The following is a 71,724-nucleotide window of genomic DNA, read 5'->3' as shown; positions in this document are numbered from 1 at the left end:
AGGTAGGAAGCTAGAGATCGAGTGAGGGACATGTCAGTGTTGAGGGCTGTATTTGTCCATTTGACATGCAAGGCAGCAGCTAGAATGTTCAGGTCGGTAAGGCCAAGGCCACCTCTCTTCTTGGGGAGCTTTACGATATCTCGTTTCACCTCGTCCGGTTTACCATCCCATACAAAGCGGAACACAACGCGTTCCATCTCCTTCTTGGTTGGTGCTCGGATAGGCATAATGCTGGTGACGTAGCTGAGTACTGATAGTAAGACAGTCCGAGCAATCGTGGGTCGGGCAGTGACACGGCAGTTCAGCTGCCGGTAGTCCCGCACCCTCGACTGGAGATTTGTCAGTGCAGCAGTCCAATTTCTGGGAGAGGGGCCGTTGGGACCAAAGCGATAACCTAGTACTTTGACTTTGGAAGCGATGGGAAGGCCATGTTGCTTGCGGACACGATGGAGGCTTGCGCAAGTACATGACTGAGCTGTTTGCCGTATTTAGCTTAGCCCCGCTCGCCTGCCCATACAGCTGGATGATGGCCATTGCCCTCTTGAGCGAGCGCTCATCAGGCAATACCAGAGTCAGATCGTCTGCATAGGCAAAGATAGCGGTCGGGGGAGCATCCGGTGGGAGCGGGAATCTGACTACTTTGGGATCACTCGCGAGCCGCTGCAACAGAGGTTCAATAGCTAGGACGTAGAGAACAGGGCTCAGAGGACAGCCCTGCCGAACTCCACGCCCAACATAAAAACTCTCGGACACGCGACCCCGAATGGTGACGGCAGAAGTGGGCCCACTGTATAGTGCACGCACCATCTTTTGCACGTTCGTCCCTATGCTAGCTTGCTGGAGGGTGTTGAATATGTAGCTATGACTGATGATGTCAAATGCTTTTTCTTGGTCGAATGAGCAAAGGAGGCCCTGTAGGTTCCTCAACTCGGCCCATTCCAGCAGATCCCGAATGCCGAAGCCTTGCAGTTCTGCTGAACGGCCCGGCACGGAACAAGCCTGATATGGTCCAAGGAATGCATCTAGTGCGTCAGTGAGTCTCGTGGCTATGCATTTCGCAATAATCTGGTAGTCACAGTTGAGGAGTGTAATTGGTCGCCATGCTCGCAGGTCGGAGCGTCTCTCCTCGTCCTTGCAAAAGAGGGTGATAAGCCCCTCCCGTTGCGTCACAGTAAGGCAACCACTGCTCAGCATTTTGTTAGCCAACAAGGTGAGTGGCTTGCCCAGCCTCCCCCAGAATTTGAGATAAAAATCGGGGGTGAGCCCATCTTAGCCTGGACTTCTCGACAGCTTGGACTTTTTCAATGCCTCAAAGAGCTCCCCCTCCGTCAGGGGGGAATCAGGTACCTTGACTGGTTCCTGAGGCCCAAATAGAGGGAAGAGCTCGGGGGTGTGGCCTGTTGCTCAAATAGTTCACTGTAGAAGAGGCGAGCTGCAGCTAAGACTGTGTCTGGAGTGCTAGCTACCTGTGCATTTTGGGGGTTGATGACTATCGAAAGAGCAGGGGCACAACGGGCGAGGCGGCGACGAAGAATATTATGTGCGCACCATGCCTCCGACTCCCAGCTCTCCGCTCTTGCCAAGGCCCTAATAGCATCCCAACGGTGCCTTAGCAGGCGCCGATATTCTTTGCGGAGCTCTGCAAGGGCCGCTGTGACACCAGAACCGCGAGATAGGGGTGACGACAGTAGTAGAATGGCATCGGAAACAATGGTTAGTTGTGCTCGCTCGCTTTCTGCCCCACGTTTGAAGACAGTCTCTTATTCTGTACTAAACTCATCCCAAACTGTGGGCTCGAGCTCCGTGTTCAGGAAGTTGTCAATGAGCATGCCAACATCAGTGGCAATTTCTCGATCGTGCAGGAGCCGCGCATTGAGGCGCCAAGTCCCTCGTTCGCGCGGTGTCCATTCCGGGTCCGCAAAGCGCAGGACATGCGAGGTGGTGGTCGCTCAGCGCTGACGACGTGATCCAGGTGGAGTGCATACTGGCTGCCAACGATGGAGATACATAAAATCGGTCTAGCCGGCACTGCCAACACCGGCCAGTCCAAGACATCCCCGCTTGTCCAGGCCGCAGCGCACGCCAGGCGTCGACCAAGTCAAGTTCATCCACTAGAGCTCGGAGTGCCTTTACACCACTGTAATCCTTAAAGGCTGGTCTTCCGCAATTGGAGGAGCGATCAGTTGTATTCAAAACACCATTGAAATCCCCGGCGACGACCACGCGGGAAGGCCCTAACATGATGTCGTTCAAAGTCTGGAAGAATTCAGCCTGTTTGGATTGGGGCTTTATGGGGGCATATATGTTTATAACCCGGATACCACAGTCGAGATCGATCCACAGTATGCGGCCTTCCGAGTCTCGGGAGTGGCGAAGATCATTGCCCTCGAAATGTGGCATCAGCACATTCGCCACACCACAAGAGCCAGTTCTGCCAAAACTCCACAAGGATCTCGTTCTAAAAAGGCTGTCAAAATTGCGAATCTGTGCTACCGAGCGAATATAGGTTTCCTGTAGCAGGAGGATGTCGACATGTTTTGATTTAGCTAGTTTTAGCACATTTGCCTGCTTGGAAGGTTTCGTGAAGCCGCGGCAGTTGAAGGTAGCTATTGTTAGGGAAAAGGCCATGAGAGGTGGAAAAAGAAGCTGATAGAGAACCAGAAATGCCAACAGGGCAACTAGTGGAAGGAAGACCGAAGGGGGCTTAAATTCCATGTTGGTTTGGAGGGGCTCGGTCTAGACTCTCGGTAGAGAAATCTCTGCACTATCCTGAGTACTTGTATCAGGACTCACAGGGCCCTCCAAGGCTTCCTGCATAGATTCCTCGCTGTCTGAAGACGAAGAATCATCAGTAGTCATTTCATCGTCTGAGCTGCTGTTGTCCTCGCTTCCCGTAACCTCAGGCTCCTCTACAGCAGGTCGTTTTTCTGCAGGGGCCTCTTGTGAGGCTCGGGAGAGCTCATCGTCTGATGCACCATTCGCGCTCGTCTCGAACTGGGGTTACGCACCTTCCCCTTCTGGCATGGCCTCTTCCTTCTCCTGGCCGCTTTGGGCGCCTCCTCGGTGAGGCGCTTCCCCTTGGACACAGCTTCTGTCTTTTCGGCTGGCTCCACTGTCGCCGCAGCGGCATCAGGGGCCGATTGCTCAGGGTTAGGGTCTACCAATGACTCCTTGAGTGCCTCTCTCGCAGGTTCGGCGCCGTGGCCATCACCCGCACTGTCTAGGCTACTTTTCCCTGAGCTGTTGCTTGGGTGCGAGCCGTTTTTCACCTCAGAAACTACTAGACCGGCGGCCTGTCCCGCGGGACGTGGTGGCCCCTGAGCGACCATTGCAAACGAGCGAAATGTGCACTCAGAGATGGTATGGTACACCGCACTTGGTGCAGGGATCTTCACACTGTTCGTGACCGAACAGCTCGCAGCGTTTGCACTTGGGCGTCGTGCATGCAGCCGCATAGTGGCCAGGAAAGCCACAGCGGATGCAGAGACGCACGACACCCTCGTACTCGCACTGCACAGTGAATCTCCCCACAGGAACCAAGTTTGGCACTGCTCGATTCATATCCACACGCAACCTCCGAATGCCTGACCACGCGCCTGGGAATCCCGACACGCTCTCCTCTGAGCAGCTGTGCACCTGCCCATAGACACCCAGGGCGCGGCACAAAGCCTCGTCCTGTTGGTCGTTGGGGTAATGCAACACTCGCACAACCTTCGCCTGTGAACCTCGCTATTCAAAGCGGATCTCCTGCTCGCGAACAGTGACGACAGGGCTAGCCAAGAAACGCTCCACTGCAGGTTTCGTCTTGAAAAAGATCTAAAAATGACCCGAGCCAAAATCCTGGACCCCACCCAATTCCTGCTTCGAAAACTGCTGAACGAGTATCTTCGTGAGCTCGACGTTTGTCACCCCTTTCGGGAGACGAGCGTAGAATGTGAAGGGCCCAAGCCGCGCGTCCTGCGCCGCCATGGCGCACGCAAAAGGCAAAGAGAATACACTCCTATCAAACACTCGCGCCTGGCAAACAAGGAACCTCAACGACTCACCCTTTCGATGACTTGTGGCTTTCGTATCCAACCAAGAGAAACAGGGCTTGACACAACACTTGGGAACACAACACACACGCTCACAGCACCGCTCACATGCCGAGACCGTTGCCGCGACCAGACATGACGAGTGCGGTAGTAGCGAGCGCGACGATGAAAGAAAACAACCGGCCTTACGCACGATACACGAGCGGAGGCGAACTGAAGGAGGGGGAACCCCCGCTCCGATGTCGTGAGGCCCCCAGCTATCCCCGCGCATTTGCAAAAGTGTGGAGGAAGTCACGTGTTTTCGGCGGCCATTAGAAGTCGCGTTAGCAACGGCGTCCTAGCAACAGCCCGCCCGCCGTTCGCCAGTCATGGAGGAAAGGCAGCGCCTGCCTTGTCGTCCGATTGCGAAGATTGCTGCTTCGCTTTGCTGCGCTGTGGTCTTGCGGAACTCGAAAAGGATGCTGCGAGTTGCGACAGCTGCGCCGATGTGAATGTCATTTAATTTCTACTTGCAAGTGCACCTTGTACCGCGTCAAGCTTTTGCTCCGGTCGCGATCACGACTCGCCTATTGAAGTGCAGATATCGTGAACGCGCCGTCCCGTCGTACGCGCCGTCCCGTCGTACGCGCAGACACCCGCCAAGTAGATTTTCGGGAAGTGATACACGGTGTGCAGTACGTAGGCGACTTGCAACCGAACGATTCGCAACTCAATTTTTGGTTATCGCCGCTGCCTGTAGTTTGCTAGGCCGGTAATGCGCGGCAGTGCCTTTGCAACTGTTACAAGGTAGATTCCCAGTTGACCTAATTCCATCGTCCTATTACCTTAGTAGGTGATGATGATGATGGTTGGATGTTTATGGCGCAAGGCCCTTAGTAGGTGCTCGTCTGTTGACTGGAAGAGTGCTGGATCTGGAATCTGGATCTTTTTGTGGTCTCGCAATGGATTTCGCTTTTCAACGCTTCATACTGCGATGTTAGTGTATGAACGTTTTCAACTGATATCACCTTGAATTTATTGACACTGAGACAAGTTGAAACTTGGCGAAAAAAAGTTTATTAACGCCACCCACCCTCTCCTTTTTTAACTCAATAAAACTTTTTGCCTCCTCCTCCTCCTTCGCAAAAAATTCTATCGAAGGCACGCGAACAACGGTAAAAACATTCCACAATTTTTTAGCTTAAAATCCGCATAATGTGCTGCTTACCTATATATATAGAACGGCCGTTTAGTTGACTAGTCACCTCTGGCATTGCCAGTGAAACTGCAACGCAAACTTGGGCTTTTTCCAGTCCGGTAGCCGCGCGGCGTTCGCCCACTGTTTGCGGCGTTCTCCATCGCTTGGGAACCTATAAACGGCGGCGATTGCAAGCAAAGGATGAATGCACACCAATGTACAGTAATACTTGTCAGCGGAATGATGCACTAACCGGTGGCAAGTGACGCCCAATTCCTTGGGTACCGATCGCGACTTGCAACCTGGCACCGAGCATTGCGGCATTGTTTGAGCGCGCCGCTTCGGAAAACTGCTGCGGCCACACTGAAGACGTGTAACGGTGTAACCGGGCGTTTAGCCTCACGGTAACGCGCTGCAAAACGGCCTTCTACCTGCCTATCAGCTGATTTCCGCCGGCTCGGCGCTGGCAGATGCAGACGACAAGAGAGGCGATAGAGGACGGAGGAGGCGGAGAAGGTGCACCGAGAGAGAGGGAAAAAGAGTCCGCCATTCGACTTACAGAAATGGCGTTTCCGGCTGCGCTGGGTGTGACGTCAGGGCCTCTCCTAAGCTTTTTTTTTCTCCATGCGTGCGAGAGTGCGGACCATTGGGTTCCGCAAGGCCTGATTGGCTAGGGGGACTAGCCAGTCAGGTGGCTGCAGTGAAAGAGTGCCCGCAGCGTCTAGTGGGGACGCCGAAAGCGGTTGCTGCTGCGAAAAAGGACTCGAGCAGGCCTTACAAGCTTGGACGTTCCCTGGTTTCCCTATTGGCCCCGAGGACATACCGTGGCGCCACCTACGAATGACGTCAATCGTTGGACGCCGGGTCGGGTTGTCGTCTGCTACAACCCATTTCTGTGCGTATGCGGCCGCGTGTTTGTGTGTGTGTGTCTGTGGCCACCGTACCCCCCCCCCGATCCTTGTGGATTTGATGCAAATTACCCAAAAAAGTTGTCTGCAACCCGAATAATCCGGGCGAGCAATCAGCGACTGGTTTTTTCCCGGCGACACCGCCGCGCCCCACAGATCGTAAGCAACCAGCTAACGCCAAGGACGATGCAACTGATGCCGAGAAAAGTACACTGTAAATTCATTATGAAATACTTGCGACGTGACATGTAAGAGACTGTGTGTGCAAGGAAACAACTTGTAACAGCGACTCGCTCACTTGTGATCTCACTGCGCCTACTGCTCGCCTTGCCTGGTAAATCAATGGCTACGTGAGAACGGTGATCGGATTGCTTCGCCGCGCATGCTTAACAGTACTGCTATGATGCGCAGTTTGGCTTAAGCAGTGCCTATTAACCCTACAATGTTTTTCATAGTTATTCCCGGATTTGATTAACGATGACTGCCGTAGTTAGCCTGTACTCTGCACGGCTGATATGTTTACCTTTCGCGACAACTTGTCCGCACTGTATAAATGGTATACGAGCGCGAGTTTTCAACACCTGCGAGGGGGTTTGGACATGGCTATATTTAATTTTCATTAGGACTTTGGCGTGGGAATGTATAAATGTAATGTGGGCTCTTTTATGTTTACAGTGAGCCTGCCTTCCTCTAGCATCAATGAAACTAACGATTGCTCACAGAAGGCGAGCCTGTGTACGAGGCGAAACACGTCGTTAATGAATCACGGTAATTGGCAGCTGAGAACCGAGCGTTGGGGTCCCCCCAAAGTGATGGGGGAACCCTAACCACCCAAACGCAACACGCACGCGCGCGACGAAAGGGTCTTCTCGAACCGCTCGCCGCCGGCTTCGGATGCACGTAATCGAATGTTGGGAACTTTAGGCTTAACGTCGCGGCAGATATGTCTTCGCCGCTATCGTTACAGTTGCGAATGAGAGTCCCTAATACAACTTTTCACTTCACTGTCACCCTCTTTCTTGTATGTGTAACTTTGTATCCACGTCCGTTTAAGCGATCGATGATCAAGAACCTGCCACGTCCTCGGCCGATGCTTGCGCGCAGGCACATATCCTTCGGCCGCTCGCCGCACCGCGCGGGAACGGGCCGGCGGTGCCGGGACCGACCTTAGGGGACGGTCGGCGTAGATCGCGGCGGATATTTGAGCATCGCTTTGAAAACCAAAGCTTATGACACTACCTACCACAATTTTCACCCCTCTAACATCCATATTCACCGCTGTCGAATTACTTTTCCACAACTAGCGTGATTTTAAAAAGCGGCGACAAGTTGCTGCCGCGACCTGCGTCGGTTCGAGCTGATCCGTCGGCCGTGCGGCCAGGCACGGCGGTGTGTGCGCGGAGCGTTTCTGCGAGCATTAAACGCTTCATGATTTCTTGCTTTACGCATTTGTTGCAAACAAGAGAAATCCAGAAACTTAGCTTGGCAATCATCGTAGTCTACATTGTTGATCGAGGAAACGATCCGCAGCTTACGCTTCGGTCGCACACGTACGCCACCACGCTCAAGGTGTTTGCGGAGAATGTACCACCGTAGATACGGTTATAAAATCCCCATGACGTCAAACTGCGCTCCACGCACTGAGAATTAACTTCAAACGACGGAAATTAACGCGAAAATACTTTTAGAACGCGCGTCCTAAGCTAAGTGTCACGCGCTGCAAGCCAACTGTGCAGCAAGGTGGGAACGGTGATCCTACAAGTGACGTCAAAACGATCGCAGCGCCAGCCTCTCCAGTGGTGGGCCTCGCAGCCAATAGGCGGCGTAAAATCGACGCCCCACGTGACCAACCTACAGGGCACTTTTCGACCATCAAGTTCACTAGACGGCGCAAGCGAAAAGTTACTTTTGGTATAGAATACAAAACATTCATTCCGTGACTCAAAAAGCCAACACAGTTCCCTTACAATGTGTTGTTTAAAAATATTATTAACAAATTCCGCATCAAACATCTGCTGAGCAAAAATTTACGCAACTTTTTACGAACAGCCGACTGGTGCACCACCTCGTTTCTGAATTCGCAACCACAAAGCCGTCAATTCAAATTGAAACCGCTGCAACGGCCCACCGTTTCTATGTGCGCGGAACACTGTTTTCGTGACTGTTATTGCTGTTATTTTGCGTCCATTAGTGTTGAGAGGACTGGCGAAACACGGGAATTGAGTGCTTGTGGAGTTACAAACGTGGGAAATTCCGCATCGGAAGACAGCTGTCGAGGCCAGAATGTTTGATTCTTCTAACAGAAGGTGAGTGTTATGCACTCCGCTAGAAAGACGGTGCAAACAAAACCGTTGTCGCCGTAAATACCTCATTTGTGCCCTTCGTTAGAAATCTTAGCGCAAGTAAACGAGTTGTTATGGCAAAAAAAATGTTGTGACGAAAGCGACGTACAATTGCAGCGATCGAAATGAAATGATGTCCTGGCCTCTGTAAACTTGTGGATGTCAATAAACGATTTGTTCTCACTTGCTGCTCACTGTGGTCTGTGACAGTCGAGGCCATCTTGTCACCTGGCGTAGATCACTTCACTAGCGCGGCCAGCGTGCCAGCCAGGAACCAGCAGGAGCAGCCACGGCCGGACTCGACGCTCCTTTCGCGCGCGAGAGGAGGAAAGTCAAGTCCGGCCGTGGAGCAGCGAGCCGGCGGCCGCTGTGCGAGGGCAGCCATGTTATTAAGGAGCTCAAGCGGCCAGTGCAAAAAGCATCCGCCATGTCTACAAAGCCGTGTTTACAGCGCCATTAAGCGGGCATACTCGGTAGTTTACGACGCCGCCACTACGCTTTTTCTGGCACTACAGGCAAAGCTAGACCTTTGCTTCTCTAAAATCCTCCCTGTTCTGTGACTCGAGTCACGCAGGTCACTGGTGCAACTGATGTTTCTGTTATAACCAGTCTGTTTTTTCTTCCTTTTAAAGGGACACTGAAGTGAATTTGTCAAGCTCCCGTTTTTGCTTGCACTGCGTAGACTGGCTCAAATTAGCACACTTTTCATCGTTTATACGGTTGACCAATCGGTAATTATTTTACAAAGCGCGAAAGAAGAAAAACTACCATGCGCGGTTTGCGGCGGCCGCACCAACTAAGGCTGTGACGTTGAGAGGAGGGGCGCCGTGATTGGACGATGCCCAAGGTTAGCAATCACACAAGTTTCGGTTTCGGTTTCGGTTCTGTAAAACATAACCAATGGCTTTGTTGGATGGGCATTCTCAATATCTCAGTAGTCATCGTACCGCGCTTCTGCCATGTTGTCGGCTGTAAAATGCACAAGATAAGCCTCCCAGGACGGCTTGTAGTCGTAGCATTCACTAGCCGAGACCTACGCAGTGCATGAACGCCCTCCGCGTACCCGCAGACGCCCAAATGTCATGCGCTTTTCCCCCATATTTGGAGCTTGCCTCCCTCATGCCTGTATCGTAAAAAGCGTGTTCGCACCAGGCCAAGGGTCTGTTCATTCTGGCCTGTGCCCACTGCCTGCAAACAGTCGGTGCTTATGGCAACAGCACGCCAACGAGAACTCGCTAGCGCGCCAGTGCCAGCCTGCGCGCGTTTTGTGAACTAGTTCGTGTAGCCATGAACGTTGCGGCCCCAAAAAAGGTGAACTCAATATAGAAAACATCGGCGGAAAACAAAAAAGTAAACTTAAAAAAAAAAAGCACGTACCCGCGGGGATTCTAACTCGTCACTCGCAAAACATTCGCCGTGTATTCCTAGCGCCTCAGACCGCTAGGCCACGGAGCGGAACGCGAATGCCTTGCTAATATAGGGTATATATTGTACAACCGGTTTACACTTTTATTTAGTTTTGGCATTTCAATCCGCTTAGGTGACTATTTGTTGTACTGCGATCGTGCAGTAAGCGTCGCCCGAGTTTCCACAGTAGCTCACGTCTAGCAATTGCATTTCGTAGACGGAAAAGCGTTCGCAGATGCGTAGTCGTGCTGCTGACCGCTGTGCTTGTTCGCCCAGCGCAAAAACGTGCTTCCCGCGCCCTAGTTTTACGCTGTACGGTAAAAATATCAGTTGATTTTATTTGCTTAGTACCTATATTGACTTCGCTGACTCTTGTCCCGCCTTCAAGAGGCCTTATATTTTCCTACTGGCGTACCAGTCAGCGAAGCGTCGCATGTGCAGCGCTTGTGTGAAGCGACCTTGACTTGGAGCTAGATACAGTGTACAAACAAACCAAGTAAAGAAAGGCACATTCTTCCATTCACAAACGTGTCCTGGCTTCGTTTCAACTAAGCGAACGAATTGCGACCAAGCAATTTTTTTTAAGCTCCTTGATTGCGACGACCCGCCGGCGGCCGGCGGACGAAACGCTGGGCCGACTGGCTCTGTCGGCCGGGGAGCCGGGCAGTAGCGCAGCCGTGGCGCAGCCAATCGCCAGCTCATCCCCTCCTGACGTCACACGAAAACGCCACAGAAAATGGGCGAGCGTAAAGAGAGGAGGACAGCGTTTTCGAATTAGTTTTTCTACTAAATAAAATCGCGTAAACGCGCCTAGAGTGGTCGAAACATGGCCTGGGGACTCCGGACTACGATTTGCGAAAGTAATCCCGCAATGTTTACATATCACTTCAGTGTCCCTTTAAACTGAACCACTCAGTAATTTTTCTGATGCTTTCCTTTCGTGGGGAACCTCATCAGATAAGCGAGAAGCTTGCCTGATTCGTTACAACACTCGCTACACGAGTTTTCAAGCAGCAATTCCAAAACAGCAGCATTGCATTTGGAAAACGGTGGTCGCTATTTGGACATCATGTTTTTTTTTCTTTTTGCTAACAAAACTCGAGCCAAATGTTAGAATATTGATTCAGTTTGCTTATTTTTCACCAAAACCATGCAAACACTTGTACCATTTACAGACTAAGCAATTTTGTAGTGCTTGCAGGAATAAAACTTATCCCTGCTGTTATATCTTGAACCTTGCCACCCTGAGGGCATACAGTCCCTCGCAAGAAATAAATAAAGGTTGAATCGCGAGGTTTCCTACGAGCCTACGAAATCTGTGAATCAATTTGACAACACGGAGTGAAACAACTGCTCCTAGCAGGATGGGTTTGTATGTGTGTGCTTGTGTGCTTATTTTTATTTTTTTTGCTGCTCACCTTTACTTGTTTTGCCATCATTGGACAGCTGGCATATCGGCCATGTCAACAGCGGCCCGAAATGCGATGCTGAGAAGAGAATAAGAGCAGCAGCAGCAGCTATTTTCCAAGAGAGAACAGAGCAGGGTGGGTGGCTGGTGGCAGCAGCATCATCTCCAGCTACTGCACGCAATTGGTTGGCCCCAATAAGCGCCGTTTTTGGTTGATGGTGGTTGCCTGTGGGGGCTCCTCCGAAGGCCTACTTGGAGCTGGTGTACTTGGTGACAGCCTTGGTTCCCTCGGAGATGGCGTGCTTGGCAAGTTCGCCCGGCAGCAGCAGGCGCACGGCGCTCTGAATCTCTACTACTACGACTCTCGAGGTGCTGGTAGGGCAACCCAAGATGCTGAAGCGAAGTCTGCAGCACTCCCCGGTGTGCTGCAAACTCCGGGCAGGAGCATAGCAGGTGCTCCAGCGTCTCGGGCTCGGGACAGTGGGCACAGGAGGGCGAGGAGCAGCGGCCGTGGTGGTGCAGTCTGGCTGCACGTCGCAGCAGTTCAGCCGCAGTCGGAGCAGCAGGCTGCGGTCGTACCTGCTCAGACGCCCCGCGAGGACCCGAGGGGCCTGGCCCCTCACCACACGGCGGTCTGGGTGCATGTTGAGGGCCACGCGGGTCAGCTGCTGCCGTGCGGCGTGGTACGCTGTGACGTCCCGGGAGACGGGAGTGTCCTGCTGGTGGGCGCCCTTGGCCAGGGCGTAAGCCTCCTCGTTCCCCGGGATGCCCCTGTGGGATGGCAGCCACTGCAGTTGAACATGGCAGCCGCCAGAGGCCACTGCATGCAGTTTCGCCGTCAGCGACGTCTCCACGTACCTGCAGGAGCTGGACGGCTGGTCTGCCTCCCGCAGTCGCAGCAGAGCTGGCCGGGAGTCCGTCAGGACCAGGGCCTCGCTGTCCTGGCCTGCCCGCTCGAGCAACAGGTATGCGGCCAGGTGCAGGCCGGCCAGTTCCGCCGTGGTCGACTATGCGGGGAAGGGCAGTCGGCATGTTCGGCTGGCGCCGACCGCGGGAGCCGTGCAGGCGGTTGCCGCGTTGCCCGTGTGGTGCAGCACCGAACCGTCCGTGAAGACGTGTAGGCGGCGGCCGCTGGCGTCCTTCTGCAGCAGGGTAACCACCTCTTGGTAGATGGCCGCATAAGGAGTGGAGCGCTTGCTGCGCACCCCTGGAAGCTTGGTGGCAATCTGTAGGGCCTCCTCCATGCCAGGCGGAGGCGGCTACAGACGGGGCCGCTGCGGGACTGCGATCTCCTCGTCGTAGATCTGCAGCAGCATGCCCATCTGCGAGTCCGGCCGGCCGCGGAACCGCTGCAGCAGGGCAGCTCCGTCCAGGGACTTCCGCAGCCGGTCAATGTGGCGCAGACCCGTCTGGAGGGCCCGCATCTCGATGGGCCATGTAGCTGCCTCAGTGTAGGTGGCCGCCACTTGAGAGTGCCTGGGGAGGCCCAGACAGAGCCGGATGGCCCGGCGCTGGTCTAGTTCCAGCTGCTCCCACCGGCGGCGCGTCAAATGCACAAGAGGCAGTGCATGGAACAGGCCGTGGAGCACGGCCGACGAGGCCATGCTGCTGTAGATGCGAAGCGCTACCTGGTGAGAGCACCCGTTGCCACGGGTGAGCAGCTGCCGCACTCCATGCAGCACCCCGGCAGCACGCTTCTCAAGGCCTTCGTGGCCGGGATCCACGACAGCCGGCAGTCCACGAGCAGGCCCAGGTAGGTGACCTGGTGGCGCCATGGCAGGGGTTTGCTGTTGAGCAGGAACTCGGGCGTCTTACGGCAGGCGGTCTTCCCTTGGGGTGCAGCATGAGCGCTTGCGCCTTGGCCTCGGACAGCACCAGGCCGGGGCTTGCCAGGAAAGCCGCGACCGAGTCCAGCGCCGTCTGCAGGCACGCTTTCACGCGCCGGTTCTCCCTGGTGGGCCCGTGCGTCCAGATGGCGATGTCATCAGCATAGACCGCAATCCCCACTGGGTACTGGAGGCCAGCGGGGATGCAGTCTGGAAGCGGCGCCAGCGCCAGGTTGAACAAGAAGGGGCTTAGCACGCCCTCCTGGGGCACCCCACAGCAGACGTCCCGTGGGCTGCTGGTTGCCCGGCCGACCTTGACCCAGAAGGTTCGGCCAGCCAGGAACGCCTGCACGTAGCCCCAGAGGTGCCCCACGACGCCCATGCCGTCCAGCACCTCCAGGATGGCGCCGTGAGGGACAGTGTCGAACGCCGCCTTCATGTCGAGCAGCAGGAGGTAGGCCACCTCCTTGTCGTATTGGGCCTGCTCGAGCATGGAGACGACGTCGCCCAGGGAGTCAGCAGTGCAGCGGTGCCGCCTGAAGCCGCTCTGCTGCTCCCGGAACCCTGCCCGCTGGTCGGCGATCCACCGCAGGCGCCCGGGCCACGTGCTCCAAGAACTTGCCCGCCGTGGAACTGAGAGACACCTGCCGGTAGGACTCTGGCTCCGAAGGCGGCTTGCCCATCTTCAGGATTGGGGACACCAGGCCCACCAGCCAGGCTGCCGGGAGAATGCCCGTTGTCCAGGCGCGGTTGAAGAGCAACAGCAGCGGCCTCAGGTGGGTGACGTCCAGGTTGCGCAGCATCTCGTACGTCACCCCATCGATTCCCGGGGCTCTCGTGCGTGTGGGGAACGGTCCAGGGCGGCCTGCAGCTCCCGCAAGGTCAGCTCCGTGGTGCACAGGGCTACAACCAGGGGCTCCGGCAGGACAGCCGCAGCGACGTTACGCCGGACCAGGGCAGGCAGGCGACCTGGACAGACTGGGTGAACTGGTCCGCGAGAAGCTCTGCCACGCCCGCCTCGGTGATGTCCCGGGCGATGGCAGCAGTTTGCAGTCGGCTTCGACTGGTGGTGGCAGGGCGCAGCAAGGCCTTGAAGACACGCCAGGCCCTGGCTGGGTCTCTGCCCGAGTCGAGGGAGGAGCAGAGGGACTCCCAGCCCTGCGCGTGCCGCTGCCGAGCCCGTCGTCTACACTGGGCGTCTGCTCGTCGCTGCTCAGTCCAGTCACTTGGCCGCCCGCTCCTGATGGCACGCCGCTGCAGCTGGTTGCGGCACGCCCGGAGCAGCTCCAAGTCTGGCAGTGACGTGCTGAGGGGTGCCTCCCCTCGTACGGTTGCCTTGTCCGCACAACGCACGACTGCTGCCAGGATGTCGAGCTCCGGATCGTCCAGGCACTTGGCGACCTCCTTGCCGAAACTGGCCCAGCTGACAACGGCATAGACTGTGGTGTCGGCACGCCTGCGGTCGCCCGTGGGGGTGACCAGAATTGGGTGATGGTCTGACCCCCAGGTGCTGCTGGCAGTCTCCCATCAGTAGGGTAACCGCTGCGACACCAGGGACAGATGGATGTGGGACAGCTGGGTGGTGCCCCGTTGGCCAGGGCGCATGAAGGTGGGGCTGCCCGTGTTGGCCACAAACAGCCCGCAGGAGGTGGTGGCGTTTAGGAGGTCTCGGCCGCGGCAAGTGGTGCGGGGGCTGCCCCAGGCCGGGTAGTGGGCGTTGAAATCCCCACACACCAAGGTGTCATGGCGTAGGAGTGGGCGCAGTCGGCACACTGCCGTGGCATCCCAGCGAAGTGCTGGCCGCACGTACACGCTGGCCACGGTGGTGTCCGTGGTCCCCATGCGCACCGTGACGGCGGCGCACTGCATGGGGCCCTCAGTGACCGAGGCCAGGTTGACCGGGTCGTGGCTCAGTGCAGCCCGCACGTAAACGGCCGGGTGCGACTTGCCTGGTGCATGGGTTGTGTCCAGGCAGAGGTAAACGCTGTAGGTGCGCTGTGAGCAGCTGGTGGGGCTGGGGTAGCACACGTACCCTGGCAGGCGCGTGGAGCCACCACGGACCTATGCCTCCTGGAGCACCACCACGTCAAATTGCTCCCTCAGCAGGTGGTCCACCAGCTCTGCATGGCGTCGCTCTAGATGGTTGCAGTTCCACTGCAGGATGCGTGGCCGCTGGCCTGTCCCGCAGGGTCTGCTAGCAATGTTGGGGGGCTGGAGTGGAGGTGATGGATGCCAGGGCAGCAGTGGCCGCCAGGCGGGCGGGGTCGTCAGCAGGCAGGCGGCCCACCAGGCTTTGCACGAGGGCCAGGAGAACTGGCACCAGCTGGTCCTGGCTGGGGGCGGCGGGGCTTGCTGGCGGCTGCTGGTCCATAGACTGCGGGGCAGGGGGGCGGCGGGCTGACTTCCGCTGCCGCTGCGGCAGTCCCTGGTAGGCGGTGGGTTGCTGTTGTGGGCTGTTGTGGTGCTGCTGGCTGCTGTAGCGCTGCTGCTGCTGCTGAGTGCCGTGCTGCTGCGGGCTGGAGCGGCGCCTGGCCATGTCGGCGTAGCTCGGGAGCTGCTGGCCAGTGCGTACTGACGCAACAGCCACAGCACGGGGCACAGGCTGGGGTGCCCGTGCCACAGCTGTGGTCACCCGACGTTCCTGCTGCCAGCGGGGGCAACGGGGGTTGTCGACGGTGTGTGCGCCACCACAGTTGGAGCAGCGGGGGGCAGAGGCGGTACACTGATCAGCAGCGTGGCCCCCACCACATCGTGCACACCTCTCCTTGCCCCTGCAGCAGGCCGTCACATAGTCAAGGCGGCTACAGCGTGCACACTGTGTGGGCCGTGGCCTGCAGCCCCGCACAGGCAGCAGCAGCTTGAAGACGGCCACGAACTGGGGAGGGGAGGGGGCGGCGAACTCCAGCAGCAGCGCGCCATCCGCCTTCCGCACCACACTGCTCACCGCCACCTCACAGTCACAATGGGCGAGGATCTCATCCGTTCCCAGGCGAGAGTCAACCCCAAAAACAAGGCCGCGACTCGTGCCTCGTTTCGCGGGGCGGCCGGCGCGGACAGCAATGCCAGCTATGCACTGTGTGGCCAAAAGTGCAGCAAGGCACTCGTCCGTTTCGGCGTCGGCCGCCACCACGTTCAAACGGGTGTTTACCCTCACCTGGGAAACTCCAGTGGCGGCGGCGAGCTCCCGAGCAATGGCGTCCCTTGATGTGGCCAGGAAGGAAGCAGCCCGGTCAGCAGGGCGGAAGAGGCAGGTGCCAGCGGCCGGCAGCGCGATGGGGCGCCGCGCAGCCAGTTTCCTGGCGTTACGCTTGGCTGCTTTGCTCCTCTGGGTGACCCACTGCCCCTCCTGATCCTGGCCAGGAAGTTCGGGAGGCGTGGGGCCACCCGAAAGGCCGCCGCGTGCGCGAGCGCCGAGCCGGGAGGCGGTTTGTTTACCTCCTGGGCGACGCCATCTTGCGCAGCGGCCTGGGCAGCACAGAAGGCAGCGGCGGCGAAGCTGGGAGCGACCGGCAGCCCGCAGGGTGGACTCGCCCAGGCGAGGGGGAGCGCGGGTGGCCGCTCTGGTGTTGGTGGCCGGCCCAGCCGCGAGGAGGAGTGGGGCCGGCGCGAGCAAGGCAGCGCGCCCGCGTGACGTCACGGCAGCCTCCCCGCTGCGGGCGCCTAGCTTCGAGGAGGGAGCAGCGTTGCCAGATGGTGAAATACAGCACCAGATTGTGAAAATCTGGTGAAATTCGGGGGCTACTGGTGTTGAGGTACCAATACGGCTACACCAGACAATATCTGGTGAAAACTGGTGAAAAAAGGGTGTTGTTTTTTTGAACTAGACTGTTTTATTTCTTGAATGAAAGCTTTTTCAGCATATAAACACAAAAAGCCGCTGGACTGTCTGAGCATGCGTGTTCTAATGTGCTTGAATAACGAAAGCTCGAATGGTGCATTTTGCATTTCAAATACACCACAATGAACCACAACCTCCGAATTTTTTAACGGAGGGCGTGTACCCAAAAGCGTCCTGAGGTTCCCTCTCTAAATGGTTACAGCTACATAAGTTTTGTATGACATGTTTATTATAAAAAAATAGTGCAATGTTAAATCCTCACATACTGACTAAAGAGAAATTTACGTTGTAACAGGTCTTGTGTTTCAATATGCTCTGCGAGCGTGCCCATAGAACATGGAATAAGGGTTCCTTAGACAGGTAGTGCGATGTATATGAATACTAAGTAATATTTCACTTCTTTTGAAACTACTTTGCCAATTTAATAATATAGGTAACTGAGTAACACTTCGATTAATGATCAAATCACCCCCTGGGTAGGCTGGATGGATTGCCTTAAGCAACCAAAACGCCATATCAAAAGGCTGTGTTTTTGAGAAATGCATGCACAGAAGACGTGAAGGATCCAAAACAATGTAATAGTGGCTGTATTTAGTGCTGGTGAAATCTGGTGAAATTTGGGCCAGGAGATGGTGTCGATGGGTATTTTCAATCTGGCAACGCTGGGAGGGAGCAAGGGCCGCCGCTCGGCGCGGCGCTGCTTCCATGGCATCGCGCTCCTCATCGCTGGGTGCCAGGTCGGAATCCAAACCATCCGAGGGTTCGCGGGCTCGCTTGGCGGTCGACGCCTCGTTTATGGGCTCGGGCAGGGATACAGCAGGGTCGCCCTGGTTGTAGTTCTCGGCGCCACCACTCCTGAGCAGTGCTGGGGCCACGTGCGCGCGGGCCAAGTCCTGGGCTGGCTCGGCGTGCTGCTGGCTGGTCGCGGGCGCCGGCGGTGGTGCCGGCGGGTCGCCCAGATACCCAACAAGTTGCTCGGCACGTTGCTGCTGCTGCAAGATGCTCCCGCACGAAGCAATTAGCCTCGCAAGGCTGCGGGAGCACCCCACGCTGTTACTATGGCGATGCAGAGCAAACGCGCGTGCAGCAGCAGCACTTGTTGACGGAGGCGGCAGGCTGCCGCCCGTCGTCGGCATGGTCCGGCCGCTGGACTAAAAGATAGCCAGCGGCGCGCGCACGTGCACGATAACAAAGTTCAGGGCGCGGATCGGGGATCGAGCGAGGCGAGCACACAAACTGCGCCGTCAGCGAGACGCGTCGGCATGGTCCGCGATAGCCGGCGGCGCGCGCACGTACACGTAGATCGCGGCACCGATCGAGGCAGGAGCGAAGGAAAGCACGACCTCACTCCTCGGCGGTTCGAGGCGAACTCCCGGTCTAAATCTCGCGGCTCGTGATGGTGGATCGCTTGTTGTAGTGCGCCAGGCGCGAGGACTCGGCCGCAATGCGCTCGAAGATGTGGTTCACGAATGCGTTCATGATGGACATGGCCTTGCTGGAGACGCCAGTATCGGCGTGCACATGCTTGAGCACCTTGTAGATGTAGATGGAGAAGCTCTCCTTCCTGCGGCGATACTTCTTCTTGTCCGTGGCGCGCACATTCTTCTGCGCTTACCGTTGTCAGATGGTGGAGGGTTTGGCACATGAGTGCCGCACCCCAGGGCTACAGAACCCAGCCAACCATCATCACTCAACTACTACGCCACTCAGTGTAAGCGCCCCCCCCCCCCGAAGGGGAGTATATTTTTTTTCTGAGTGGCGGCCCTTACCCCTGGGCATAGGGGGGCGATGGTCTGCCGTCTCTTCATTTCTGTACGAAAGGGGAAAAACCATTACTACCGCGATACTTACATGGTGTCAATCTGCAAAAAAGGAGAAGCATTAGAATGTGACAGAAATTTTTCCCCCAGCCTCCTCGAAAATTACTGCCGGTGAACACCAAGTGGAGATGAAGCCCTGGGCCCCAAGCCGCCGCTGCTTTCTTTGCAGGTGAAACCAGACCTCTTTCCGCACTTTTGCAAGTACTTCATGGAGGCCTGGCCGCCGCTCAGAGTGAGTGACAGCGCAGCGGGCCAGCCATACTTGATATGAAGATTCTACCAGGAGCAAGACGAACTGATTGATTGCTGCGCGCGGGAGTGGGTTTAGGAACCGCACTGTCTCGTATGGAATACCAGGAACATCAAATATTTGGGCTACTTTGCGTAAGAGCGCCTGCGGAATTGCGCACTGCAAAAAGATGTGCATCGTGGACTCGGCCGCCCCACAGAACAAAGTGCCCTGCAGTGCGCCGGAACCAATCCTACAGGTGCACGAGTGCGTCTAGTGTAGAAAAGGAGGCTCCCGCGCGCAAAAAGCCATTGGAACGATGCCCTGCGGGGTTCTAGAAAGTCTGCCAGAATTAATTTCCATTTTGGATTCCAGTTTACGAGCGTGTACTGCTTCAAGTGAGGCGGGAGGCTGGGGTACAGTATCTCTGCCAGGTCCTTCAGCGGCGACGCGAAAACGTTGATATCGGGTACCGCTTGTTGGAGGCGAAACAAGGCATTAGCTGCCCGTTATAAAACAGCGAAGGAGCACCAGCACGAACGACGTTATTGCGGACGGAGCTCTGCATAAACAAACCAAGACGAGTGCTAAGAAAATAGGACGCGAGACAACTGGTAGGCGGAATGTCACAGCCCAGTGTCACCTGCGTCCACTTCACGTGCAGCGCTGTCGCTAGAACTCCCACATCGGTGAGGCCGAGGCCTCCCTTGCTTCTGGGCAGCTGTACTATCTGCTAGAGCACTGCACGGGCCCGGGCCGGCCCCAAAGCCCGGGCCCGACCCGGCCGGCGGGCGGGGCCGGGCAGCCCAAAGTCGATTATTGGCGGGCCCGGGCCGGGCCCGGGCTCAATGCCGCGGGCCTGGGCCGGGCTCCGGCTCGACGCCGTGGGCCCGGGCCGGGCTCGGGCTTGTATTCATAGGCACGGCCATTAATAGGTCCAACGTGAAGTGTAGAAAAGAGCATCAAAATGAATATTCTTAGTTTATTTTTGCGTGCTGCTTGCTGTTAGTTGTACGCATTATTTTAAAAACGTGTTTTGCTAGGTCTAAGATTTTCTATTTTGCTGTATAACATACCAAAGATACGATTACAAGGAATGCCCAAGAGGGGAAGGGCTTAATTCAGACATTCTGGAGCTGTGCACCTATGTCTATGTATGTGCACGTGTGTTTTAGATATCGCACCAATTAAAATGCGGCTCCGTGGCCGGGAATCAAACACGCATGCCAGAGAAACACCACCGCTTAACGACCACTGCATGTGAAGTACTTCAACGCGCGTACATACTCGTTGGTTCAAATGCGTATCGAACAATGTCAGCAATACCAACTTGTGGTCGAGACAACCACGTGAAGTTGCCAAGAGTCTGGTTATCAAAGGTGATGATGTCTCTCGTGAAAGAATACGAGCTATTAAAGGGACACTGAAGTGATTTGTAAACAATGCGGGATTACGAGCGCAAACTGTAGTCCGGAGTCCCTGGGCCCTGTTTCGACCACTCTGTGCGCGTTTACGCGAATTTATTTAGTAGAAAAATTAATTCGAAAATGCTGTCCTCCTCTCTTTACGCTCGCCCATTATCTGTGGCGTTTTCGTGTGACGTCAGCAGGAGAGGAGCTGGCAATTGCCTGTGCTACTGCACGGCTCGCCGACCTTCCGCAACCGAGTCAGTCGGCCCACCGTTTAGTGCGGCGGCCGCCGACGGGTCGTCGCAATTCGTTCGATCAGTTGAAACTAAGCCACAACACGTTTAGGAATGGAAGAATGCGCCTTTTTTTACTTCGTTAGTTTGTACACTGTATCAAGCTCCAAGTCAAGGTCGCTTCACACAAGCGCTGCACAAGCGCACATGCGACGCTTCGCTGACTGGTACGCCAGTAGGAAAATATAAGGCCTCTTGAAGGGGGAGAAGAGTGAGCGAAGTCAATATAAGTACTAAGGAAATAAAATCAACTGATATTTTTACCGTACAGCGTAAAACTAGGGTGCGGGAAGCACTTTTTTGCGCTGGGCGAACAAGCAGAGCGGTCAGGAGCACGACTACGCATCTGCGAACGCTTTCCAGCAGGGGGGTAAGGCGAGCTCCGAGACCGTACGAATCGTGGGTGCTGACATGATACAATTCCCATGGTTGCCAGATCAATTGTAGTCAGCCTTCTAAAAAGTTTTTCCGTAACTATTTAACTCAAACAAAGAACTGAAGCAAAATAGTTACAAATAATTGCCTCACTAATTATAACTAGCTCTCTAAAAAAACTTTTAGTGTAATTAGGCTCTAATTAGCGAACAAAAAGTAAGTGCGCAGTTCAGTTTTGGTTTTGATTTCCTTAAAGTGTGCTAGGAAGTGGCGAGCCCCTTGCGCCTGACTTTGTTTGTGTGTGTGTGAGTGTGTGTGTGTGTGTGTGTGTGTGTGTGTGTGCGTGCGTGCGTGTGTGTGTGTGTGTGTTGTGTGTGTGTGTGTGTGTGCGTGCGTGCGTCCGTGCGTGCGTGCGTAAGTGTGCGTGCGTGCGCGCGCGCGCAGTCTGCCGATCAGATCTGCGTGCGTACGAAATGTACAAAACTGGTAGAACTCGGATGCACGCGTTCAGCAAGTGCCTCCCCGGCGCTTGTGAGACTGTCATTCGTTTCTTCACGTTGAGTACCCTATCTACTACCCCTGAACTGACTCCGGAACAGCGATTCCGATCTTACCTTGACTACCGCAAGTTCACTATAGGCTACGGAGTGGCAGCCAGCCATCATTCCCGTTGGAAGAGAAATAAAAGGAGCTTTATAATTGTTCGGTTTCAGTAGTTTTATTCATTGAACTTCTTACAGCGCTCTGTGCTTCGAACTTTCGCGCAAACGCTCGTGAAGGTAGAACGAAAAAATAGGTAACGAAATGCGGTTTCTTTTTTAGTCAGTCACAATAAGTCAATAAGTCAATGTTCTCTCCTCGCGCGCCCTGTGCGGCAAATTGCTGCCCATTTGATACTGCGCATTCAGTCCCGTAAGCTTTCTCTTTGAAGTGGTGGAAAGCAGCTAGAACTTGACGAAAACAGACAGAAAGCAAAACGGGACACGCCGCTGACTGTATTTCGCATACTCCCTTGGCATTCATTCTTCCACTCCGTTGGCCTGCGATCGACCGCGCTCTTCCGTTCGTGTGCTTCAAAGGGCCGCGACTCACCGGCAATATGAGCGTTGACCCATGCGATAACGTTTTTTTGGTGTCGATAAATGTTTTACATTCAGCTAAAGCCACAGTTCACTTCACTTCGTTTGAAAAGCATTGAGCGAGTCGCAAAATGTCACAGAATGGAAAATAAAAGCGACACAGCGCAAAAAATGGACGGAGATAATGACGGAGATTCATTTTTCTCTGCGCCCCAGTACGGATCAGCTGATTCCTTGGCGTCCTCGCGCATGCGACCAGCCGCATTCGAGCTTGCGCGCAAGTGTTGTGTGAACGTTGCCACATCTTGCTCAAATAGTCTCAGTACATACAAGTCACGCTAAACCGAAAACACGTCGGTTACCTACCCACAGTAAATAAACTACGCAATGCTGTCTACGGCGCCTAACAAAATCCGCCTGGCCAGCGGTCCACCATGTTACAATTAATCCCAGCATGCTTCGCTAGCCGGAAGCGGAAACGCCTCAGTAGCACGTTGCTAGATTACAACCCATCACTTTCGCTGTTTTTAGTAAGCAAAAGCTCCGCTGGCAACATTTAAATCGTTGTATCATGTCTGCCACTGTGTGTCGTACGGTTCGAATGCATTGGCTCAGCGGCGCGCTTTCCCTCTAGAGTCAGTATATTATCTCTATGCTTTCCTGTCTACGAAATGCAATTGCTAGACGTAAGCTATTGTGGAAACTCGGGGGATGCTTACTGCACGAGCGCAATACAACAAATAGTCACCTAAGCTGTTTGAAATACTAAAACTAAATAAAAGTGTAAACTGTTTATACATTCTAAACCTAATATTTTCCATTGCCAATAAAGAAAAAAATAAGCCTCCTGTGGCCTAGTCGTCTGGTGCGCTAGATATGTCACCGCAAGTGTTTTGCCAGTCACAAGTTCGAATCGCCGCGGGTACATGCTTTTTTTTATGAGTTAAAGGGGTCCTGAAATACCTTCCGCCGATGCATGGATGTACATGTAACCAAATAAGACAATGTATAAGCAATCTCCTCCCGCAAGAATTTTGTTAAAGCGATGAGTATTAGCTGAGAAATCGTAAATCAAAAACCGCGCATTATCGTCGCACCGCTTTTCCTCCTCCTTTCTCTGTTGACGGCGCGTGCGCCTTCCCTCCCACGATGCTGCGCCCTTCAGCGGTGACGTACTTCCGCTATGCCGCTCCGCATACTGCCGTCTGCTACCGTCAAGCTTTGTTGACACCATGAATACCGCACTCCGTTCAAGGCTGGAAAAGCGAACGAAAAATCTGGCCGCATTTGTGCGGCGGCCTGGCCTTGCCCTTTCGCGGTGTGCATTGCTGCAGGGCAGCACGTGACTTTTAATCGGCGGCGAACTCGCAGGCGCTCGGGGTGGATCGTGCGCTCGGTCCCTTTCATGCACCGCGCACTGTTTATCCAAAAAAGCGCCGTATGAGATGTGGCCCCGCTTGTGCCGGGTCTTATTTTGAAGCGGTGGTAATTCCTGCCGGCGGCATGTGAAAAAAAATTCCCCCGCATTTCCCCGAAGGGGAGTATGAGGAAGTGCGAAGCACGGGGTGATGCTATGAGGGGGAGTTTGTTGAAGTTTGGTGGCATTTTCCCGTTAGTTACATTAACACCCCCTCGTGATCACGTTCGGCTTAACACGCCTCGTTTGTCCCTCTGCGGAAATCTTGGTTGCGCTGTACTCGTTGTTGGTGGTAGCGTTGCCTCCGGGATATCCATCGAGACTGCAGAACTAGACGACCGCTCTCGACGAAGACGCGCGCGCGACTAACTGCAGAGCCGAGCCGAGCGAGGAGACTGTAGCGAGAGAGCACGCGCGCGCCGACCCACGGAGGTCTGGCCGTTTATTGCTGCATATATAGGGGAGTGTGCCGCGCCGAGCCAGGTGGCTGAGAGAGAGGAGGCGCGGGCGAGCGCGACGAGCGAAGAGGAGAGGGCAGCGAACGCGCGCAACGGCGCAGCGGCAGCCGAGCGAGGGGAGAGGAGGCGCGAGCGCTGACGTCACGGCGCGCGGAAGGGGAGGGAGGCGCGAGCGCGTGACGTCACGGCGCGAGGGGTGGCGAGAGCGCGCGCCGTCACGTGGCGTAGTTACGTCACTGCGCCGTTGCTACGGACGCTCTCCCTCCGCTCTGCGCCGTTGCTAAGGGCGAGGCGGGCGGACGGACGGACGGCGGCCGACGCGGGAGTAGGCCCGACTAAGAAGTGCTTCGCACCTACAAGACATTTTAAACCGATACAGAACCCGAGCACAAAACGCTTCAATAATGTGACCAGTTCAGCTTGGGGCGACGCGTGGTGGAGAGCGGCAACGTTTGCAAAACATGCTCCGGCGCGGCTCTGAGCTTTGTAGTGCTGGAGCGAGCGCCATTTCTTCGACAATCTCAAACATCGGTTGCCTTGGCAACAAGGCACAAATCTCTCCAGAAGTCAGTTACGGTTGCGTGATCCCGGTTCAGCTCGGGGCCCCACCTCGCGACATGTGGGCACTGCAGGCGTACCACTCACTCCCATTGGGAAGTGGGAGATGCGTTTGGCATTACAGGAGGCGATGGTGTGTGTGTTGCGGACGCCATTGTTTCGCGATGAAATGCGACGTTGTGCTTCTGTGGGTGGATAGTGCTTCCCATGGTCTTGATTATCTTTCTCGAGTGACGTACGACTCAACCTCGCATGGGGTATGTGCAGTGTGCGTGGCTAAAAGCCATCTCGGCTTGCGCGCCAAAGTTGAGTGACTTGCTGTTTGTCCCCGCAAACCGCGCGCGAGGTGAGTGCCGAATTTACGACGGGCAGGAGGAGTCAACCTATCGTCTGTCAATCGCGGTTCAGACTTGCAACGCATGTTGTGACGTTGTGTTCGTTCGAAACGTATCTCTGGATTGTTTTGAAGTGGAATAAAATGTATCCGTCAAACCCGGGCATTCGGCTCAGGGCGTTCTCTGCGATTGCACGAAAGAAGTGCCACGGGGCTTCAACGCTTTCTTTATGGAACGTACTCAGGTAAGAGAATATCCATGTCGTGTTATGGCCGTGTTGCATTCAATACGAACCGTTAAGCGTTTGTTTACACTTGTTTCGTTTGTCGTAAAATGTCCAAGCACTCCGACACTCCGCTGGCAGATCAGCCGGCGAGCCGACGCTGAGCAGACGACTCATCTCTTTGCCGGAAGTGCGTGAAAAAGCCGCCCAATCGCAGGATGTCTAGCTCATGACGAACATCTGGGAATCGATGATGTAGACATGTGAAGATGGCGGCGTCCAAAAACACGAAGGAAAGAGTGAGAAAAAAGCGACAAACTTTGCAACAAAAGTGTGAGCTTTCCGCTGCGCGTAAAAGAGTAATACTTGGCCCAGATGACCTTGACGACCCAATCTAACGATTGCGCTACTTCATTTAGTGTGCTCAAAATGCCTTTCAGGGCCCCTTTAACTTTTTCGTTTTTCGCCGATGTTTTCTATACTGAGTTCACCTTTTTTTTTGGGCCGCAACGTTCATTGCTCCACGAACTAGTCCACAGAACTCGCGCAGGCTGGCACTGCCGCGCTTGCGAGTTCTCGTTGGCGTGCTGTTGCCATAAGCACCGACTGCTTGCGGGCAGTGGGCACAGGCCAGAATCAACAGACCCTTGGCCTGGTGCGAACACGCTTTTTACGATACAGGCATGAGCGAGGCAAGCTCCAAATATGGGGGAAAAGCGCATGCATTTGAATGTCTGCGGGGACGCGGAGGGCGTTCATGCACTGCGTAGACCTCAGATAGTGAATGCTACGATTCCAAGCCGTCCTGGAAGGCTTATCTTATGCATTTTACAGCCGACAACATGGCAGAAGCGCGGTACTACGATAACTGGGATATTGAGAATGCCCGTCCAACGACGCCATCGAATGTCAAACATGTTGTTTTACAGACCGAAACCGAAACCGAAACTTGTTTGATTGCTAACCTTGGGCATCGTCCAATCACGGCGCCCCCTCCTCCCAACGTCACAGCTTAGTTTGTGCGGCCGCCGCAAACCGCGCATGGCAGTTTTTCTTCTTTCGCGCTTTGTAAAATAATTACCGATTTGTCAACCGGATAAACGATGAAAAGTGTGCTAATTTGAGCCAGTCTACACAGTGCAAGCATAAACGGGAGCTTGACAAATTCACTTCAGTGTCCCTTTAATACGCCGATGTGGCGTGTACTGCAGACGGTGCCAGCTAAACTATGTGCACTTTTAAACCCTTATTTTTTGCGTTTCAGTTCATGACGTGCTTGTACAGACTAGATGCTCCGTCTGATCGAACGGAATATAATAAACAAACTTTCTTTAGTGTCAAAGACCGGGCCTGGTCACACACGCGCGGGCCCTCTTTAGGCCTAAAAAATAAATTACCGGGCCGGGCCGGGCCCGGGCTTGAGATTGCGAGCCCGGGCAGGGCTCGGGCCAGACTCACTTATGAATGCCCGGGCCCGGACCGGGCTCGGGCTAGGTGTTATGGGCCCGGGTCGGGCTCGGGCTTTGCGAAGCGGGCTCTGGCCGGGCTCGGGCTTTAAAATCAGGCCCGTGCAGTGCTGTAATATGTGCCACGCTACAGGGAGCGGCAGGCCAACGCAGGGTGTGACATCCGCTCCGCGCCCTCTCCCACCCACCGTTCAACTCCAACCCCCTCTTCGCGCTCTCCATTGAGCTGAAAAAAACTACGGAAGAGCTGGCCCAGGAATTCGCCTCGTACTACGCGCCTGGCGACCCCCAGACGGCCGGCGCGTCACCGGGTTACGTAACACCGCCTCTGCAGCCAAGCACGCCGCTTCCCCTCCTCCACTGGGAGTACGTCGACGACGTCACGGCGGCTTTCAACGCGCCCTTCACCCCGGCCGAGCTAGCGCGCGCGATGCAAAACGCCAAACGCAAAAGCGCGCCAGGAGCCGTCGGAATAACATACCAGGCGATTCGGAACTGCGATGACAGGTAGCGCTTGCGGCTCCTCAACCTCTACAACCACCACTGGCAATCTGGAACCCTGCCCGAGCAATTCGGCCTATAACTTATCGCTCCCGTACTAAAACGAAACAAACCCCCGAATGTCTTCTCATCTTTCATGTCAATTTCCATCACAAGCGCTGCCTCCAAAATTCTATAGAGTCCATGGCGCTCGCGCGCCTGCAATGGTTCGCGCGAAACAACAACCTTAACCCAGAACAACAGACGGGTTTCCGCCGCCAACGCAGCAGCATGGACTCCATCGCAGACCTGGTCTCAGCACTTGAACACGCCAAAGCAACACAATCAGTCATATTTGTCGTGCTCCTGGACATCTGGACAGTCTTTGATTGCCTCCCCCACAGTAGGATCCACGCCGCAATCGAACGCAGCAAAATCATCGGACAAATGAGAGCATACTTAGAGGAATTTCTTCGCGGCCGACAGCTCCGCGTGCGGATCTCCGGATGCACCAGCTCGGCGCGACCGGTCACCAGCTCGGCCCGACCGGTCCCCCATGGAAGTGTGCTATCACTTTTCCTATTTAACCTCGCCCTCGCCTCTCTGCCAGCTGACCTCCCCAACGTCGCCGACACCCAAGTTCATATTAGCATCTATTCCGCCGATGTAGCCATATGGTGTACAGCTGAAAGAAAACGCCATCTACGCGGCCGCGACACCGCTCAGCTGACCCTCACCACGATAGTCGACTGTCTGAGACAGGTGGGACTGCAGGTCTCGCCCGAGAAAACAACGGCACTCGTGTACCACCCACCCCCAGAAATGCGCGCATAACACCGCCGCTACTCATCGGTAACACCCCCCTCCCCTGGCAGAAAGAGGCGAAATACTTGGGGATCATCATCCAACACCGGATCTCGTGGCTGCCCCAGGTTCAATAACTCCGAAGACAAGCTCATCGCAGTGCAGCGAGCCATCCGATCCCTCGTCGCCAGGGGCAGGGGATGCTCACAGGAGTGCGCGCTGCGCGTCTACGACGCCGCGGGCGTATCCCACACCATCTATGCCCTCACGCTAGCCACCCCAAGCAAGACAAACTGGGCGAAAGTGGAGCGAGATCACACCGCCGCCATACGTCTGTGCCTCGGCCTCCCGCGCAGCTCCCCAGTTGCAGAGACCCTAACAGAGGGCAACGCCTGGCCCGCGCAGCTTCGCACACGCAACGCAGGACTCTGCTTCATCGACCAGCTCGCGCGCGCGGCCGACGGGGCGGAACTACTAAAATGCCATCAAGCTCGGCCAGCCTCAACCGCCGGCAAACTCGCCGCGGTCTACTCCGAGATAACAGGCCTCACACAGCCGCCCCCGCAACCCGCCCCTCTCCCCCCCCCACCGCACACCGACCGTGGAGATACGCTGCACTCTCCCGGGCGTGAGGGGAAAAAGCGCGAACTCCCCCACAGGCCCTGCGCTTCGCGACCGCGGAGCACATGCACGGCGAAGAAGCCAGCAACGGGCGAAGGCTCGCCTATCCACTGACGGGTCGGTGACCCCCGTGCCTCCGACCAGTTCATCAGGGGCGTGCGTCGCCCCGAGCTGAACAGACAGAGCAAGTGCCACCTGCCCTTCCACGCGTGCTCAACAACAGCAGAACTGGCGGGGCTTCACCTCGCAGAGGACATGGCCCTGGAACAACAATCCGCCTTCACTTCCGTCACAACTTATTGCGACAACAAGGCCGCACTCCAGCGTCTGCAGCGTCCGCACGGGCATACGGCGGCTGTGGCGTCGCTGCACACCAAACTCTGTGCCATCGCCTCCCAGGGCTGCGCAGTCCACCTGCAGTGGCTGCCTTCACATGTTGGCATAGAGGGCAACGAGGCCGCAAACGCTCTAGCTAAAGAAGCGCACTCCGACGACACACCGCTCACCACCGATGTGACCCGCCTTGACTAGGCCAGAAATGCCTTCGCGATTGAGCTCCGCATAGAACACCCAGACGAGCGGGTTGCGTCAGGCAACATACCACCTCGGGGTCCATCCAACAAGCTGACCAGGCAGGAGAGCTGCGTCTTAAAGGAGCCATGAAGACAAAATACAAGTTGGGTTTGTTAGAAAGACTGTTTAGTCCCGATAACAATGATGTCAATATCATCGCAATCTTCGAACAAATAACGGAGATATTAAAGAAAACGTGTGAAGCAGTCGCGACCCCCTAGCCAATTTCCCGCAACTTTTCTATGACGTCACGGAACCTCGTTTGTGCGATTGGCGGCCGCCTAACTGACCTGTCGCGACGACACAAGACTGGATGTCTGTAATTGGGCCTCTAGTTCCATTTGACCGCGTCATTTAAATGCTAACGTGCAGTTAACGCACTAAAAATTATGTTTTATTGTTGGCCCGTATGACGTCATTCTTGCTCATAACACGTCACTGTGGGGCAAAATTTGAAAGTTTTTAAATGCTTTTGCTTTTTTTTTCGTTAAAAAACATCTTTTGTGGCTGTAATGGAGCTGAGTGAGATACTGAGTCCTAGTTCTGTCAAATTACACGAAGTTGTATTTTCTCTTCATGGCTCCTTTAAGCAGGCTACGCACAGGCTGCGCTGTGACGAACTCGCGCCTGCACCTTTACTCCAGCAAACCACGTTACGTCGTGCATATATCCCGGAGATGTCAGCAATCGACATTGCAGATGTCCAGGAGACGTACCGTTGGGGTCAGAGTTACATATATTCAACGTTCCTACAACTGCAAAAAACCCACCCAAATCACACGAAGGAATACGTACAATAGATATCTCATGGTACTTTTATATGCTGTATAGGGGACGTTACCTTAGTGGTACATCTTATAGATATTGTAGTGATATGCATGCAAGACATATATAGATGTCTGTTCTACAGTGGTTTTCTGTCTTTGGCACAAGCATGTTTTTATATTCATGACTTGTGTGCGTTAGTATGATATTGTTGAGATGAACCTGTATGCCTGAAATTTACATTCTTTATACATTATTTGGAAGTTTGGCCAGCCCCCTTTCCAAGGTTGCCTACGTGTTGTAGGCATTTATACATCAAATACATGTCTTACTAGCTATTCAGCACTGTTTGCTGTTACTTGGCACCTGGTTTCTAGATTAATGTGTTTCCACTTTTGAAGTGCATACCGCATGAAGTCTCATATGTGAAGTGCCAAGCTGAACACACACTCTCACAGAAGCACACGAAGCACAGCTCTAAACAAGAAATGTCGCATCGAAAACAAGAGGCAGTAAGTAACAGCAAACCAGTCTTGATCACCACAAGCGCCCTGGACACTAAGGCAACCACAGTAGCGTCATAGCATTGTACCCTACAGCACGGCTGTACAGGCCTTCAGCAAATAAACGATCACAGAAACAATTCAAAAAATAAAGTAATTAAAATGAAAGTCTCCCATCCTATCTGTAAGTACACTCTAAACTTTTTTTCCTCCCATATACTCCCTAAGGTTCTTTTTCGCCTGTCCTCTAGTGGTCCTCCTTGTAGGAGTTTTTTTACTACATGGAACAGGGAGGTTTTGTTTACCTCCTCAAAACAGGGTGTTTTTAGGTTATTGAAAGGAGGTATTTAGGGAGTGTTAAGAAATGTTCGGGAGAATTTAAGGAGGTCAAAATGGAGTATTCGTTACTTCTTGAAGGGCGTGTTTAAGTGATGTTTATGGAATTTTTAGGCGGTTGAATAGAAGCCTATTATGGCTCCCTTTGGAAGTACTTAATGTTAGTTTAGGGGCGTTTTTAGGAGGTTCAAGGAAAGCATCTACTTCTTTTGAATGGAGTTTGACGAAAGCTTGGGGAGTTTTGTAGGCCTTCCGAAAGGAGGTTTTCAAGGCCACAAGGGAGAATTTCTAGTTCCATGCGGGAGTACTGATTTCACACGGTTTTTCTCGATCTCAGGTTTATTTCAAACGAACTTTCGCAGACAAGTTTACATGGTACATGGTGTACACAAGGAGGTTCCGAAATAAATACTTATGGCGACCTCATATTGGAAATCACAAATGGTACATCGCTAAATAACACGCCAGTTAGGAATTGAAGACAGCAATACGATGCTAGTTGAACAAACCGTAGAAACAATATTACTACAAGAACTGGAAATACGCGAAAAACAAAGATAGTCACAAACACAACCGCATGGTAAGTGAAATCATTATAGAATACTAGCGGATCGACAACGAGTCAGTACTTATCAGAACTTATCAGTACGCATCAGCGCTCAGTACACAGTGAAAAAAATGGTTGCAGTGGTTTACAACAACAACAAAAAAATTCAGTAGGCGGTGAAATGAGCGAGAGCTGTGTGCTAGTTGAACAAATTGTAATAATAATAATAATACAAGAACTGGAAATACTTGAAAACCAGATAGGCACAAACACAACCGCATGGTATGTGAAATCATTATATAATACTAGAGGATCGAGAACGCTTCAGTATTTATCAGAACTTATCAGTACGCATCAGTACTAAGTACACAAAGTGAAGAAAAAATGGTTGCTGTGGTTTACAACAACAAAACAATTTTTCAATTTGTGGTGAAATGAACGAGAGCTGTGCAACAATTTGATATTGAAAGGTAACAAGCATTTTGTAGGTGGTAAAGGCACAAGAGATAAATGATGTAGGAGACAGACTGCAGCGATATCGCTATGGATAAATGAGTAATATAAAGAACGAAAAATATGCTGCGGAAAATACCATTGCGTTTTGATAAAGACACAAATGCGCCAAGAAACGTGACCAAGTCTGACGGGTTAATTGCAATGATTTAGAACAGAATGAGTGGTATCGCGACAGCTTCTTTAGAGTAGGAACAAAAAGCCATGAAATTCGTGTTTTTTGGATAATTTTTAGTTGATTCATTTCGCACCAGTTGCCAATATTATTTAGATAATTGTTTTAAGTTAAATTAGTTTGTTAACATTATTGCTTCCCTGAAAGATAGCTCTATTATCAGCATACAAAACAGCCCATCAAGTATCCCCTTTTCAGTAAAAAAAAGAAAAAAGAAAAAGTCAGAAATATAATACGGAATTCTTTTTGACTACTATCCAATGATTACAGGATTGAAAACAAATATTAGTGAGCGATATTGATGAGATAAAAGTTAATTATTTCTAAATCCTTCACACGTGCTTTGGTGCTGGCAAGGTCCAGAAAGGCATGTTCCACAAACGTTAGAGCACTGTGTGCTTCTTGGGATATTGAACGTTGAAAACCCAGAACGATGCAAACAGACTACACAGTCCTCCCAATAAATATGATGCAGTCAAGACACGCTGGCCATCGATGTGGAGGCTAACTTCCCCGTTCACGGAATGCAGGCAGGGAGTCAGAGGAACATCTGCCTGAAAAAGCAAAAAAGAAAAAAAAATGCCCCACACGCAAAATTCAAAACAGACACTATGGTTAAATGAACTTAATAATTCGGTACAGTAATAAAATTGTAAGGCTAGGTTCCCTGCGAATTCCAGTACCTAAATTAGGAATGCAAAGGCTTCATAAAACCAAGTGCCAGTACATTAACTGTCGTGGCTTACAGCAATAAAAAAGATATTACTTCCGCACAATATACTCGAGCACAACTTTAAATGACAGTGAAGAGGAAATGCAAGTCTCTGTAGGTAGATAGATTAGTTTTTGTTTTTGACTGAAAATCACTTTGGTATTGCATGATTTTGTTAACTGCTGTTTCTTGCTTTAAGATGCCAGCTTGCATCTATCAAGTGAGTGGGCACACAGTTAAAGATGCATATCCTTACACTACCTCTCCCCTACCATGGTGGCTCACTTTCATAGAAAAAGTGCAGCTTTTGCGAGCTGGACGGCTGTTGCAAGCCGTGGCAATACTCACTTCTGCTTGAGGGGCCAACTTGGTTTCCGAATGCAGCCTTGCCTTGTACAGCACAGCCTATCCTGCCTTAAGATCTATGAATTCATTCAACACGACCATGTATCAGGATCTGCAGAAGAAAATCGTGTCAGCAAATAATGAATTCATGCCGGATAGCCACCCACTGTTTCAGTTATACTTGCAGATACCTCCACCTATTTCCCTCCTGGTGTTACATCCAAAGCTAATTTGTTACGGCTTGTCTCATCAAGTATGGTCATCTGTCATAACACAGCTAGTCATACAGGAAAGTCATTCACTGGGTCAGAAAACACTTTCTTTGTTTACAGTAGTGATAAACTAGGCGACTCAGTCATCCGTATTCTGACACCTTAATATTCTGTGTCACGGAGCTGACAAGCATGATTGGTGCATAAGGTCATTTGTAGCCGCAACCGTTTTTACAGCCTTGTTAGCTAACGTAAACCTCGTTCATGGCACCACATTACTTGTGATTGCATGACAACAACAAAAAAAAACAGCTGAAATGGAAAAGCTATTCTCGCAAACTTACCAACGCTGCATGCCACACACACCTGCCATAGTTAATTTACCGTGATTGTAGAAGTTTGCGTCACGCAAAACCACAGTGCACTTTTTGGAGCTGCAAGCTCCGTGTCAAAATCGAGTGTCAGATGAATCGAGTAATTTTTGTGTATGGCCTTACTATTGATTATGATAAAGTTATTACCAATAAAAGAAGAGTGTGTGCATTGTTCTTCTAAAAAATGATAACCTTTTTAATGCCCGGCAGACTTGTGTCATGCTACGGCAAACTCGGTTCTCTTCCATAAGGGCATGAATTTGTGTTTTTATTTACGTGGCCTTAGCTGGCGACTGACGGGCCCCGATTGTATACAGACCCTCATTATCATCCGAAAGGGAATAAAAACATTTCGGTTTCGAACCACGTCGCCGTCGTGCTCCACACTATATGCATTTAATCGTTCGATAGGCTCATAGCATCTTTTCCGCATGTCACCGTTTCCTTAATAGGGTGCGCTGTTAGATGTGAAGAGTCGACTCAAGCGAGCAAACAACGCCACCGAATCTACAGGGCACAGTTTTCGAAGGGGGTGGCCGTCTGATCTGCGGCTTTCGCCGACCAGAGCGCTAAGAATGAGTCAGAGCCTTGAACAAAAACAACACAAAGACCTATATTTGGACAGGCAAGCCATCAGGAGCGTTAACAAATAGATATTACAAAGTAGAGCAGTTAAATAAAAAGAACACGAGCAGTTCGATGCATATGAGAGACAGAGTCCCACAATATTCACCGACCGGGCCCGACGATGCACCGTTGTCGGAGGTGATTCGGCTACCTGAGTAACCGTCACGTTGCTTTGAAACGACGCCGCGCACGACAAACGATTTCATCTCGAACGCCCTGTTACAAACCGGCCTACAAAAGAATGCGAATGCATACCCCAAAAGCCACAAACAAGTACAATAAAACGAGCGTGCGCTTTTTTCTTTGCCCGTGCGTGTACGTGCTGTGTGCGGCACGGGTACTTCGCAGTTAACCCTATCTAAACGTTTGACAAACGCATCGACTGATGAAAGAGCACTTACCAGCGAGCTGACCGCAGCTGTCGCCGTATCCAAATGCTGTTAGCGGCCGTTCCTCGTGTGACAGGGGCACATAAAAATCTTTCCACGAAATGGCACTACTAGTCCTTCTCAAATAAGAAAAACGATGGCCCAAGGCGAGGCTTGAAGCTTCGGCCGCACCGAGCCACCGGCCGCGCTGCGTTGATAGCACCATAGAGATAATATACTCTAGAGGGAAAGCGCGCCGCTGAGCCTTACCGTACGTACCGTACCGTACCATTGGAACCGTACGACACATAGTGGCAGACATGATACTACGATTTGAAGGTTGCCAGCTGAGCTTTTGCTTACTAAAAACGGCGAAAGCGATGGGTTGTAATCTGGCAACGTGCTACTGTGGCGTTTCCGCGTCCGGCTAGCGAAGCATGCCGGGAATAATTGTAACATGGCGGAACGCTGGCCAGGCGGAGTTTGTGTAGGCGGCGTCGACAGCATTGCGTAGTTTATCTCCTGTGGGTAGGTAACCGACGTGTTTTCGGTTTAGCGTACGTGTGACTTATATGTACTGAGACTATTTGAGCAAGATGTGGCAACGCTCACACAACACTTGCGCGCCAGCTCGAATGTGACTGATCGCATGCGCGAGGACGCCAAGGAGTCCGCTGATTCGTACTGGGCGCACAGAAAAATGAATCTGCGTATGATCTCCGTGCATTTTTGCGCTGTGCTCCTTTGCTTGCCATTCTGTGACTTTTTGCGAGTCGCTCAATGCTTTTCAAAGGAAGTGAAGTGAAGAACTGTGGCTTTGTAGCTGAATGTAAAACCTTTATTGACACACAAATCTGGTAGACTTCCCCGTTCTACCTACAATGTGAACTGACTGCAGCATGCACTGTTTTCAGTGTGAACCGCGTTGTCTACAGTGTGAACTGTACATTTAAGTGTGAGCTGTGCATTTTAGTGCCACTGACTGACTTTTATGTGTTCATTTTGTGATTAGGACGCCAAGACTGCAACTGTGTTCATTGTGAGAGTTGTTACCTTCCCCTTTTCCCCTCATCCTTACCCCCCCAGGGCCCCATGGCCTCTCGTCTAATAAAGTTTTTCACTCACTCACACAAAAAAAGAAAAACGTTATCGCTTGAGCCAACGCTGATATTGCCGGTGAGTTGAGGCCCTTTGAAGCACAGGAACGAAAGACCGTGGTCAATCGCAGGCCAGCGGAGTGGCAGAATGCATGCCAAGGGAGTATGCGAAATACAGTCAGCGGCGTGTCCCGTTTTCCTTTCCGTCTGTATTCGTCAAGTTCTAGCTGCTTTCCGTAACTTCAAAGGGAAAGCTTGCGGGACTGAATGGAATGGGCAGTATTGAATGGGCAGCAATTTGCCGCACAGTGCGCGCGAGGAGGGAACATTGACTTGTTGACTTATTGTGATTGATCAAAAAAGAAACCGCATTTCGTTACATATTTTTTCGTTCTACCTTCACGAACGTTTGCACGAAAGTTCGAAGCACGGAGAGCTGCAAGAAGTTCCATGAATAAAACAGTTGGAACCGAACGATTATAAAAGTTCCTTTTATTTCTCTTCCAACGGAAACAATCGCTGGCTGCCACTCCGTAGCCTGTAGTGAACTTGCGGTAGTCAAGGTCAGATCGGAATCGCTGTTCCGGCGTCAGTTCAGGCGCAATAGGAACGAATGACGGCCTCGCAAGCGCCCGGGGAGGCACTTGCTCACCGCGTGCATACGAGTTTTACCAGTTGTACGCGTTTTGCACCCACGGAGATCTGAGCTGGATACTGCACACACACACACACACACACACACACACACACACACACACACACACACACACACACACACACACACACACACACACACTGTGCAACTCAGGCGCATGGGCCTCGCCACTTCCTAGCACACTTAAAGAAAATCAAAACCAAAACTGAGCTACGCACTTACTTTTTGTTCGCTAATTAGAGCCTAATTACACTAAAAGTTTTTTGTAGAGCTAGTTTTAATTACACAAGCAATTATTTGTAACTATTCTGCTTCAGTTCTTTGTTTTAGTTAAATTATTAACGAACAAGTTTTTACAAAACTGAATACAATTGATCTGGCAACCATGGGAATTGTATCATGTCAGCGCCCACGATTCGTACGGTCTCGGAGCTCGCTTTACCCCCCTGGATAGCACGGAGGTTGTTTACATCCGGGCAGCAAGTCGTGCCGCCAGGGCAAGTTGAGTCGCTGCAGTCGGGTGCGTTGGCGCGCTGGCACGAGAATTTCAATCGTCTATATATGCGCAAGCAAGCGAAGCAGATGAGCATTGCAATTGTTTGCAACGGCGAGAACGGTCTCTTTGTTATCAGCAGAGTTTGACAACACCTATCGCCAAAATAAACAGATTGAAACAACACGGCCGCGCTGTCTGTCTGTGATCGCGCTGGCTGAAGCATCTATACGGGTATACGTACGGTATGGGGTTTGTAGCTGCGTGCAACCGTCGCGTCCTGCTTACTCGTTCTAATTAGCATTAGGGCACGGTTGAAGTGCTGATACACGGAAACAGAAGACTAACATGGCGACCGCCTGCTTGAGATGATTATGCCAGATGGGGAGTTTATTCTGGACGTGGTAATATACAAGGAACCGAACGCCATCTAACAAATGGTGTTAAGACGTTCTAAACCCTCCCTTTTGCTACACGGATGGGCAACGGTACTACCATGGAGGTTTGTTCCACTTTTTTAGACCATGCCTAGGGAGTATATTTTTTGCTATAAGTACTTTTCAGGGCACATTACTTGGTTAAAACTCTATTTCCGGATAGTTTGCGTTTACAGTGTACCTGCAGCTGGGTAGTAAGAATGCTTTCAAAGTACACATAAAACACAAAAAAGTTCAGGCGAAACAGCTTATATTGAATTCCAGATTATGTAATATGCTTTCGCAACACAAACACTTTAATTTTCAGTCCTATCTGCCCTGGCCCACAGGGTCCACATTGTACAATTACAAGAATAGTACAAATATTCATGAGTATAAATAAGTCACACAGAGCAGAAAGGTTGACAAAAAATAGGAAGAAAAGCAAACATGTAAACCCAAGGTACAAGCACAAGCTAGTTATGCAACTTGAAATATCGCATATTAAAATAAGTGGGTGAACAACAACGCAAGAAAAGTGTGAAAAACAAAGAAATGATTGAATGGTGGTTATAAAAACACATCACATTTACGAAATTAAATAGTTCACATGTAGTGAAAAGTTTGTGGAACAATAAAACAAAAGCACCTAGGAAACACAGAAGTGGTGTTGAGTGGTGGTTGTGAGTGCCATACAAATTTAAGCTAGCTTAAACAATCAAACATCAAGGGAAATGGTTATGATCTATAGAAAAGGTGTGTACAAAAAAAATGACTGTACGGTGGTTACAAGAGCAGTAGAAATTTACGTGATGAAATGATTCACACTTAGTGAAATGGCAGGACAACAATGAAACGACAAAAACTTTTGAAACAACTTATTGAATTCTGGTTAGGAAAACAAAAAATTACACTATTTCAATATTTCACAAAAAGTTATATGATTTTGGAACAAACAAAAAAACGGGGAACACGGAAATGATTGATATTAGTTACAAGACGACTGATTTACATGACTACGTGATTCAAATCAACTGATACGCTCAAAGAACAATAACACAAAATAAAAACGCATGGAAGCACGGAAATGATTCAATGGTGGTTGAATGGTGCATGCCTCCATCATCAGTTGTGGTAGGGATTCTTGAACAGTTAGCGTTTTCGTTGTGGTGCCAGAAACTGCCCAAATAGTTGCAGATCAAATTGGTTGGAATATGAGTAAACATTTCATGGTCCAAAGGCTGAAAGAAATTTAATACCTTTTCCAGCAATAAAAACTAAGAAGCCGCAGGTTGTCCACAAAGCTGATATTTTCACAGGTTGTGACTGACAATAAAAATCTGGGCCCCATACATTGTCAGGTGAAAGAATTTGGTATCTCTTACAACACGAAGATATCTAGTTACACACAATGCAGGTTGCCACTCGCAGGTGGAAAAAAACCGTGCTTCTCTTTTTACCGAACCAGGAGAACTCCTGCACAAAGTTGACCGTCATCAGTAGCTTGAGCACGCGCCTTGTGCAGACTGTTGCAGTGGAACCTCCCTTGCAAGCCAGTTCTTCAATCTAGGCATGGGTAGAGGAAGTTCGTTACTACAGCTTTTTAAGACTGGCTTAATACAGAATGGCCGCCTACAATTATCCCTGAAAAAGACAGTGTATGACAGCTGCATCTTACCGGTACTCACCTACGGGGCAGAAAGTTCTAGGCTCACTAAAATGGTCTCACTTAAATTAAGGACGACTTAGCAGACTATAGAACGCTATGAGATGGGTGTAACATTCAGGGACAGGAAGAGAGCGGAGTGGATATAATTTAATGTCAGCCTTGGCACTAGTAAGGCATCCTTAACACTAACTATGACAGCTAATGTGAGGTACCACTATATATAAGAACTAGATCTCGTGAATGGGGACTCTGAGGACATTTTAGCGCAGCTACAGATCCCATCTGAACTTGCAAAATATTTTTCTGTGTCTATCCTAACCGCTTGGTAGATTGGAGTGATGATATATACACGGATGAAGCCATGTCCCCAAAATGTGGCAAAAGGAAACATGCACAAACGCGGAAAGCGTCACTGGCATGGACATATACCTCCTGCAGCAGAATGGCGAGGTGGGCTAGTTGGCATATATGCATAACTAAACCTTTAAAAAGCACATCATTGAAAAACTCGTCATGTTGTCCTGTTCACTTGTCCTGATAGGCCTACATTTTTAGTTGAAGTATACGTTGTACCGCAGGAAGCATCAAATTAGTGCAAGAAATTTTTACAGCACAATCACATTCACACATAGTCTAAGTGGCACCAGTCAGCAGCCTGCAACATGTAAGTTATTAGCAAACGACAGGCCAGACACCAGAATCATACTCTGCCTTAAACCTGCGAAATCCCAAATGCTGTGTTACTCGGATCACCAAGGTGTGTTACATACTAAATTCACTAAGCTGAAAATTTCATAAGTGACAGAAATTTAACAGCCATTTTTGAATATTTTTGCTAGGTTCTGAATGGTTAATTTACGTCTGCGATGCTGCAGTAAGAGTACGAAGCACAACCAGCGCTGCTCATACTACTGTACCAGTTGCGACATGTGTGTAGTTCTGACGTTACAAATAAATTCGGGTTGCATACACGTTGTTCATTCCAACATTTGACGACCAAACTGAGCGTTCGAAAAGATTGAACACTCAATCGAAATGCGACAAAACCATCCAGATGGCATTTTAATCTAATGCTGTACTCTCGGAATTAACTCGATTTATCATTTTAATTTAATGCTACACGCACGGCAATCATTCAATTTATTGTGCACGTTTTTTAACCGAAAACTATTATGACGAAAAAAACGGCATCTGCAGAAACGAAACAAAAATCAATATCACGTTAAAACTACACGATGTGCGTGTAACGTAAACACGCTTATATTCACACACGCACTTATATTCTTATATCCGCACTCTCCGGCTTCCCTTATTTCATTTCATATCAAAACATTCGCCTAGCAAAACAGGACAGAACACAAACACTTCACCAAATACAGGGCTAGAAATTGTTCGAGAATTCATTCTGTTTTTAAATGCAGCAGCCAGGTACAAAGGTCTACCGATAAATCTCCGCAACGCACAAAGCGAGTCCTTCAAATCGTTAGGGCTAACAGCTTACGCGTACCGAAGTTCGAGAGCAACTCTGCTACGTTAAATACATATGACAAGAAAACAAGGTTCACTAGTACTCACTTACGTCCACTACTTGGAAGTATTTCTTCGTCTGGTAGATAAATCCTTGCTAGTCAAATCACCGCAATAACGAAAGTTGAAGGCGTGCACACCCGTGCCGTCACCAGCCTGTAGCAGGCGTATCGATACTGAGTGCAGTTAATAAACTGTGGGACGATCGGACCTGCCGCGCAGCGACTTCCTGTCTCGTGTTCGTCCGAGGGAAAAACTAGTTCCTAAAAGACACCCACCTTGATAAAACGCGTTGCGAAATAGATGCCCCAGTTATTGGTAAATACAGATATTAATTGCCAATTATATACAAGAAAAGCTTGAACGTGGGTATTTTTTAAATAAAACAGTAATTGTACCGACAATCTAGATTACGACATTTAAGGCAATTTCAGGGTCGGCGGTGGAAATACAGCTGCCGTGAAGTTGTGGACGCCGTAATTTTGCGGTTTGTTCTGAGGCTGCAAGCACTTGCAGCGTATTTTTCGCGCTTTCGCGCGTCGACATCGCCCCGCGATGACGACGTCGGCAAAATGCACGGCGACGTGAGCTGAAGCGGTAGGAGGGGAAAACTTTATTGAACAGTTAGATCGAGCTTCGAAGTGGCGGGGTTCTCAGTTCAGGACTCCGTTGGTGCGGCCTGCTGTCTTCGCCCTTTCAGCGAGCCAAAGCTGCTTACTTAGGTCCGAGCTGGCAAGTTCACTCTCCCACTGCTCCTATGTAGCTACGCCGATGTTTATGCTGCTCGGCAGATATCAGTGCCGACGCAGCGCCGGAAAGCATCCGAAAGCAGGCGACATCGTCCGGATTCCATGTCCATCTCCTGGTTTGGGGTCATTACGTTCGCAGAAAACAATCATTTTTTTAACGTGCGGTAATTTGGTGCCTTGAGGCAAATTACAAGCTATTTCTGTTCGAAACTGCGCATTCCTCCATGGCCAGCTTGGCTTTCATCTGGGAGATCGGAGATTTGGGAGAGCTTTTCGCGAGTTAAACACGGGAGCTCTGGGTACATCACTTGTAGTGTTAGCATTTTGAGCTTGTCTGCAAGATTGGTGCGTAACGAACAAAGTTTATCAATGCCAGAAATCTAGCGGTGCATTGAATTTCATTCGCGGCTACCGTAGCTTGCATAGGCAGAACGATGAAGCGCGATAGCTTTTCTTGTCTTAAATAAGGGAGCTTTGGTTACATCACTTGCAGTATTAGCATAATTGACCTCGCCTCCAAGATCGGTGCTGAAGAAACAAGCGTTAGCACTGCCGATATTTGCCAAAAAGACCAAAACGAATCACCCGACAATATTCGCTGGCAGCCTCTGTTAGCGTACCAAATTCTTGGGTCCACGCACTGTTTTACGGCGTGGGCGAGTGGATTCAGGCTTAGCTGCTGGTGTGTTTTGAAAGTCCATGGTTCGAATCTTGGCAAAACCTCATGAAAGTTTTTAGTTTTTCTTTGTAATGAGGGTGTCATCGACTTTTCTTCAAGGGAAAAAAAGCAGAGCACCTTGCCGTTAAGCTACAAGTTACGTTCGACGGTAACCTCAGTATGAAGGTAGCCCCGAAATTTGCTTTGCTCACACTTTGAATTCATGAAGCTGCAGTCTATACTTAACATCAAGGTTAAATCAAGTAGCAAGTAAAGTTGTGCTAATTGCGTCTTCGTTCATCATCCTATCTTATTTTGTTCAGATTTTGCGGCAATGACCCTCTTCCCCATTAGAAGGCTCGTTGGCAACGTCGCTTGTAAACGAATTCTGCCCCAAGTCTCTGCCTCTTTCCGTGAGGTTCGGTATTGGGCTACTGTTTTGAAGGTGAAAGGTTCAAAGCAATAGTGGTGGATTACAATACTTGCACAAAAACCCTCGGTACAAAACCCTTACAAAACCCATTCAAAACCGCTCGGTAATTTCAATACAGTACGCCTGCGGAGAGTTTGAAAATAAAGTGTAGCAGATATAGCTAAAATAAATGTAACTGCGATAGACATGTTCAAAGTAAAAAACGGACATACCAGCAACATCCGAACAACGTCAGCAAAATATGTCTAAATAGCGTCCCCAAATGAAGCAGCAGCAACATCGAGAGTACATCTTTAACAAAGTTGAAAGAACGTCCGACATTAAGGTACCAGCAACGTTATTTCAACCACCAAAAATTTTCAATAAAATATTGCACGTTGTACGGATGTCTAATAGAGATACTGCTGGGACGTAGACGTTAGGATCTTTTTGGGACGTCGCAGAGGTATTAGTGGTTTGCTGGGATATTTTTGTCTCTGCGTTCCTTGGCTTTCTTGACTGGTTACTCTTATTTCTATCTTAACTCAACGAGTCCCTCGTCTTCCATTCTGATTCGCTAAATGCATTGCGGGGGTCTGTGTTCTTGCAGTCTTGGTGCACAGTAAGCTTGAAAAGGTTCAACGCTAGACTACCATCCTGGACATGTCGTAGACGCTCGACTCATGGCCCAGTGGTTAATAAGAAGGTTCCCTTTCCCGAGTAGTCGAAGTGGCGCTGGCTACCACCCCCCCACGAAAAGGAAACAATTACCCTAATATAAATACTCGAGAAAGTGTAAAAGAGCACAACCCTGTAACTAGCGTAGTGGTCATCGCACAAGACCCGTATTCTGGAGGTCGGGGGTTCTGATCCCATTCGAAGGGCATGTATTACGACATTTTCCGATTTTCTTTCCCTGGAATTCTTTACTGCCTACCGTCATTCCTTTCTCTCTTTCTCTCTCTCTCTCACACACACATACACACATATATAGACATATATATAATGCAAATTGTGGAATTGCTCAGGAAGTTGCGGCGTTCGGCAAGGGGAAGAACCATGAACCAAGCAGTGGCAGTAGTGGACCACGGTGCGGAGAGGCATCTCGAAAGCGTGATTGGAGCCGCGTATAACTGCGGCATAAAAAATGATGCGACAAGTTTTTCAGCAGTATTGTTGGCCCTCTAAGAGAGTTTAGTTTCCCCAATATTGAAGAAAATGGAGACTGGCTTTTTAATTTTAAAGTTCGGCGTTTAAAAAAAAAAGCACAGCCGTCAATTTTTTTTTCGTATACTTATATTTTATCTAGACAAGCGAAAGTTTGCAGATACGTGTGCAAACAAGTGCTCGACTTCACCTGTCACTGACAAGTTGGTAACAACTGGAGATACGGAGATACGGTACCTCAAAATAAACAACAAATTAGCGTCTGGCCCGATTTCACAGTATTTTTCAAAGTTTTTTGTTCCCAGCAGAACGAGATAGTTGTGTTTTTCCATTTGTCGTTTGGTGTAGATTTTGTTTTAAACATGTTTTAGATAAAACGATCAAAACGTGCCGTGCGGGAAGCCTCGAATTTGGAAAGTCTGCAGCTGCCGAATATGTCGCATAACTTACGCCAACTTTGCAATTTTTTTTTCGGGAAGTATTCACGCTCCACAAAAACGAATTGCACTTTTAAGCTATCCTCTTTGCTTCCGGATAAGTCATAACAATATCGAGAAAAACAAAAAAATTCACGTGTACGCGCTAGTTCGTTCCCTCTTGGAATCACTCAGCAATGTACGTTGCTCATTCAGGAGCTGTAAAGAAATGGGAGCCGAGCCGTTCAGCCACATGGAATGAAATTCTCTTCAATAAAATTTTCGCGGCAGTTTGACTGGAGCAGAGCAGTGAGACAAATCGTAGTTGATAACCAATGGTCTATGTGAGCAATCTACTTGTGTTTTTGAAAATTGTTTTATCATCGTGGTGTTTGCACAATGTGCTTTGAAAATCAGGACTATAATTGTGATTGTTAACACGCTGGACTTCAACTGGCCTATGCAATACGACTCGCTTGGTCGATTCTGCTAAGCGCGCTGCACTCTGCACCACAGGGTGTTTCAGGGCCAATTGAACCCCTCACTTTCCGCGATTTCTAACCCCTCGGTTGAGCAGGGGGAGAGAGAACTGGCCAGGTCGATATTCAATGATCAGCTTGGGTCGATCCACCGGGCTGATACGGGCAAACGCTCTGACAGCGCCCTGGACTGAAGAAACCGACCGTTTGGTTCGTTTCCTTTAATAAAGGTTATTCTCTCTCTTTCTCTCTCTAAAGGTCTAAGCCCGTATACAAAGCAATTAAAACACAACACAAGTACGGTGGGCCAATCGGTGTTTTTATTATTTTTCTTGGTTGACCTGGCGCGGTCACCAGTTTTATACCTTTGGTTCTCTGCGACAAAACGAAATTTTTATTGAGAGGAGGAAGGCCGTCCAAGTGCTTCTGAAATTCGTCCTACAGTTTGTTTGAAGTGCAAATTCGCCGTCTATTGTAAACAAAATGAGGTGCGAGGGAATGGAGTGTTCTCAAAAAAGGAAGTGTGTCAAACACTAGACGAAGAAGCCGGAAAAGAAGCACTTCGTGCTAGGATTTTTTATTCAGAGCCAAGAATACATTTCGCGATCCTGTCACCTTAAGCGCCGTATTGCGCCCTTTCGCAGCCCCTTCTCATGGCACACCCCGTGTGCTATTCGCACCCCTCAAAGCGACGCCCCAGCCTAAGAATACATGCCTTTTCATGTGAGTGCTGCGTCTCTTGAAAATGAGACGAGTATTTTTTAAGAATTCAGCACCTAGCGTGCTTGCGGTGCTTCTTTTTTATCAGTAAAACGCCATCATCATTACCTATTCACCCTCATGTTCGTACATACCTATCCCCATCGTTTGCGTGCACTGGTAATTCTTACCCAGAATTATAATTTTGGAGTAGCTTATAAATGCGACAGCCAAGATTTCAACACCGATGCCATTTCTGGATGTCTGTTGTCTGTATCTCAGGCTATTAGGGGCCCTGAAAAGCGCACTATCCGTGGCACCCGTCCCGTCTACTGCCGTGGCCGAAGTTCCAACTCTGCGGTGTTTGTGAAACGAGGATTATTACTGTGGAGTCATCATTAATGGCTTTACTAGCCTTGTGAACATTCAAAACGCCATGCTTGTAACCTCGATAAATTCTCGTTTGTGCAGGCGCACGTTACCGTCGCAACCACCACCGAACCAATGGCCACAACTGGGAACCTCTCGTACCCCATATAATTCACCGATTTATTGTGGAAGATTCCCACTATGATGAAATCCCTGGGCAAATTGTATTCGCGAAGACATATGACCGAATCCCTAGCAGCTACTCCTGGCCTGGCATCCCCACAACTGTCACGGATTACGTCACTTCTTGTGTCCCTTGCCAGCGTCGCACGCGTTCGACAATGCACCAGCCGGATTCCTTCAGCGTCTCTCCTGCCTGCTTGCTGCATTCGAGACAGTGAGGAATTAGTTGTGTGGTTTCTTGCCCCAAACGATGTCCTGTTTCCACTGGTTTGCCACGGGGGCGGCTACGTGGCAAAATACGTCAACACATGGCCACTCTTGCTCCGGCACATCAACGGAAGTCCCGAATTTATTCTTCTCTAAATAATCTTGCGCCAATGCTCACCGCATATTCTCGTTTTGTAGCCACTGCCATTGAGGAGCTCCTGCCTGACTTTAATATTGCTCACTGAACCGCCTGTGCTTGCAGACATCAAACAAACAGCAACGGGCACGGATAAAGTTTTAACCAAAACCGTTCCTATATAGCTTTTAATGTATAAAACTCATCATTATTGTAATTAATGATTATATCTGCATTTGTCCTCTTCGCAGGTAACACTGCCGTCCAGCGAAATACTGGTTGCTCTTAGTGTTTTTTTCGCTAGGACCGTTCCCCCTCCTACACTTTTGAGGCAAGTTTCTTTCCTTCGCCTTGTTCCTACGATGCACCAGCTCATGACCAAAATATTAACTGCTCGCCCACTCCAGACAACAGGCACGCTTCACACTAAAGCGGACGATTAAACAGAGAAGACCCGATACAATACGACCCTACGCTCTCCCTTTTGCCCCTAATAATCAGGCGCTCCTCTGCTGCATTGTGCGGAAGCCCCAAGTGTGTGGAAAATTTCTTTAGCGCATTCTTGAGCCGTACGTCGTCTTCGAATAGACGTCCCAGTTAATTGTAATGTAGCGAGAGTACCTTCGCCAACAGACAACCATCGCCGTGTGGTATAAATTGTTACTGTGGCCCTATTGAAGTCTTCACAGACTCCAGGATGACGCGTCCAGGATGCTGCCTTAGCCCCGGGTAAGCAGGGAACTTTGCAGGTCTTTGGTCATTTACCGGTTCACTTGGCATAACCACATCTGTGTGACAAACCTCGACTGTTTCCTGGGCTTCTTCCTCATCTGCAGTTACAATACCTTCATCAATAGTTGATGGTTGATCTTTTTGTCCTCACCACAGTAAATACCCGTTATCATCCTTTGAGCCCGCTGGTTCGTTGCTTAACTATGCTGATAAAGGTTGGCGTGAACATCAGAATCTCGGGTAATCCTTGGCCTCTAAATTATAACAATACTGGATGAAAGTCATGAATGCACTGCAGGTGCTTCCCATAATTCTGGAATTTGCGGGTTCCACTCCAAGTGTTTTCATAATGTGTACAATAATAAACAACTGGGAAAGCTCGTACTATGTCGTGGAAAGTCTTGCTCCTTAGCCAGCCTGCAAAGGTTTTTTTTATGAGCAGATGACACATCATCACGCATTTCTAGAAGTTTGAAAGTGTTAATTTACATGTTGCTTTGTCGCCTTGTGCTGTGCTAGCAGCAGTATTTTCATTCTTATCGATTGCATTATTGCATGGGTGCCAATCTGATGCAGTGAGTGTCTCTTCCAGTGCTCCGCAGGGGTCTGTCCTGGGGCCTCTGCTCTTTCTTGTTTTTATCAACGACATTGTAGCTGATCTTAACTGCAAAGTGCGTCTGTATGCTGACGACTGTGTCATTTATCACCGTATAACTAGTTTGTGTGATACATGCCATCTTCAAAACGATCTACATTCAATTCAGCGCTGGTGTAAAAAATGGAAAATGACGTTGAATGCAATGAAATGCCAGCACATTACTTTTTCGCGCAGTCGTAAACACATTTTGTCGAAATATGTTCTTGACAACGTGCCCCTTAACACAGTTACAGATTTTAAGTACCTCGGCATTTACTTCTCATCCAACCTCTCCTGGAAAAGACAGGTTGAACATGTTTGTTCTTCTGCCTCCCGAACGCTTAACTTTCTTCGGCGCAATTTCAGGGCTGCCCCTCCTAAACTGAAAGAACTTCTTTATTTCACCCACGTAAGGTCCATCATGGAGTATGCGTGCGCCGCTTGGGACCCGCAACTTGCGTACTTATGCGAAATGTTATAACGTGTACAGAACCGTGCCGCCCGTTTTGCCACAGGTGATTACAATTTCCCATCCAGTGTTACATTACTTAAAAACCAGCTTAACTGGGAACCCCTAAAAGAACGCAGGCAGCATGTCAAACTTAATTTGCTTTATCGTATCTATTTTAAAGAAACTGGCATTGATCCTGACATCTTTCTGTTTACCCCACATTTCGTATCTAGACGGCGTGACCATAGTTGGAAAATTCGTGAAATACCTTGCCGTACAAATGTTTTCAAAGATTCGTTCTTTCCTCACACCATTAGTTTGTGGAATAAGTTGCCAAATGCTATAGTTGATTGTACAACTGACGCGCTTTTTAGTAAGTATCTGTTAGACTTGTAGTTCTGTTTTTATTTTTGTATTTGTGACGATGTTCAGCGATGTGTTGTAGCCTGACTGCCACATGTATATAACCACATGTTCAATTTCCCCCTGCTATAATGCCATCTTGGCGCTGCAGGAAATAAATAAATAAATAAAATAAAAATATCACTGCCGCAGGCGGAAACGCTGAGGGTCCCCGCCAGACACGCGGATACGCCCCCTTTGGCGTTTTCTCGCTAGTACTGGAGGTTTTCGGCATTTTTTTGCTGAATACGATTCCATGTTCTGCAAAGGCACGTTCACTCTGCAACAGAAAGATCGCTTATGTGCTGGGGCGATTGGCGGTTTCTGCGAAGAACGCTCTCAGGAGCCTTGGGGAGTTTTATGGTAATTTTCACGAGGTAAATGTTGCGCATTCTGTACCACACTTTGGGGCCAGCTACAACAGCTCCGCTGTTAAAACGACGAGAAATTTGTTGATACTAGAAGTTATAAACAACTGCGGAAAGTTCATCTTTGTTTCTAGGACTGCCATGTTCCAGTAATGTTTATTTCCAATTGATACATACAATAAATTTGGAAATACACAATACCTAACATTTATGTTTATGCACGAAGCTATGCAGTTACTCCGTTTATACAAAAAACCACAACGATATCTGTGCTTTGAAAAAAAAATACTACCACAGCGTGCATCGCTCGTGGTCAGAAAGCCGCATAGCTGAGCCTTTCTTGCAGTGAAACGCTGCGGAAAATTCTTCCATGTTCTGCAAAGGCACGTTCACTCTGCAACAGAAAGATCGCTTTCATATTCACACAAACACCTTTCGAAAACCATTAAAACTTCAGGCAGCGAACACATCTGAAATCCCAGTTTTCTAATAGAGTGTATTTACAAGAAAATATCTTGCTTCAGCATTGCCGACTTTAGAGTGGCTGATAAAGAAGTTATTCTTATTTTCGAACATTAATATTCTTGGGGCGCACGCAATGAGCACAACATGACTTCGTGCTTCCCTCTGGTACGATGGGTATTTAATTGCACGTGTCAACAATATTGAATAGCCTATGTGAAGATATGGTATAAATGTAGGATTGCCATGATATTACGGGCGTGAAATAAACCAAAAGGAACTGTGTTTTAAGTAAGCCTTGTTGAAGTTTGCAAAGCAATCGATTTTACTTGCCTCATACTAGGGCAGCCTCTAGCAGATCTAGCCAACGCTTTTAGTGATATATCAGCGCCTACATGAACTTCGAAACCAGAGGTTTCACTATCACAGCATGGTAACGTAGGATTTGATAGCAGTGGAAAATAAGTCTTCTAGTCCCGACTCCGCTTTTCTACGAAGTTGTTGGTTTTGGTGTGGATTGCGTGAAAGAGGTGGTGTGAATGAAAGCAAGGCAATCGCTGGAAGTATTCAGAAGCAACGCAAGGGGGCTTGCAAGATGCAAAGAGGATGGCGCTTATTCGGCAACGTCGTACAGGCCAAGGAGGACTAATCACCATATGATGATCCATAATAGTTGAAAAACAAAGATGGCGATAATCAGCTGCAGCTGGAACGCGAGGATGATAACTCCGCATAGTGTATGAATCAGGGGTCACTTATTCTCCAAGAGATTGCCCTAATGGCACCAGAAAAAGTTTTGAAAGGTACAACGTAAACCGGTTTCTGCAAATATTCAAGAGCTGGCCCTAGAGAAAATATTGCGCTGGTTTCTGCTGGTCCGAGTTCAACTGGGTATAGCCACATTCCAAGTTTGGTCATCATGCTGTTGGTCCCAACAGGCTGTTGGTCCCCTTGAAACCCCTAGGGTTGCTCGTCCCATTTGGGAATGTATAACTGCTCCGAGCTAGAATTAGTCACTTGGTGGGTTAAATGTATATTGCCAGTGGCATGTGCCTCTAGATAGATCAGCAGGATGTACAGATTAAACATGATGCACTTAGATCCATTTTATTTACCGACAGATGTTGCAACTGCCATGCACACTTTTCTTGTTGTTTTTACCGCAACTTAATTTCCGGGCGTCTCGAACTGCTCAGGACAAATTCTTATGCAATGCCCATTGAAGAGCATTCCCATTATGAAGTTATATTAGAACAGGATTCACCTTTGCACAGTAAGCGATGCAGGTAGCGTCTTTTTGTCATGATCAAGCATTTAGTACATAGGACACAATAGCTTTAAGAAAGACGTACGAAGAGGCGAGTCCTACGTACCACACCACGATGCCGCGAAATACTGCGGAATTCATGTTCATAGAAGTTCGGCCGGCAAAGAACATATTGGACCACTCTCGATGAGATGATTCCAAATTTTGTATGTCGAATTACGCTAGAAGACGCTCAGTTCGTGCCATAATCGTCCTGCGCAAATACATGATCACACCGCCGCACACCGCAGTTTGTAATCGTCGCCATGAACACGTCGCCGTCTGTAATCGTCGCTTGGAAAGAACTAGCTTAAAGGGGTCCTGAAATGCCTTCCGCCGATGCATGGATGTAAATGTAACCAAATAAAGCAATGTATTAGCAATCTTCTCCTGCAAGAATTTTGTTAAAGCGATGAGTATTAGCTGAGAAATCGTAAATCAAAAACCGCGAATTATCGTCGCGCCGTATTTCCTCCTCCTTTCAACTGTTTCTTCGCTGTTGGCCTCCCCTCCCATGATGCTCCGCTCCTCAGCGGTGACGTACTTCCGCTATTGCGCTCCCACAGACTGCCGTCTGCTACGGGCCAGCTCTTTCGGCTTTTTCATCTCTGTAGACACCATGGACACAGGCTGGAAAAGCGAACGAATGACCTGGCCGCATGTGTGTGGCCTGGCCTTGCCCTTTCGCGGTGTACGTAGCTGCAGGGCTGCAGTTGGTATCGGCGGCGAACTCGCAGCCGCGTGGGGAGAATCGTGGGCTCGTTCCCTTTGGTGCACCGCTTACTGTTTATCCAAAAAGCGCGGTCTCAGATGTGGCCCCGCTGGTGCCGGGTGTTATTTTGCGGTGGTTGTAATTCCTACTACCGGCGGCATGTGAAAAAAGACATTTTCAACCGACACAGAACCGGTGCACAAAACGCGCCGGATCGGATCGCTTTATCAGCGGCGATGAACGTGAAGGCGAAGAGCAAACCAACGCTGCACTCGATCAGCGAGAACCCGTGTTCTGACAAGCTGCACCCATGTGTTGCATTCAACACTGACGGGAAAGCGTTTGTTTGCACTTGTTTGGATAGTCGTAAAATGTCCAAACACTCCGGCACTCCGCTAGCAGATCAGCCGGCGAGACATTTCGGAAAACATTTGACAGATGGCGCCGTATGCATTAGTGTGTCGCTACGCAAAACTGATGAGACGCTCTACTAAAACTCCCATCGCGGTGTCACGTAGCGGGACGCAAAAATTTAGCGTTTAGCGTATGCAAAGGCCACAAACGCTGTACTAAAACTCTATTAGCAGCAAAATAGCGTGCGTATGTGAAACCGCTTGCGTTTACAAAGCTGCACGCCGAGCGCGTACGTTTCAAACCTAGTGACATCGTTTAAATACACTGGGCACAGTGTAACGTAGTCAGATATCAACCGTATGCTCAGGCGACAAGCAAGAGCTTGTTTTATGTGGGGCGGAGATCGCGCATAAAGGCCCGTTCGCACTTGCGACGAAAGCGAGTGAGAGCGGCAGGAATTCCGTCGCTTTGTCGCGCGACGATCGTTTTTGTCGAATGGTCGGGACAAATTTTGGTTGCGCGACAGAATTCCCGTCGCTTTCGCTCGCTTTCGTCACAAGCGGGAATGGAAAGTTCTGCTGCTGCCGTCTGCTACGCAGCTAGGAGGTAACCGCGCGATCTGCTCGGGCCGGATGAACGCGCACACTCCCGCACGGCAGCGCCCCAATCGGCAGACGGCCGCGTACATCGCTCCCGGCGCCCGCCTGGAGCCCGCCCTCGGCACACTAGCCAGTATATTTCAGGCACTATAATGGAGGAAAGATTTTTTGCTTCCGATGAACCTAGTTCTTTGCCCCTGTGTTTTTAAATACGTGAAGTGGTTAGCACGTCGTCCTCACGCAGCTCTGTATCGTCGTAGCATCGCTGATTGTCCGAACGAAGCTTGCAGCTAAGCCAATGCAGCGACCGAAGCTGTGTGTGTGTGTGTGCATCGCCTCCTGTGTGTTGTGGACGCGTTCGTTTCGCGATGAAATGCGACATTGTACTTCTGCGGGTGGATAGTGCTTCCCATGGTCTGGATTATCTTTCTCGAACGACGTACCACTCAACCTCGCATTTGGTATGTGCAGTGTGCCTGGCTTGCGCGCCAGAGTTTTGACTTGCTGCTCGTCCCCGCAAACCGGGTGTGAGGTGAGCGCCGTATTTACGACGGGCAGGAGGAGGCAACTCATCGTCTGTCAATCGCGGTTCAGACTTGCAACGCATGTTGTGACGTTGCGTTCGTTCGAAACGCATCTCTGGATTGTTTTAAAGTTGAATAAAATGTACGCGTCAAACCCGGGCATTCGGCTCAGGGCGTTCTCTGCGATTGCACCAAAGAAGTGCCACGGGACTTTCTTTATGGTACGTTCTCACGTAAGATAAAATCCACGTCGTGTTATGGCCGTGTTGCATTCAATACAAACGGTTAAGCGTTTGTTTACACTTGTTTCGTTTGTCGTAAAATGTCAAAGCACTCCGGCACTCCGCTGGCAGATCAGCCGGCGAGCCGACGCTGAGCAGACGACTCATCTCTTTGCCGGAAGTGCGTGAAAAAGCCGCCAATAGCAGGATGTCTAGCTCATGACGAACATCTGGGAATCGATGAAGTAGACATGTGAAGATGGCGGCGTCCAAAAACACGAAGGAAAGGGTGAGAAAAAAGCGACAAACTTTGCAACAAAAGTGTGAGCTTTGCGCTGCGCGTAAAAGAGTAATACTTGGCACAGGTGACGTTGGCGACCCAATCTAGCGATTGCGCTAGTTCATTTAGTGTGCTCAAACTGCCTTTCAGGGCCCCTTTAACACCGCTTCAGCTGACTTCACGACCGGCTAAATAAGAAAACTTTGCCTGTACGTTAACTAGAAGTAGTAATGTAATCAGCGGCAGAAATACATTATTATATTTATAGCTTGAAGTTGCAATTCATGTACATTGCACAATTGACAGCTTTTTGGTTTACTTCGATTTGGCTGCTTTATGAAGGGCGATTCTGTGGGTTAGTGAATGTCCATTTTTGCAGTGTTGGAGAAGCATATGGGTGACTAAGGGGTCCTTTTTTATTGAATTTTCGGCGAGTATATTAGTCCTAGAAATAGCTAAAAAACCAGGACTCAAGAAAGAAAGTGGGCACAAAAATTGTAGTGCTCTATTTTATCATGTTCTTTCGAGAGCAGGCTGAAATTTAGTCGTGTTATGTGCTGAAAGTGGACCTTTAGTTTTGCTGTGGAGCATGAGGTTACGGGTTCGATTCCAGGCCGCGGTGGCCGCTTTTCTTGTGGCGATGAAAAGCAAAAACGTCCATGTGTACGAGATTTCGGCCCATGTTAAAGATGCCCAGGCGGCCAAAGTTCATCCGGACCCTCCAGTACGGCGCGCCTCATCTCCTGCGTCGCACCGGCGCGTTAAACCCCATAATGAATCAATCGGAGGTGTAGTTGTACTGGCTGGTTCCAGCAAGTTGTTATAGCAAAGACATTATGTGTACACAAGAAGTCTTGAAAGCAACTGTTCGTCCCAACAGGATCCCTGATGGTCCCAACTACTGCCCTGTTGGTCCCAAGTGCAGCCCAGATTGTCCCAGCAGAATCCTTGCTGGTAACAACAGCAGCCCATTTGGGACCAACTGAGCCGTACTGGTCCTAACTGAAGCCGAGTTGGGACCGACAGTGGCCTAGCCGTGACGATCAGCAGCCCAGCTGGGACCATCAACGTCCAGCTAAAACCAGTTCAAATACTTTCTGTTGGACAATGATGTGGCCCCAATATGCACGGCTCATGATCTGGGATCCCCAGAATGAAGCCCTGTGCCACAGAAGTGCTGCGTATGGGCTTTTAAAAACCTGTACAAGTCCACAACACGTGTTTGATGTCAGCTTCTGATGCCAGAAGCACAAAAAGAGTTTAGGTGTCAGGAAACCATGCGTGATAGCGGGCTGGCCAAGCGTGGTTTACTGCTGGGATTAACGCCACCCTAAGAAGAAGCCTCTGCAGCAAGAACTCCTCCCAGCGAGCGAGGCCACTGGCGAGGCCGGTTTTACGCGCTGGAAGGATAGGACGCGTGGCGTAGTGGATGTTTATTTCCCACCAGCAGTACCGCAGAAACTGGTAGTGGCCGCGGAAGGTTACTCCAGTAGCAGGTGCGATCCCCCACTGTGCAGGCAGGAACCCTGTTCGGGCGATGCTACAAAGCGCGCGTAGGGCAAGGATAAATGTTTATAACAGCGTGAATGGATTCAGGCAGGCTTGTTAACCACGCAAGGCGACGTAAATCGTGAAGAGATGTCGTTGAGTATGTATTAGGATTCAGCTTCACCACGCTAATAAATATCTGAACAAGCACCTGCAGACCATCCCGCATGGCAGTAAGTTCAGCTGGAAGGCTGGGGAGAGTAGTGAGTGTCTCGTACGCGCATATTTGATTTAGAGAAAGGTAAGACATACACGTCAAGGCCGTGGTGACAAAGCAGTTTTAGGCCCCGTATTCTACGAAACCATTGGCAGCAAACGGTTGGGCCAGAGACGCCATTCCGAGACACGAAGGCCGGCATGTGGGGCTGCTGAACACCGCACGTACGGGTCTGTACCCTGGTAAGAGGCTTCGTGTGTATCTCCTGGGGGTACACCCACGACGCCCTCGCGCTAGCAAAGGCTGGCATATCAGGCGGCTTGCCGTCGTACGGGGCGAGAGCTGCAGCATCTAAAATTGGCCCTGTTTCGGAAGGCGTGCAGAATTACGCGTTCATGGAGATGAAAAACAACCAGCGCAAGAAAGACGAGGACGAGGAAGGTAACAGACAACGCGCGGCACTCACAACTGAATTTTTATTGGAAAAGAAAAACATAAAACGCAAAAACCGCGCATGTCAAAACGGTACAAGAATAAATCGCTGCGCAAGCCTGCAACTCGTCAAGTAACACGTTCTGCAAGATAACAAATTTTGTTTTTGTGGAAGGTCACAGAAGGTTGGCTTACGCAAATTTCGCAATTTTTCGATATAAAAAAAAGCCTCAGACACTTCCCTTGTATGTTGATTAGTGTTTTGGAACACAGTTGTGTCACATAAAAGCGGTGTACACTTGTGTACTCATGTACACGTGCGGCAATGAGAAGCCAAGTTTCAAAGCGAAGTGTTCTAGATGGACAGAAAATGCTTGCGCAGTCGCTTATTGACGCAACGACCGGTTTGACCAATCTAGCAAAAACCAGAAGACAACGAGATATGATAGACAACGCCTGCAGCACAAGCAACATACTTGTACTTGTGGTTGACAGTCCACTTATTGACAACGGACTTTATATTGCTATCTGTTTTTTTGGCAACCAGTGGACAAATGTTCGATAATTTATTTGGAGCTTTGAACACCCCGCTAACACCATAGGGGGAACCTACGTTATTAAGCCCGTGGGCAGTCCTGTGGGTGTAAAGAATTACGGCAAACTCTTTTTTTTTCGGCGAAGGATCACCACTCGAGTCACGTTTAGCACGACCTTTACAACTTTTATTAAATTATCGGTGACAGCCACTTGTACACTAGAAGGAAAACCCGCGTTTTGTAGACGAGCTACTTGCTTCGCAAAGCTAGCGCCTAAGCTTCGCAAACCTAAGACCTAATAAATGTTTGCAGGATTTTTCTAGTGCAGACCTTAAACACGAAAAAACAATACCCCTTTTTACTGCTTTAGAATGGGCTGACCTGAAATTAGGGATAGGTTTTGCTGAATGGGGCTCATAACAAAAGCAACCGTGACTACTTTTAAAATGCAAACTAAGGTCGAGAAACTGCAGCAAATTATGTTTTTGCCCCTCAGAGGTCAAAGACATACACATACCTTCGCTCTGAAACACTCTTAACACCTTATTGACAGCTTCAGGCAGTACAATGTGTTGTTCAACCAGCACCAAATAGTCACCACCGTATCAAAAGATACGCTTCACAGCTCCATTTAAACATCCTGGCACACAACGATCAATTCTGGCTAAAAATATTTCGCATAAAACGGGCGCCATGCACGAGCCGATACACACACCTGATCGTTGAATGAGGTTCTGCCCTTTCCAATACAAAAGTACAACTCAGGTAAAAGGCCAGTAACTCTATAAACCCTTCAACGGAAGTGCCACTACGACTCCTAAAAAGAAGCTCGTCATTTTCCAGAGTAATACACTCTCGCACACATTGTAGCAGCCCATTGGTTGGGATAGAAAAAAACATGACCTCAACAATAATGCTGAATCCCTTGCCGAATTAAGTCTCACCTTTTCGCAGGAATTGTACTACTGTCCCCGAATTATTTTCTACTTTGAAAGGAACCAGGATTCTCAGATGCTTCAGGTGGCTTTCTAAAAATCTGGAAATGATCTTCTGCCATGAGTCTCGTTCCATAATCATTGTCCGAATAGGTAAATAAGGTTTATGAGTTTTGATAGTGAAGAACGGGGGGAGTTCCAAACTTTGGGCCTTTGCAACAAAAGAGTATAACCTCTCAAGGCTCAGGTCCTGCAAAAGACTGACTGTTTTAATTTTTACTTCACCCAAAGTCACAGGCAGTTTTAAAATTTGTTTCCATTGCCTTACATGCCTTTTCAGAAAACATGCCCTCGTGCAAAATCACAAAAATCCTCTTTATTAGCCAAAACAGGTCTTAGATTCTTTTCTACTGGAAACTTGGCCAGCGGATAGACAGAAGACACATTCATTTTAGGTCTGTCTGTCCTAGTCAAAGCATCAACACACTCAACCACGCACCTAGGACGCAAGTCGTCTTCAACCCTTCCCGATACTGTCCTAGCCATCACTACCTTCTCAACTGGGTTGAAGGAAGGCTCGAACCTGAACTTGGGGCCCAGGCGGAGCTTTGACTACACAGACACCGGAAGCGGGGAAGCACTTAGATTGAGCAGCTTGCCTTTAGTCGTTGCGGACTTTGTTTTGGTTGGAAGCGTGGGCCGGACAATGTTCAAAAGAAACTCGCCGTATTCATTGCTGGTTCCGTACCATTCCTCGTAACGTGACGTGGAGCAGCGCCTTCTGCCCCTCTGGCTTGCGTGGCACGACACTCGCAGGCAGTCCTTGTAGACTCGAACCTGTCTGCAAAGCTCAAACCTCCGGATCTGGCACATTCTTCTAGCGTGGCCCGCAGAGGGTTGAAACCACCCACGTGAAGCTTGCAGAGTCGGAGAGCACAAACCAAGGCGTGCATACCACGAAGCAACTCTTGCTTGACACATACACTGCGCAATTAGTGCGGCAAGGGAGGCTGGCTGGTAAAACAGAAAGTTAGATCAAGGAAGGGAGCCCTGTGTACAAGAAATGTATTGCACCAAGATGGCAGGCTGGGCGAGTTGGTATTGGTTCATGGTGATAGAAAACAACTTGTGTTGTCTTGCGGTTTTTGCTACATAGGTGAACCCCGCGTTGCGTCAATAGGCGACCGCGCCAGCATTTTGTGTCCTTCCAGAACTCTTCGCTTTCTAACTTGGCTTCTCATTTACGCACGTGTACACGTGTACACAAGTGTACACCAGTTTTAACTGTCACAACCGTGTTGTTCAAACACGCTAATCAAAAAACAAGAGAAAGGTCTGAGGCTTTTTTTATATAAAAAACTTGCGAAACTTGCGTAAGCCAACATTCTGTGACCTTGCAGAAAAGCGAAAATTACCTTGCAGAACATGGGACTGGCCGATTTTCAGGCTTGCGAAGCGATTCATTCTTGAATTGGACTGATTTGACATGCGCGGTTTTTGTGTTATATGGTTTTCTTTTCCAATAGGAATTCAGTTGTGAGTACCGCGCTGTGTCTGTGTCTGTGTCTGCGCGTCTTGCGCTGGTTGTTTTCTATCACCATAAACCAACTCGCTCGCCCAGCTCGCCATCTTAGAGAATTACGCGTGTTTTGTCTGGCCTGTATACTTGTGCTTTCTTGTAGCTGTGAAACTTGCGGTAAGCGGGGGAGGCCAGTAATTGTGTCCATGGCGGTCGCGGTCGTGTTTCCGCTCACAAAGTTTTGAGTGACGTCAAAGAGTGCCCAGGCTTATGAAGGAAAAGACATCTTTGGGGCGTGTTTCGCAATTTTTAGTATTGGTGCTGGTTGTGTCCTGCCCAGATTGCGTGAGGTATTGACACGCTGTTCTATCGTGCTCTTTTAGTCTAAAAATGTTTAAATTTATATAAGCGATTGTGGAAGCACCGGAGGTAGCCAGGAGGGTTAAGCGACGTTTCAGATGACGCAGTCGTTGTCGGTTGTAGAGAGGCCTGTGACCGCATTGTGAACACATGTTTCTTCGTGGAATAAAAAAAGAGTAAGCCCGCAGCTCAACCTGCAGTCGGCTGCGGCAGAAAGAAGATATGTGGTCTGTTATCCTGCGGTAACTTCAACCAGGCACGAAGGGCGCGAAGAAGTGTAGTAGGTGTTGAGTGTACCCGACAACGAAAGTGCAGGTGATTACGTGTGGATGATGGTCTCCGGGCAACAACGGTGTTAGAATTGGTGTGTGTTGCACAGCGGGAGCGACAGCCTTTTGAGGCTTCACCATCTGCGCAGACAAGACTCACATTATGATCATGTTGAGGCAACATGGCGGACGCGATAGAGGCCAGTTCTTACCTAATCGTTTCCGGGTGCTGGGAACAGCTGACTCCAGCTGCTGCTCCGCAAAAGTTGGCGACCCTTGTCCATGCATTTCTTCGCGTCTCACTCTTTATATCGTTCCGCGGAAGTCATCTTTGAGCAGAGCAAGCATGTCGTACCCACCAGGGGGCAAACAAACATTAAATATCTTTTAGCCGCTGACTACGGCCCAAGGCGTCGCGCTGCTTGTTCGATTCTGAACGGCAAATGCATAGAAAACCAATGAAACGCTTCCGTTTTTAATGTGCCCAAGGCGATCAGACAAAGTAATTAGATTGCCTACGCGGCGTCAAAGTCCAAGAACACCTTCTGTACACGACGTGTAAGATTTCCCGGAGAGTTGAAGAGACTCTAGTTCTCTTTTGGATGATGAGTGTGGTGTGAAAATAATGCAAAAAATCTGCCCACGTTTTCTGTTAAACTCGCAAATCGTTTTCAGTTCCCCCTCAAGAATAAAAAATCAAGCCTAGCTCAGTCATCGCACCTGTTAAAACTATGACGTGGTTGTAGTTCTTGAGCCAGTTTTCGACGTCATCCTCACGAAGGCAAGCAATGATCTGGAGATCCGTTGTCCGGATGGCCATTTTCTATGCCAGTAAAAGCCAAGCAATAGAGGATTTATCAGTGGCGTTGGTGCACATTGTAAAGCTACACTGCAGGAAACGCCGACCTGAGTGGAGGATCATGGAGGCGCCGCTGCGAGAGAACGTGGGCTGACAATCGACATCACTGACTAAGCAAGCCACGCAACAAGGCTTGGAGGTCACACGGAGGATGGATATTATTTGACTATGATGTACTAGCCAAGAAGCAGTAATCATAATGAAGATGATGATGGATTATAGTTGGAAAATGAAGCCCAGTAAACGCAAAACGTCCTGAGGACGTCCTAAAATGGTCTAAACGTCCTGGATCCTTTACTGGGCGTCCAGGGGACATCCACAGGGTTAGATATTGTAAATGATCCCTCAATGGTCCATCCTAGAGCTTATTTTGGACCACAATGAATTGCGAGTAATCCCTAAATGATCCGTTGTATTACTTCTTTTGGATCACAACCCGAATGGACGTCTGACGCTGCCGTTATCGTATCCCTAGCAAAAATTCTGATAGAAACTTGTATTAGTCTTATACATTTTTGTATTGGGTGTATAAGACGTGTGTATTAGTCTTATACAAACTTGTATTAGTTCTATAAGTTTCGCGTATAAGATGTATTAGTACAAATGGATCTGAAGACCGCTAATAGACATAATAGCTAATTGTTTGTATGAGTCTAATACGTAGAGACGTATTGGTTTAAATAAAAACTAATACAAATGGACCCACAAAGTGCGATTTCCTGAATTTTATTTTTTCCCGAAAATCACGCGACAGAAGGTTGAAATAAAGGCCCTTAAGCAATAAAACTTAGTTGGTATGACATTATGAAGCGTATTGTTCAGTTTTAAATCTCCGCAAATCTTTAACCAAATTATTATGCAAAATAGGTCAACATTTTTTTTTTCACTTTCGCTCCTAAAAAATGCGCTGCTATCAGACATGAAGAGAGCTGATGGGAAGCAAGAAATCTAACCCGGAAAGACTGCAACGAAGTCAAGCCAAGCCATGCCATGGTCTTCGTTGGGTAGCCAATATGGCGACAAACATCAAAGTGCGGTTGGCGTGTGTGAACGTTCAGGAAGAAGACGGCTAGAAGCAAACAGCTTGTAGCGTTATTTCACATGAGACGCGTGTTCATCGCGTCATCGAGAAGTGTTGGAGATGTGTCTAACGCTCGCATAACTTTGGCAAGTATGAACCAGGCCGCCGGGCAACCCATCTTGGATCCGTCACCTCGCCGCTTCTAACATCTTTGCTCCTTCTGCTATGCTGTGTAACGAACGCCTGACATGGAAGAAAGCGTGCGCATCACGTCATCGAGAAGTGTTGAAGATGTGTAGCGCCCGCCTAACATTTACAAATACAATCCGGGCCGCCACCCGACCCATCTTTCACCCATCACCTCACCGCTGCGGACATTTTTGTTGATTCTCAAGGGAATGCCTCACGACGAAGAGATTCCATTCTAATCGCGTGTTGCGGAAGGGTGAATGCCGTTTTGAAGTTGCATCACAATGGGAATGGTGTTCAATCGGCCATTAATGCGCTCGATGTGTGCCTGTGACTGGACCGTGCAGGTTTGACTTGAGCTTTTTTTGATTGCATGCTGCAGCTATTTTGTGGATTCGTATTGCAATTTATTCGTTCGTTCTTAATCAGGTTACAAAAGTATGCATCGTTAAATTATTCAGCCAGAAAAATTTGCCTGTGTAGAGGGGGAGTTAAATTTCGCCTCTCCATCTTCTTGGCGAACTGATGGAGGCGAAATAGTGATGTTCTTTTGATGCGCGAGCCGAGAGGACCATCTCGACTCGCTCCGATGACCGACGACCGATGCTTGGAGCGGGTGAGGGATGAGGACTGCCTTCCTTGCGGGATATTAGGTTTATTTACATTATTTACAAAACTCCAACTTTACATCAGGTCAGAGTGACGGTTACATTGTCACTCTGACAGCAGCAGCCTGTTCGGCCGAGATCTATACTAAACTAGATCCCCTCTCGACCGACCTCCGACAAAACCCAACACTCCGGTTTTGATAGCAAAAACCCCGCCTCCAAAAAGGGGGCGTACAAGAAAGAGAGAAAAACCCTTTAAACAATTAATAGAAACCACTGATTGGCCACAGTAACCAGCCAACCACACACATGCCCTCACCTGCGGTCACGTGACCTAACCCTCTCTCTCCTATGCACTCAAAGTGCGTTTCCTACGCACGCTGTTACACCCGGCCAGAAAATACAGAACATCTGCGGCCTAAAGTGAACCATCCATTCCGTTCAGCGGGCGGCATCTGCACAAACAACAGCCAAGCCGAGGGCCCCGAGCGGTCCCCGCGCGGCTGACCTCCCTCCACGCGGCGCCTCCCACGACGCCCCCGTTGTCCCGCGACGCGCAGGACAATGAGGGTTGCTAATTCCCTCACAGACGAAGGGCGCCGCGGCCTGCCGCCAGTCGCACCGGAAGACGCGCTTCCGGCCCACTCGGTGGTCTCCGAGGCGATTGACCCGTCAACGACCCACGCCGCCGCGGGAGTCGAAGATTTCCAAACTTACACCGCGCGCGCTTTCAACACTAAGAGATACGATCATCTGGCCGCCCGTCAGCTTGTTATGCCGAATGACCCTGCCACCCTCGACGCGACAGAAGCACTCAGGCTAATCGCCCCCATCCTTTGACACACAAAAGGACGGGCACAACAGCTCTCCGCGGCTCCGAACTTGGCGTCCGCGCGGCTACATGAAAGGGACACTGAATAGCCGCAACCAGCGTACGCGACGCCGAACATGAGCCACCGGCGGCTTTCCTTAATTAAATGAGGAGCCCGAACATAACACCTCCGCACTAAGAATGTTGTCCGTACACTAGCTGTACGTACAACATTAACTCTCACTGCACGTTATGTCTTACTGCAGAGCCAGAACTAAAAAAAACACTCAAGCCGTTACGCGAGTACAATACAAAGTACAATACAGTACAACAATACAAAATTAACCCGGTACGCACCAACCCAACCAGCACAAAGCGCCGGCCAACTGCACCAAAAACGGATACAACACGGCATACTCAGTGCCTTGGCCTAGCCATGGCTTGCGCAACATCAAACAATAAACGAAAGCGCTCAGCTACAAGCCCCGTTAGAACAAACTCGCGGCACCCTCTACCATTAAAGGCAACAAACCCCACGAAGGGTATACATGTTTAAACTTGACAACTGAATGAATGACACCATCCATTCTTAGACGTTAAGCGCATGCAGGAACATTCTTTCAATCTAAGGAAAGGAAAAAAAAAACCACCCGAACAAACCCAAACGTACCAAACGAGGCTACTCCTGTACTAATAACAAAACGTTAAAAGAAAGTTCTCTTCACGCACTCGCGGACGCCGGTTCTTTCGGGATGCGACACAGATTGTTCGTCCCTGTTGCGGTTCACCTGCTGTCCACATTCGATGTACTGAAAGTTCATTTTTCAGTACTTCAAACACTAGTTCGCACACAAGCGCCACAAGTGGGCCCTACCTGCACATTCCATGGCCCACCATGACCACATGCCAACGAGCGCAAATAAAGAAAGGCACTCGCCATTGTACCCAGACGTAAACTCCCTACCGTGCTGTAACAGCGGCTATAGTCCTCAAGAAGACAGTTAAACCCGCCAAGCTGCGCTACTCGTAAATCACACGCCTTACGACAGCTGAACGCAGCCAACACATGCACAAAAAAAAAAACTAACAACAAGGGGGAGAACTACAGTACAGGGACAACTAAGAATAACGCTCGTCGGAGCGAACCCTACACAAAAAAACAGCAAAAAAAAAAAACGCAAAACGCTAACCACTAAGTGTGCGGCAAACAACACTCAACCGTCCCTGTCTCGCACTGCACACTATTCAGCGCTAACGCCCCGTTCCGCGGCGGCACACACCGACCGTCGCACGGAAGCTGATTCCGTGTTGTGCGCCACCAGCTGATTCTACACGAACCCTGGTTTGGCTCGCGGTGTCCTCTGCTCCCAGGAGAAAAGGAACACCCTACCCGGCGGTAACGCGTACGACGATGTCGCACCTGCGCCGCCACACCTGCCCCCGCGTTCCGCGTTCTTGGGCCCGTCTGAATTGCCCTACGCGCAAGACGCCGCGGGCCGCCTGCACTTTCATGCTTTGCGCACGGAAGCTCAACAATTGGGCGCGCCGTTCCGCTGCCCTTGCATGCCCCTTGTGCTGCCTCGGCGACAGACGGCTGCTCATTGTCCGCCTTCACAGAAAGAAGTTCGGCAGCTAAGACATCTGCCGCGCGAGATTCCACGATCTCATCGGCAGCAGTGGGAATGCTACGGTATCGCTCAACAACTGGGGTGGCTTCGGCCACCTCCACTACATTCCCACTCTCCTCATCCCGTGGCGCTCGAAGCGCCCACGAGGGAACAAACACTGTAAAAACATTGGTATCGTCTTCGAGTCTACCAATCCTGCGAAGCTTCGCTTTTTCGTAAGCGATCTCCGCTCTTCCTTGCGCTAATTGAGCACTGAGCTCCTCACCCGTCCACACGGACGGGCTACCCGCGCCCCTGCTACCCGCTAGCCTTGCTTTCTCCAAAGCGTGCTGGGCATTTTTGAGAGCTAATTCAGCTCTCAACTCCTCGATCTCGAGCACAATGGCACTAACCTTCCGGTCGGTGCTGCGACATCCCGTTAGCATAGTGGCCATGGTGAACCCGGAGAAAACAAATCAGGGCCCACCTGTGCTCGCTCCGGGTTCCGTCGGGTCGCAGTGTCGCTGGTGCAGCAACTCGTGGACCCGATGCGCCGCTCTCGCCGCTGGGATGGGGCCGCGCTCCCTGGGCCAGAGCCCACGAGGCCTCCCGCTGAGGTGTCGCCCCGTTCAACCGCGGCTTACGCCGCCCTGGGCCAGAGCCCACGAGGCCTCCCGCTGAGGTGTCGCCCCGTTCAACCGCGGCTTACGCCGCCCTGGGCCAGAGCCCACGAGGCCTCCCGCTGAGGTGTCGCCCCGTTGAACCGCGGCTTACGCCGCCTGGGCCGGAGCCCACGAGGCCTCCCGCTGAGGTGTCGCCCCGTTCAACCGCGGCTTACGCCGCCCTGGGCCAGAGCCCACAAGGCCTCCCGCTGAGGTGTCGCCCCGTTGAACCGCGGCTTACGCCGCCCTGGGCCGGAGCCCGCGAGGCCTCCCACTGAGGTGTCGCCCCGTTGAACCGCGGCTTACGCCGCCCTGGGCCGGAGCCCACGAGGCCTCCCGCTGAGGTGTCGCCCCGTCGATGCTTGGAGTCTGGCTCGTCGTTGGTCAGAGCCGAACCTTGCGTTGAAGGAGTCTCTCCGGAATGCCCCACCAGCTCCAGCCCATGGTCGTGGTCATCCTGTCGACTGCGCCAGTTAAATTTCGCCTCTCCATCTTCTTGGCGAACTGATGGAGGCGAAATAGTGATGTTCTTTTGATGCGCGAGCCGAGAGGACCATCTCGACTCGCTCCGATGACCGACGACCGATGCTTGGAGCGGGTGAGGGATGAGGACTGCCTTCCTTGCGGGATATTAGGTTTATTTACATTATTTACAAAACTCCAACTTTACATCAGGTCAGAGTGACGGTTACATTGTCACTCTGACAGCAGCAGCCTGTTCGGCCGAGATCTATACTAAACTAGATCCCCTCTCGACCGACCTCCGACAAAACCCAACACTCCGGTTTTGATAGCAAAAACCCCGCCTCCAAAAAGGGGGCGTACAAGAAAGAGAGAAAAACCCTTTAAACAATTAATAGAAACCACTGATTGGCCACAGTAACCAGCCAACCACACACATGCCCTCACCTGCGGTCACGTGACCTAACCCTCTCTCTCCTATGCACTCAAAGTGCGTTTCCTACGCACGCTGTTACACCCGGCCAGAAAATACAGAACATCTGCGGCCTAAAGTGAACCATCCATTCCGTTCAGCGGGCGGCATCTGCACAAACAACAGCCAAGCCGAGGGCCCCGAGCGGTCCCCGCGCGGCTGACCTCCCTCCACGCGGCGCCTCCCACGACGCCCCCGTTGTCCCGCGACGCGCAGGACAATGAGGGTTGCTAATTCCCTCACAGACGAAGGGCGCCGCGGCCTGCCGCCAGTCGCACCGGAAGACGCGCTTCCGGCCCACTCGGTGGTCTCCGAGGCGATTGACCCGTCAACGACCCACGCCGCCGCGGGAGTCGAAGATTTCCAAACTTACACCGCGCGCGCTTTCAACACTAAGAGATACGATCATCTGGCCGCCCGTCAGCTTGTTATGCCGAATGACCCTGCCACCCTCGACGCGACAGAAGCACTCAGGCTAATCGCCCCCATCCTTTGACACACAAAAGGACGGGCACAACAGCTCTCCGCGGCTCCGAACTTGGCGTCCGCGCGGCTACATGAAAGGGACACTGAATAGCCGCAACCAGCGTACGCGACGCCGAACATGAGCCACCGGCGGCTTTCCTTAATTAAATGAGGAGCCCGAACATAACAGGGGGGATTAAAAGAAGAGCAATACGAACGGAGCACACAGCCTCCGACGCATGCCACACCGTCTGGCTGCGCTGTCAGTAAACGGCGCGCATGCGTAATTCTTTCAGAGTGTTTGAGAGTGTGGCCTACTGTTAGTGGAAATGCTTGATAAAGAAGGGACGCCGGCCATTTATTTTGGGGTGTCTTATGCTCTGTCGCCACTGAGCATATTGTTATCTACTACATTCGGGAGCCAAGCTCGCAGCAGGCTGATTGCAGCTAGCATGATGCCCTAGAACGATCACCCTACTCAGGGGCGACGCAGCGTGAAAAGACGCCTCTCAATAAACGATCAGGGTCGCGTCTTGATCAAGCATTTCCAATAAATATAGGCCACACTCGCAAACGATCTCGCAGAAATGCGCGTGCGCGCAGTTTACTGACTTTGCAGCCAGACGGTGTAGCATGCGTCGGAAGCTGTGTGCTCTGCTGTTCGCATTTCTTTTAATTCCCCCTGTACCCTGATAATAAAACGTGTTGCCATGTTTCATTGCTTTGTTTGAACTTGCCACTGGTTTTGATACAACTAGTACACTCTGGTAGACCTACCAGACTACTACACACTGATAGGTCTATTAGCGGCAATAAGTCGGTACGTGTATTAGAATTGGTAGCAGAATTTCGCCAATAAAAGAAAAACAGTTAAAAAGTTTATCAGAAGTTTTTTTTTTCAAAATTAGCCAAGTCCACTTTGGGTGGAATCGAGGAAAACGTCGTTTTTTGCTCCCAAAATAATGGTGGCAACTGCTGAAATAATTTTTTGCTATGGTGTAGAAGCAAGGAAAGGATGAAGTTGAACAGCGCAGGGACGGGACTAAGGGCAGAGGCGACAAACACGGGCATCTCTGCTCTTAGTTCCGTCCCTGCGCAGTTCAACTTCATGCAATGAACCAACTAGCCCAGTTACAAACCCTCCTAAAGGAAAGGATCTTATTTGAGCACTGAAATAGAAATGTGGCTGCATTACGTCCCTCAATGGTAAGTACTTGTAAAGTTCGGATCTGGCACACAGTGATGTGACATGCAGAATTTGACCCATTTTGGATGAAAAGTTGTTAATTGCACAGGTCTTCGTGAGTGAATAATGGCTGGAAACATATCGCTTAAGGGATTTTTAAAGTAACCTGCACAAAAGTAGTAATATGACTGTCATTTTTCAGTGGCAATGCCTTGCTGCTCTGGAACTGAGGTCACTGGGTGTCGAGAGCACGATTGATGCGGACAGAAGTGTCTTCTTGGCAACATCGGCACTCTTCCTGTTCAACAGCTGGTTTTTCTTTATCTTGGAATATCCTCAAAAAGTCGGAAAAGTACTTCAACTCTTCATGCAGCTGCCATGATTCTCCGAAGCTAGAGAAGTCCCGTGAAGCCTTTCACCTTCAGGGGGCTTACATTGTGCTCATACAAGCCACGCGTCTCTGGGGCACCTGAAAGATTCTTCCCTTTGCCTGAAACTGAAACAAAATTTGACACCGAGAACTGGTAATGTGGTTCTGCTCGAACTTCCAGGCTTTCTCTGTTGGGGTTCAGCTAGCCTATATACTCCGCTTTAGTTTTCTTGGGTTACCCGTGCAGTCTTTTCGGATGCAGTGCTTTTGCCTCCCTGCCAGGCACGGCTTCCCCAGGTTCTACTGTAATCATTTAAGATGTGCCCGATTTCTGTAGTGAGGCCTGTTGCGTTAGCTTGTGAAAAAGAGACCGAGAAAAAAGAACATTAGTTTGTATCCTGGAAGTGTACGAAAATTGTCCAGCGGCATCATTTTGACGACGTTCTGAGGATGTACGCTGGACGGACAAACGGACCCCGATTGGACTGGCTGAGGATAAGATATGGACAACCTGAGGATGCTGAAATGTCCAGAGCCGGACATCCTGAGGATTTACCCAGGTTTGTTTTGCGTTATCTGGGAGGTGGCGATAACATCTGCTGGGAGGCGATGAGGACAAGTGTGCTTAGTGCGTGAATTAGGATTCACTGCTCACAATATTTTAGCATGCGACGGCATCGACGACGGAGAGGTTTGGTGGAATTATCTGGCTACTTGTTGTTTTCGTTTAAACAGGCTTAATTCCCTTGCTGCGTCACTTCTGCTCGTTCCCAACGTCGATGCAATACTTCTGGCTCCGATACGTCACAACGGCAAAGTCAAAGATGTCCCCGCTAGCTCCTCCGCAAGCTCGGACCCCTGCTCTCGACCGCCAGGCTTAGCTCAGCAGCATTTTAGCTAATTGCGCCCAAGACAAAGCCCTGCCATATCGGACGGGTTGGAGCAGCAACCATCTCATGCAACATCTCAGCTACCAGGAGCAGCGGCTGCTGCTAGCACTGCTGCTGGTACCACTGATGAATTTCCGCCAATGATGTATGTAACCGCCGACCCATGATCCAAGCGATCTGCAGACGAGCCACATATTGTTGTTCTGGAAAGAGGGACTGCACCGCTTGCTACGAAGGTAGCATGGGCCACTGGTGAGACCCCGCAATCTGCTCCTACAGCGCCGACTACACTGTGAAACTCTTTTTCACTAGCCAGGTACATAGTTGCCACAAAGACTCGGCAGAATTTTAACATCATGAATGTCCCAACGAGGACTTTGCAGAAATTGCTTGATAGCTGCCTCGGGACCACTGGATTCACTGGATACGCTTATCATCGAGCTACGAACACTGTGTCCATGTGGGTTACGTCTCTGAACGCAGTGGCTCAGTTGTGCTCTCTCCAGCACATAGTGCTATCTGCTGACCCGATTCCTACAGTTGAAGGGTGCCTGGTGTCAGGCACTGACATACGCCGCTATGTCGTTTGGGTGTTTCCCGGCTAGGATCCGGACTATCTTCCTGACGACATAAGGTGTGAGACACAAGGACTGCTTCTTGTGCGGTATATGGGAGGTGGCCGCACTTGCCTTGGGACACTACTGGGGCCGCTGGAACCTCAAAACCGGAATTTTAGATGGGTTTTGTCCTCCAGCTTCGTCTTTTCGAAGCAATGGTAGGGCACTGCTATCGTTGTTTTCGCTGTGGTCACATAAGCACTTCCTTTCTTTTTGCAACGCCGGATTCCAAAAAAAGACGAATCGACTTCACCTCAAAAGCCAAAGTTTAGGTATGGTCTATCTTACTCTAACGACCATGATATTGCTGACAAAGGCTGCCCCACCAAAATCAAGGCAACCCGTGCCAGCTCCGTGCATGGCATGTTCGTGCCCAGCCAGACCAAACCTCAACATTCAACCATTTCGACGTTTGGTAGAAGAGAATGAGGACACAATGGAGGAGAAGGCAGCCACAGAGCCTCCCTCGCAGCCAACATATCGAGACGTTACCAGTGCTTTTCGCCGTGGTTGGCAAGCTGTTTCTGAGCCACCGTTTACTTTTGTGGAGGACGATCTTGTGGTCGCAAATCAAAAGCTGTCCTCGCTGCATTATGAAATTAGCAAACTCAGCTAGCGAAGGTCTCAACTAACATGCCGCCAGCAGAACCTGCCTCAATCGTATCAAGCGCTTTCTCGCCAACCTAGTCTTTTCTCCAAGCCTCACCAGCAAGCCACGTGTACGAATAGCCTTTCCTTACCGCCAGCCTCCTCTGCCATGCACCGCACACATCTTCTCCAGTGTGTCGTGCACAAGCTGCAGAGAGAGAGAGAGAGAAAAAAATTTTATTTCTCCAGCAGAGGCCGATGTGTGGGCGTCGCCCCGTGGAAGGCGTCCCTAGTCCGGGATGCCTTGACTTCGGCTGGCCGCCCGTGCTCGGGTCACCAACTTAAGCTGGATATCCGGGTCGGGGCTGGCCAGGGAAGCCGTCCACTGCTCGAAGGTTGGGTTGGAAAGGGGGGGCAAGTCTGGAGTTCGTTGGCACTCCCATATAATGTGGTAGAGGGTGCCAGGCTGGGGACAGTAAGCGCAGAGGGAAGGTTGTTGGGTGGGGAAGATGAGGTGGAGGCAGGTGGGATGTGGATAGGTATTCGTTTGGAGCCGCCGCCAAGTTGTAGCGTCCTCTCTGGAGAGGCGCCAGTGTGGTGGTGGGAGACGACGGCGAGTTTGCCGGTAATGCGCGAGAATCTCCGTGTAGCCACTGAGTGTGTGTAGTTGATCGTGAGGGGGTAAACATTGGCCACCGTCGGCAATGGCTGGGTGTATCATATCGCGAGCCGCGGCGTGAGCCGCTTCATTGCCGGGGATGGCGGCGTGTCCAGGGGCCCAGACAATGCGGATGTCAGGGGTCGTTGAGCAGTTTTTGAGGATGTGAAGTGCTGATGAAGAAATTCGGCCAATTTGGTAATTTCGGCAGGCTGTCTGCGAATCGGTAAGGATGGTTACTTGGTCAGGGCGGGAAATGGGGCCAGGGCAATGGCTATTTCTTCGGCGACATCGATTGAGCTTGTGGTAGTAGTGGCGGCAGTGACACATTGGCCAGTATGGCTTGCCCACCTACAGCGAAGTAACCCGGGCTGCCTCATTCTTTTAGCAGGAGACTTCATTGTTCTACACTGTGACTGGGTATACGCTGCCTCAAGTGAGCGTGGTCGAGTGGGTTTGCAGCACATCACCGATGCCTGCGTTAGGCTGCTGAGGATTATTACTAGTGCGACACTCGTTGTACTCACACCCAGATACACCCATACTCTCATGACTTGCGGTGGCTGAGAACACAATCCATCTCTTGGCAACGCGTATCGGACTGCGGGGGCAGCCGTCACCACCCTATTCGCCTCGGGATTATTCCGGAGTCAAGAGGTCGCCGCCATCGCCGTTGCACAGTAGTTAACTGGGATACCTTCCAATGCACCCTCAACGCTTTTCTCTCAACGTCCGTCCCGGCCTCAATCGATATGCTTCGCCGTGTCTCACGGAGGCCCCTCAGCACACGTGTGTGGAGGCTACGTGACCGGCGCGCCCAGGGTAGGGGGTAGCATCTGTATATAGGGCGGTGGGGTCTTCGCCGTATCGCGCAGTCAGGGCTCGAGCACGGGCAGCCCGGCGGCCAAGGTGGTAGTTGATGAAGTCGAGGGTTTGACGGAAACCCGTCTGGTCGGGAAACATGTTGGAGTAAAAACGGAGACACCGACCAAAAGAAACTTAAAAACTTTAAAACAACAACAAAACGTTTCGGCTTCGTTACTGAAGCCTTGATTGTGAACAAGGCTTCAGTAACGAAGCCGAAACGTCTTGTTGTTGTTTTAAAGTTTTTAAGTTTCTTTTGGTCGGTGTCTCCGTTTTTACTCCAAGGTGGTAGTTGGCGTGCATATTGCGAGGAATTGGGGCCACCCGGATGCCATCTCGCAGGCCTAGAGGAATGCGCTGTTTTTGTTCCCTCAGGGTTATCGGACGGAGTCCTAATGCTGTAAGGACCTGTCGACCAGTGGGAGTCAATTGTAGGCGCCGTAGTTATGCCGAATGATGGGCTTCTTGTAGCTCTTCCCACGTGTTGTGAACTCCCAAGGCGAGTAGTTTGTGGGTCGCAGTAGCAGTGGGTAGGTCAAGCGCAGTTTTGTACGCTTGGCGAATCATTTTGTTGATCCGAGCCTTTTCTGTTGTTTTCAGAGCGAGGTACGCGGTCCCGTAAGTAATGCGGCTAATAAGCAAAGCTTGCACTATCTGTAGAGTATCGTGCTCTTTAAGGCCTCGACGGCGGTGGGAGATGCG

At 50.5% G+C, this 71,724-nt stretch overlaps 2 protein-coding genes across 2 annotated transcripts in view; both read right to left on the bottom strand.

Moving 5' to 3' along the window:
- Positions 1 to 807, bottom strand: part of LOC144164437 (histone H4-like) — a 2,204-nt gene extending 1,397 nt beyond the window's left edge. The window contains exon 1 of the mRNA XM_077694971.1: positions 714 to 807. Within this exon, the coding sequence (XP_077551097.1) occupies positions 714 to 807 (94 nt within the window). The remainder of the gene's footprint in view (positions 1 to 713) is intronic.
- A 10,717-nt stretch (positions 808 to 11,524) lies between these two features.
- Positions 11,525 to 59,513, bottom strand: LOC144164436 (histone H2B-like). The gene is made up of 4 exons (XM_077694970.1): positions 59,414 to 59,513; positions 24,302 to 24,373; positions 18,329 to 18,550; positions 11,525 to 11,628 (listed from the first exon to the last, which is right to left on the bottom strand). The coding sequence occupies exons 1-4, from the start codon at positions 59,511 to 59,513 to the stop codon at positions 11,525 to 11,527; spliced, it is 498 nt and encodes a 165-aa protein (XP_077551096.1).
- Positions 59,514 to 71,724: the final 12,211 nt, after the last annotated feature.

Source organism: Haemaphysalis longicornis, unplaced genomic scaffold, assembly GCF_048455015.1.
Source record: "Haemaphysalis longicornis isolate Haplotype H1 unplaced genomic scaffold, Haemaphysalis longicornis Haplotype H1 scaffold_13, whole genome shotgun sequence".
In the NCBI taxonomy this organism is placed as follows: domain Eukaryota; kingdom Metazoa; phylum Arthropoda; class Arachnida; order Ixodida; family Ixodidae; genus Haemaphysalis; species Haemaphysalis longicornis.
The sequence above is the reverse complement of the archived record's forward strand: the minus strand, read 5'-3'. Positions and strand labels throughout refer to the sequence as shown.

Bases quoted from the DNA above. Each gene is read 5' to 3' on its own strand.
- LOC144164436 (XM_077694970.1), bottom strand. From the start codon at position 59,513: ATGGCCATCCGGACAACGGATCTCCAGATCATTGCTTGCCTTCGTGAG. The intron at 18,551-24,301 runs GCAACGGCGCAG...GACAACGGTAAG, and splicing joins GTCCGCCCGCCTCGCCCTTA to CGCAGAAGAATGTGCGCGCC. The intron at 11,629-18,328 runs GCGAGATTTAGA...GAGTCGTAGTAG, and splicing joins GCGATCCACCATCACGAGCC to TAGAGATTCAGAGCGCCGTG.